Source organism: Dipteris shenzhenensis, chromosome 1, assembly GCF_047967505.1.
Source record: "Dipteris shenzhenensis isolate YYH24624 ecotype China chromosome 1, Dip_SZ_1.0, whole genome shotgun sequence".
Taxonomy (NCBI): Eukaryota; Viridiplantae; Streptophyta; class Polypodiopsida; order Gleicheniales; family Dipteridaceae; genus Dipteris; species Dipteris shenzhenensis.
In genome coordinates this window covers 11,638,003-11,710,091 of record NC_141596.1, presented here as the reverse complement: position 1 = coordinate 11,710,091, position 72,089 = coordinate 11,638,003, and the positions used below count along the sequence as shown (strand labels likewise).

At 42.8% G+C, this 72,089-nt stretch overlaps 1 protein-coding gene and 1 pseudogene across 1 annotated transcript; one reads left to right on the top strand and one right to left on the bottom strand.

Moving 5' to 3' along the window:
- The first annotated feature begins 10,519 nt into the window (after positions 1 to 10,519).
- LOC147905376 (uncharacterized) lies at positions 10,520 to 12,581 on the top strand. Its single transcript, XM_087379239.1, has 5 exons — positions 10,520 to 10,831; positions 10,985 to 11,150; positions 11,297 to 11,535; positions 11,742 to 11,857; positions 12,056 to 12,581. Exons 1-5 carry the CDS (start codon positions 10,520 to 10,522, stop codon positions 12,579 to 12,581), a joined length of 1,359 nt encoding a protein of 452 aa, XP_087235365.1.
- An 18,675-nt stretch (positions 12,582 to 31,256) lies between these two features.
- Positions 31,257 to 60,073, bottom strand: LOC147905375 (uncharacterized; annotated as a pseudogene).
- Positions 60,074 to 72,089: the final 12,016 nt, after the last annotated feature.

The window sequence follows — 72,089 nt, the reverse complement described above, 5'->3', positions numbered from 1 at the left end:
TCTATTAGCACACTTATTAGCGTGTTTACTAGTGCGTCTGCACTATGAATCGGATGCAGATTTAGACGTGGATTTAGACACAAAATAGAGAATACAAAAAGTGAGATTTTGGGGCAGCTTGATAAATGTACATCATTGCTTTCCAAACATTGCCCATGATTACCAAAGCACGTAATTTTAACAAAAATATCAATGCTTTTTTGCAAACCCATGCCACATATACAAAAATTAAGTGAGGTGAGGAGAATGAGACAATATGTAAAATAGTTTTGCCAATATCAATGATGGGGCTACGGTTCAATCTCATCCTGAATGAGATCTACTTCAAAATACAAACCAGTTTTGAGATTTACAAATACATTCAACCCACTACTACTTGTGCTACTCATGTGCTCATCAAAATCAGCATTACTAATGGTAGGCTCGTCCTCACGGGTAATGGCCTCAATATCTGTATCTCCTATCTCATGATCATCCTCCTCTCTTGTATCAGAGTCATCACCACCTCCATGGCCATGATTATCCTCCATATGCTCCATATTAGTAAATGTACTATACATCACTTTGGAATGTGTAGGCGTAATAGGTATGACATGCCACCATCTATTATTATCCACCATTGGTTGATAGACAACCTAATTCAAACACAAATACTATCATGTTATTTTCCTTGCATCGAAGGTATCAAATATTTAAAAGTGAGCATTTTTATGTGTATACAATACCTGTTCACATTGTTGTAGTAATACTAGTGTGTTCTTCTTACTTTGCCAAAACTTTGTGGAGTCAATAGTTACAAAGCCACTTGCATGGCGTTTGATTGTTGCATTAGGGCCTCTTTCCACCATGTCCTTAAACCACTTTACATCCAAAACATACACAAAGAAGCGTCAAAAATCAAGCTTAATAAAATCTTGGATTGTGCCACAATAATCATCCATGGCTCCATTAGCTCCCTCAAATCTAGCAATGATGCCACAATCTTGTGTGTTTCTCTTATCATCAATCTGTTGTGTTCAAAAATGCTTTCCCTCACACCATATAGCATTGAACATAGTACACTACACCAAGACAAAATCAATTAAATAAGTAATCTAAAATATTGAAAGCTCATAACTTATGCATAACATTCTATATACCGACCTTACTCATGCATCCCCTAGCATACTCCCATTCTTCCATTATGATATGCATCCCCTCGTCTCTCTCTGCTCTCTCCATTTCGTCAAGTAGCCAATCCACATGAATATCCTTTGGAAGTGCTCTTAGATAATGAGGGTATGGCACACAAGATCCGTAGTGTGTATGAAAGAGGGCCCTTTCTTCTTATCTTCTTACCTTTGCATCCTCGTATCTTGTCACCCATCTTTTCATCACGTCACTATTAAGCATGCAATAGAGGTTGATATTATTAAGCAACTCCGTGTCTATTAGTTTGCTGCGTCCTTTCCCTTGAGGCACAATAGAGGTCATCCTTAAGTCTTCATCATCTCTCCATAGTCGTGGGAGAGAGCTATCCACATCAACAAGAAACTCAAAAATATACAGAAGTGATTCTTGTACCAACCAACCCTTGGCCATGCTACCTTCGAGTCTTGCATTTTGTCTCACGAAACCCTTCAAGGTCTTCATGAAGCGCTCAAGAAAGAACAACCATCGTGCATGTACAGTACCGCATATAGCAATCTCATCCACCAAATGCACTATGGAGTTGGCTTGTGAGAATAGAATGTGGAAATGTCTCTTCCACTAAACAAACCACCTCCACTGACATAACTCGAGCATTCTCAAGCATGCTGGGATCTATTTCCTTTGAGCTCACATACCTAGAAAGGAAAAAGTACACAATATTAGCAATATGAACACCTTGCATCCTATAAAGTACTTCACAAGCTCGCCCATCTTGTAAATATAATATTCACATTTTGTATCCTGTAAAGTACCTTACAAGCTCTCCCATCTTGTAAATACAATCCTTCATGTCCTTCGATGCACTGTGAGAAACGCTAGTAGGTAGTATGAACTAAACACATGAGGAATGGTTGATTAGTTGCTTCTAGTTCACTCACAAATTTGAAAGGAAAAATATATTATGCACATAGAATACTTACTTGGAGCATCTTGTTCCAATCATGAGATTTCAAGCCTTATAATTGCTCTACACCTCTTTTCTTGCTCTTTGTAAAGGACCCCTTCAAACACCTCATGCATCCGATAGCGCGCTTTACCGCCACCATCTCTAGCTTTGATAACCTTTATGGTGCACGAGGTAAAAAAATATGCCCATTTGGTCTCTCTTGTGGCCAAGATTCATGCATCCTCCCTGTGGTGAGTAGATCCTCCCTTATGCCTACGGAATCTCGTGTCCCATTCAAATGTTCCCAAATGATAGACGCCACATTCTTGAAGATATGCATGGGATCAAGCAAGTGATTGAGACCAATATGGTAAACGATAAAAGATGGAGTATCTAAACAAAAGAAAGTGTTAGTGGGCAATCTTTATTTCCAGCCAATATAGCACACAATAGTTACAAACCCTTACCGGCTCATGCCAAGTGGTGGAGGAGTCATGGAACTGTCACAAATTCTCATCCAATCTCCCATAGTGAGTGATTGTGGAGGGACTTCATTCCAAGGAGCGACATATCTAGGATGATAAGGTGGGAGAAATCGATGGTGATCTCATAGATGACCTTATTTAATGTGTTTGCTCGTGAGGCAACTAGCAAAGGACCACAAACAGGACATGCATGGTAACCAGATGTAGTGAGACCTGAACAATAGATGCAATTAAGAGTTGAAGGTGGGTTTAGGGTGCCACATCAGTTGCCTACTCATAATTAAAAGTGCAATGCTTACCTGAACACTCGCCATAGCTTGGGAAGTCATGCATCACCCACATCGAGACTGCTTTGTAGTTGAAGTCTCATAACGAGGAAGGCTTGCATCATGCACATCGATACCTCTCCAAAGTATCTCTAGCTCATCAATCAAAGGCTCCAAATAAACATCAGGATTTTTGACTTTATGTTTCCCTGGAATTAGAAGGGATAACATAACATGTCCTTTCTTAATAGCCATAGAGGGTGGAAGATTATAATTCACCAATATCACTGGCCATACACTGTAAGAGGTGCTTTGGAGACCAACTGGGTTCACAGCGTCCATACCCAATCCAAGTCTCAAGCTCCTAGGTTCTTCCTTCAAGCTTGGCCATGTGTCTTCAATATGCTTACACGCAAGAGTGTCTGCGGGAGTTCTCCACTTGCCATCGGTTGATCGATGGGAGGATCAATGCCATGACATGAGCTCTGTAATGGATTTGCACTTGAACATATGTTGGATGCAGGGGATTATGGGAAAATCTTGCAGAACCTTACAAGGCACATCCAAAGTTTTGAGATCTGCTCTATATCTTGCCTCTAAACAAGTAGCCTTATGTGGTCCACGAAACAGAATGCAATCATTGACGCATGCATGGATGTGCTTGTAATCTAATCCTCTAAGAGAGGTCACATGTTGCCTTGCCATATCTCTTGAGGTCGGTAATTTATTCTCCCTTGGAAGCATTTTACATAATAGCCTGCACGTGAAGACCATAAATGAGGAAAAGCATTCGAGTAATTGACCCACTAGCATAATTCACCATGTTTGCAAAATAGACTTTAAAGCTTACTTGAGTAATGCATTCAACCTTGCATTGCTCCATCCATAGATGGTCTGCAAGTTTAGTAACTCAAGGGAGGCATGTAGAACAGAGAATGTGCGCCCCTCAAACAGTGGAGTCGATGTTGCGGTAAAAAGATCATCCTGCTCCATGCTATCATCCCTCCCTTCAGATTGATGGACATATAAATCCTGCACCATATCATCAAACACCTCCTCCTCCACGGCCTCATGAGGTAATGGTGGAGGGCTACTATCATCATCACTCCATGCATCTATAACGGTCCCTACTGAAGATCCCACCTCATATCGCCGATGCTTCTCCTCACGATGAGTGTAGGACAACATATATAGGTGTGGCACTGCATCCTGTATCAAATTAAAACGGGATCATAACTCAAACACATAAACACCCATAAGTATCTCAATCAACCTTAACTCTTTAACACTTATCATATTTATGGTCGGATCCCATTCTCCATACTTTGAGATGTGATTGAGTGTAATTCTGGGTGCACAATACATGTTTCCTCGACATCGATCACACATACATTTGATTTTTTGCCCCAATCATATTTCGCGATGGTGGATAGGGAGGGATTCAAGGCTCACTGGAGCTACTTGTTGAAGATGAAGACAGCCTATAAATAAACAACCCAAAAAATTTGCTCTTGCATGAGTTGTAAATGTTAAAAACTTTGTGGCACGTCTAAAAGCGCGTCTATACTATGGTGCACGTCTATAGGCGCATCTAAAACGTACTGTAGATGTGTTGATAGATGCACGTTTAGATGTGCTTTTAGACGCGCATATAGATGTGTAGACTACGAGTGGATTTTCAAACCTACTTTTAGCGCGCTTGCTTTTCTTTACATACTTTTAATGTCACGCGGCTTGCTTTGCTATTCACAGACATAGCTTCGGGCATCCACACTTATCTCGAAGCACCCACACTCATCTCTAAGCTTACACAATCATCCCCAAGCACACAAGAGAAGAGGGTGAACAAGGAAGAGAAGAAATAGAAGCAGAGGGTGAACAAACAAGAGAAGCAGCTTTGAAGAAGGACAAGAAGCTTCCATACCTCTATCCAAGGTAAGTCTCTTGGTGGTTGATCTTCTTTCGAAGTTGCTCTCTTTGGATTCGTCCTTTGTCGTATGCAGGGAACAAATGTTTTTGGTACTAGTGTTGTTTTTTTGTGTCGGGTGCATGTCCTTTTCAAGTTCTAAAAAAAGTTTGTCTGTCGGAGCATGTCTATAGACACATCTGTATTTGGAAACAGATAGCCGCGCCTATAGACACACTATTAGACATGGATATAGACGCGTTTGAACAGTCTTAGATTTCTTTGTTTTCCTTCCCTTCCCCTTCTCCTTCCACTTCCAAGAAAAGGATTGCATATTGAATGATGGAAATAAGTGATTGCATGAATGAAGAAAAGTGATTCTCTCTTATCTCCTCTCTTTCCTTCTCTTTTCGTCTCTTTTCTCATCTCTTTTCTTCTCTCTTTCTCTCTCTTTCCCTCCTCTCTTTTCTCCTCTCTTTCCTTCTCTCTTTTTCTCTCTTTTTCCTTCTCTCTTTTATTCTCTCTTTCCTTCCCTTTTCGTGGTAATTTTCCTCTCTTATCTCCTCTCTTTTTCTCTCTCTTTTTCCTCTCTTTTCCTCTCCTTTTTGCTCTCTTTCTTTCTCTTTCTCTCTCTTTTATCCTCACCTTTTCTCTCTTTTCCCTTCTCTTTTCGTGGTAATTTTCCTCTCTTATATCCTTTCTTTTTCTCTCTTTTTTTCTCCTCGCTTTTTTTCTCCTCTATTTTCCTCTCTTTTCTCCTCTCTTTCCTTCTCTCTTTTTCTCTCTTTTATCCCCACTTTTTCTCTCTTTTTTTCCTCTCTTTTCCTCTCATTTCTCCTCTCTTTTATCCCCACTTTTTCTCTCTTTTTTTCTCCTCTATTTTCCTTTCTTTTCTCCTCTCTTTCCTTCTCTCTTTTTCTTTCTTTTATCCCTACTTTTTCTCTTTTTTTCTCTATTTTTTCCCTCTCTTTTTCTCTCTTTTATCCCCACTTTTTCTCTCTTTTTTCAGTTCATCAGTAATCTTCTTTTTTTCTTTTCTTCAGTTCATCATGTGGCTAGGAAGCTCTTCAGCCTCACCTGATCTTCGTGAGACCATCTTTCGAGAGTTATATAACGTTTTGGGGCACCCTCCCAGTCCTGGGGAGTTATACGGCTACATGACGGGTACTCTAAACACCCCCTAGGAGTCGGCACTATAGATTCCAAACCACCCCAACCCCACACCAGCTGATATTACCCTAGTGGAGTCGAGACAGGCTAGCCGGCTATAGAGCTGAGCCCCTTCCCCCCGTCAGGAGGCCCTTCTGCATCGCAGAGCCATCGGTGTACTCTCGTGCAGTTGAGACTCAGTTCTCTAGCTACGACTATCAGTGTAGTCCCGTGCAGTCGAGAGTCGCTTCTCCAGCTACGAGTGGCTAGTGTACTAGCTCGACACGACACGGTAGCAGGCGTAGTAGCAGGGAGAGCGGTGGGGGATGCATGGCACAGTGCACCATGGTTAACAATAAAGAAGGGACACCTCATGCTTGCCCTACTTGTGCTAAGAAGTACAAGGCCAAAAATATGGATGCGTACATGGCACCCTTGATCAAGGAGCTGCAGACCCTATGGAGGGGCGTATGTGTCTTTGATATTTCTAGAGCCCCGAGGCGAGCTACAGACATTTGCATCAGGGTTATTTTGATGTGGATCATGCATGACTATCTAGGATTTGGGGAGTGCACAGGTACGTGCTTTTACATGTCTATTGATAGCTTTATGATTCTATTGTGGTGTGATCTGTGCATGTTTAATGACCTAAGTATCCATGCATATATGTAGGACTTAAAACACAAGGGTACCATGCTTGTCCTATTTGTGGCCCTAGTTTGAATGCGCGACACTCCAAACATATGAGGAAGATGGTTTATGAAGGTCATGCTCAATATCTTTCACTTGATCATCCTTCACGTGAATGTCAACTTGATCCCCACCATCGGTCCGTAGGAAGGCAAGTGACTAGATTCGGGATTGGAGAGCTAATAGTGAGGAGCCTCCTCCTAGTATGGACCAGCTATCTATCTTTCATGAGCTTCCATATTGGGCAAGTAACAAATCAATCACCTCTTGGAACCATTCATAGTCATTGGATGATTTTTCTTGAACGGTTTATGAAAACCTTGAAGGGATTTTAAAGGCAAAGAGCTAGACCCGAAGTAAGCATGGTAGGGATGGCATGTGCAAGAGTCATTATTATACATCACAGAGTTTCTTGCATCCATGGATCCCAATATGCTACATGCTTGGAACATCAAGGACAATGACTGTGTCATTGCAGAGGTTAATCCCCAAGGTAAAGGGGTTGAAAGAGAAATGCACGAAGAGAAAAGAGAGAAATTCAATAAGTTTTATGTCCTCAATAGTCCCGAGATGCAAAGATGAGTAGAGAGATATGAAGAGGCCAAAGCAAAAAGAATAAATGAGAGGGCAAGATTTAGAGTCATGCATAGGCAAGAGCACAGGCGGAGGGTCCCATATCCACTCGACCTTGATCTTCTCCATAGACACATGTCCATTGATTGGCTGCAAAAAGCTCTTTGTAAAGGTGAACATGATGGAGAGGATGTAATCGATTGAGAGTGGGAGCTTGCAGTCGGATGTATGCCATATGTAAGTTTTTAACCTTTCTACTTAATTTGGGTATTTATGATCACAATCGCTACAAAATGCATCCTCATTGTTTTAATCATGTTCTTTTGTAGCATAAAAAGTATAGTGCATTGTGGTCATATCGACGGCATTTTCGTGTGGAACGCATTGATTCAAGGAGAGTCACATATGATTGTGGAGTCATGGCTAACTTTGTACAAAATAGCCGAGCAAGTGCTTCTGATACCAATCTTCTCTCCTTGCAGTTGATTTATTGTGGGACCATACATGACATCTATGAAGTTGATTTTAGATGATTTAGTTTTTTTATTCTTGATGTCAAATGATTTAGAACAATTTACAATGGTCCCAATGCTTTAGTCATTAGGAGAGATAGCTGTGGGTTCTTTGCCATTGACTCCACCAGACCCTAGACGGATGAAAGTGCTACCTTTATTCTCCTAGAGCATTGTGTATAGGTACACACTAATGAATTGATGAAAAGCTAATATCTTTGTTTTCAAACAAATATTGGTAGATGTTCATATATTTACATTTTTATTATTGAGCATAAATGAATATAATTACTAGCACCTATTTTGTAAATTCAATGTAGGTGGTCTTTCATCTGGATCTTTTGGATCCAAGATGGTGGGACATGGTCCAAATTGCTCCTCAAAGCAAATATATTTTTGAAGATAGGAATGTGGATACGAAGATGCCGGTACAAGATCCAAATAATGATGTTGATGGATCTAGGGTAGAGGATGAAGATGACGATATGGGCCATGAAGAAGGTGACAATAACGACATTGTAATGGAGGAAGTGGAGATCACGACTTTGCGGAAGAAGAGGGAGAACTAGAGGCCGGTGAACTAGAGGATCAAGTCTTAGGTACACATACAATAGGAGATGATGATGTAGGTGATCAATTGTATGTAAACCTTAAGATAGACATATTTGGTGCACAAGACTTGGCTCAAGATGTAAATGCTAGTGATTCATCAAGATGAAGACTTGGCTTCATCTTGGCTCAAGATGAAGCCATCAATGTAAATGCTAGTGATTCATAGTTTTGACATCAACGAGACTTCTTATGTGTAATTTGGCCCTCACATTTTTATAGTGACATTTTGTACATTAATTTGTATGTTAAGTTCACTATCAATATATGAGTGTTTTGGTCTCAATTTTGGTGTACATACTCTTATATTTTTTATCTTTCAAGACCAAACTTGTGGTCCAAAATTATTTTGGGACCCTTGGAAATGACATTCTATAAAACATCGGTATGGAAAATTGTACCCAAAAGTCGATGAAAGCATCAGTAAAAGCATCGGTGCAAGGGTTGGTAGTAGTCGGTATAGGGGTCTGAATATACCGACCCTATACCGACTACCATATCGACTGCTATTTTGATGTCTACATCGACACCCGACACTTTCTCGCCTGCCAACCTACCGATGATCTTCGTGCCCACACCTGTGAAGTGTCAAAAGACAACGTCGAAAAGAGTCCCGTGTCTTGTAGTGCTAGGCAGCTTAGAAAGGAATTTCAATTCTCCATTGGGCTAATATTCACGCCTTGGTGAAGAGGGGTGGTTTTATTGGGGGGAAATTTTAGATCAGTGTATATACTGGTTCTTTATAGACGGATCTAGGGGCTGCATAACATCAGGTCCTAGAGGAGCATATATTGATACTTGTAGATAAGACGCTTTTGCTCCACGATAATGTTCGTTAACTTGGAAAGGCATCATAGTACAATGTTGTGATATATTCCATGGGGAAGGCTTGATAACCTACAAATCTTGAATGTTCATTAGACATGAACTAAAGATAATCTACAATGGGAGAGTCTCGACATTTGTCGGTATTAGATGTAGGTGAATCTATCATAAGCTTAAGGTGCTGAATGTAAGAAGGCCAAATGCATTGATTGCAAAAGTTTTAGGAGGTGATAATTTTTCCTTTGGTCAATGTTGCGTCGAAGGGAGCTCCAAGTGAGATTATTGGTAATGTAGTCTTCATGAGGCTTTGATGATGGTTGTCAATTTCATAGCTTGCTATGTTGAGATTGTTTCAAAAATTTGCTCTAGTTTTTGGATTCCGAAGGCTAACAATACATAGAGGCCAAAGAATCTCCTCCGAGCAAGATGCACAATGAGAGTGGAGTGAAAGTAGAAGGTGATAAGGTGAGGGGTATGAAAAACCATGTAAAGGTGGGTTCAGATTGGGCAATTTGCCATGACTACAAAAGGGGTGTGGGAGTATGTAGAGCAAGGTAATTTGACACACTTCAGGTCTGATGGTCGATATATCTATCCGGCACCATGTCCCTGCCCAAGCACCCACCAAGTTAAAAATATTCGTGAGCGTGAAGCTATTAGGTATAGGAAGTGGTCGATGCAAAGTAATGAATGACCATCTCTGGCATATCTCATCTGGTCGTCTCATTTGAGTATGGCACGATGATGGCCATCCTCCCAAAGGGGGTTTGGGCTGCATCACCCCCGTTTGAACTTAGCCAAAGGCCACTTACATGTTGCCTGTCCGCCCAGCTAAAAATGCAAGGACAAGGAGCCAAAGGTCAATGAGCAACTGACGTTGCGAATTCCGGAGTGTGGACACGAAGGTGGTTGATACTCTATAACTTCACCGCGAGGCTATGTGCCCGCCAAGTGAAAGGTCGGGGAGGGGGGTTGAAAGGTTGAAAAATTATGGTTTGTGGAAGGGGAAAGGTTGCATGTTTGAGCGAACGGACGTGATGAATCATCACGTAGAACTTCTAATTAGGGCCGGCGACTGCGAGCTTCTTCTTCTTCTTCGGTGACGCTTTCCAATCAATCAACCAACCCAACTCGTCTTCCTACACAAATTTGCCTCTCAACATCCCATTTATCTCCCAGATTCAATCCCCTCTCGTTACGATCCATTATCAGCTCATCGCCTCATTGCAATCTGCCTTCCTTAGAATCTTGGTTGCCAATCGCAGTGCTAGCACTCTGCACCTTCCTTGAACTCAATCAGCTGCAAATTAATATGTACTCAATCCTCGTGCGCAACTGCACGTAGATATCCTCCTCGTCTCCACAGCAAAATGACCATACATTATCCTCCTCCTCCTCCTTCACGCCAAGATAAATCGGAGGGAAGCATGACCCCCAAATCCCGACTTCCAAATGAATACGTCAGAAAGAGTGACCAGCTCTTGGAGTACGTCGCTTTTCTGGAGACCACGATGGAGGATATGAAATTGGAATCTCAGGCGGAGAAGGAGCGTTACGAAAAAGAAAAGGCGGATAGCAGAAATCAGATCCAGATAGCGGCAGAAAGACTGAACGAAGCTAAGAGGCAGATCCGAACGCATCTCGCTGGTCGGACCGAAGCGGAGAAATCTGCTGAGCATTGCAGGGGACAGCTTCGAGAGACTCAGAGGCTGCTCGAAGAAGAACGAAATCGAGGAAAGGTATCAACGATTCATTTTATCTTCCAACCGGCCGCCAGCGTCTGTGGAGGCACAAATTAATCTCCGCCTGTTTTTTGGCTTTAGGATTTTCCGTTTATATTCCATGCAGCAGCAATCTTCTTAAATATCTTCTCTCATGATGGATTTCTGTAGGAGTTGGAGACAAGGATAACGGATCTCGAAGAAGAGATGCAAAGAAAGGATGTGTTAATCAATCAACGGAGGAAAAGGGATCGCCGAGCAAGAAAAATTCTCCAAAGTCAGAATGAACGCCTCAAGAAAAATGCAACGCTTGAATGGATGCTTGGAAGTTTATCAGGTAAGCTGTTATGCTTTGACCGAAATAATTAATCCCTGGTCGCCGACATCTCAGGACACCTCTGGTTATGGAACGTCTCAGAATCACAATTCGGAATGAACTGACTGGCGACGATTCGTTGCTTTCTATGTACGACAAACTTTTAGACGCGTACCTTCAGGTCGAACTGGCTGATGGAAAGACGGGTGCTTTGTTGAAGACGGTTCGAAAACTGCAACGAGAGCTTGAACACGAAAATCTGGCCCTTAGTCATGGCGGCAGCTCAACAATAAGATTGGAATCCCAGTACATTGAAGATGAGATTAGGCGTCTACTACATCTGTCTGATACGCCTGCACGAGAAGAAGCGGAATCCGACGAACTTGACGAAGATCCTCCGGCGACGGTATATATGTTTCCAGTCATCCGTGAACTTTATAAGCGATATGGTGTGCCATGTACTCGTGCCATTTTTCCTCTCATTGCGTTTCTCTCATATCCCTACCTCATGTTCACAGCCTTTTGATATTGCGGAGTTCACTTGCACAAATTGCTAGAAGACGTTCCTTCCTGGCTTCCTTAACATTCCAATTTCTCGCTTTGAGTCAACAGTCTGAGCTCTTTACCGCTCGGTCTAGCTGGGAGGACGAATATCTGGCCGCTGAGATCACAGCCCGGGATAAAAGAATTGAAAGGAGTGATCGCAGTGGAGACCGAAGTCCCCGGAAGTAAGTCCTCTTTCTAGCGCTGCTTCCGGTAGGCAAGTTGTCGACGTTCCTGAAATGGAGTCCATGAATGTTACGGTATAAATCCGTGCACGTTATAAGTATAGCCGCGACTTAGACCATGGGATACATCGTGGAGTTGTATCCCATGAAGTTTTGGACTTAGATTGATGATGAACTTGAAAGTTCTTGATGATGCAGGTCAAGCGATTCTAAACTTTCCGAGAGTTCGACCTCACAATTATATAGTAATGTTTTGTTAAGCCCGCTGGAACGCATCGGGACTCAGGCCGTAGGAAAAGCCGAAATCATCAAACCTAATAAGAAGCTCTCGAATGTTGGCGTGAAAGAAGACTGCCCAAGCTATCATACATCCGGCGACATTGCTACTCGGGAATCGTTTAGTGGGAGCAAAGGATTATCTGGTGTAAATATTGATACAGTCGAAGATAGGTGGGCTAGTTTCAAAGTGCTGAACAGGCGACAGGCTAAGAGGCAAGAGATTATGAAGTGCCAGAGCGAGATCACGAAGATGCTAACCCGTTTGAAGAGCAATATGGGATATCTTGTCGATCTAGAAGGGAGAAGCAGACTGAATGAACAAAACGACGAGCGATTGAGTAGCAGCACAGGGCAAGATGATCAAAGCAGCAAGTGTACAACCGACAAAACCAAATTCTCCTGGAGACGAAGGCCATCCGAGGGAACTAGGCCATGGCAATACTAGATTCACGGAGGCGGATAAATTCTGATGCTTGAAGTTTGTCCATCATATGATGAGGTGCTTTTCTAGCTCGGTGATGCATAATAACAGGGAGGAGAGGCAAGCAAGAGATCGATCGTCTCCCAGTTTGCAGTCTTTTTCTGTCTTGATCGAAGGATGACGGATCTAGTTGCAGCGACGATCATCATCAGCCTCATCAGCAACGATGATCATCAACGAATACGATCGTCTCCCAGTGGATCTTGATCGAAGGATGACAGATTTAGTTGCCGCGACGATGATCATCATCAGCCTCATCAACAACGATGATCATCAACGAAAACGATCGTCTCCCAGTTTGCAGTTTTTCCTGTATGACAGACCTGGTTGCAACAACGATGATCATCCTTAATTTGGCTCTTGGGCAGCTTGTGAACCATCATTTTGCAGGTGAATTTGAGCATCGAATTCTGTAAGGAAAGTATGGTGGAGAATGGTTGTGGAAATCTACCATTAAGACTGGCTTTTGAATCATCTGAGATCAGGGCATTGAAAACCAAGGTTGAATGAATATGAAAATAGAAGGCTGTAAATTTCTATTTTCCCTCAAAAGCTGCAAAATTTCAATAAAAACCTTCAGAGTTTTCAACTTAGCATCTAGTGAGAATAAGGTTTTCTGGGAATGCTCTAGATCATCATTTACTCCATTTGTTAGACTGCAATCTACCAAGCTAATGTATGGTACAAAACTAGTATCATGCAAGGCGTGGTTCAAACTACTAGGTGGCATTGAGCTAGTGCAAGGTACTTCATGTCTGTTTGAATTAGTACTTGAGACCCGTTTGAATTAGTCGTTCACACTCATGCAATTGTAAAATTCTCCGATAGAACAAGACCTTTTTAATGTTCTCAAAATAAAAAAATAGCAATTGTATTTAGTATCATCTATATCGAGGTTAACACTTCTGTAACTGCAAAATTAGGTGATTTTGTTTCCACAACAAAAAATGATGTTGTGTTTATGTATCGTCTATATTAAGGTGCACATTTATGTATCATTCAATGACCCCGAGTTCGCTTGAAGTTTGTTGTATTCTTTGTTTCCCACGGTTTTATGAATTGAACAAGTAAAATTATGGAAATGAGACATGAGAATGGGTGCATTAGGACCCGTTCCTCCCTGCAAATCTCAGGGATGGTGTTTTACCACCACAAGACAAAGCACCTACAGACGCGCACATAGATGCATTTCCATAACTTAAAAAAATCATTACAGTGCGTCTATTTGCACGTCTATTGGCGCGTCTACAGACCCGCATCTAAAGGTACGCCTATATAACAGACAGACATGCTTATAGATGCGCAAATAGATGCTCTACTAGAATAGAGAGATGCGTATATAGGCGCGTTTATAGACGCATCTATAAATGCACAAATAGATGCCCTCTTGAACAGAGAGATGTATACATAGACGCATTTATAGACGCTTTGATAAACGCTCTATAGAATTTTTTTTGTTAATAAAAGCAGAATTTTGTGTGCTTGAACAGAATGCTGTGTATGTTGTGTATGCTATGTAGTTACAAGAATCCCATTTCCACATTGTGCAATTCAATTCTTACAGCCAATTGCATTTTAATTAGCACTCTTGCAAGCACGTCTATAGCCGACGATTACAATTCCGAATAAAACATTACAACTCCAAAACGTTTAGTTCACAAGGCATTAATTGATAGAACGTTGCACAAGAAAATTGAAAGCCAAAAAAATGAAAAGAGTGTATATTAATTCATAGCTCAAAAAGTGCTTCTATGTACATATAGGACGAAGCCAACCCATGTCATGTGGCTTCAAGTACAAAAAATAAGAGGAGTGTATATACAAGAGAGGCACGAAGCCAAACCAGTGGCTTTAAGTACAAAAAAGAGTAGCTAGCACTACTTCTACGACTAATCTAAGTTCTCCACATCCTCGCTCCCTTCTTCGCCCCCTTCTGCGCCTCCTTGCTCATCTTCTTCTGTAGGGCCCTGTAAGCGAGGGACAACATGTATCAATGTAAGAAAAATCAAATCTTTACTTACAATATTGACATTATTTAATTACTTTCAAATACTTGGGGGGGCGCTCCAGTAGCCCAGATATATTGCTCCTCAGTAATCAACTCGTCATCATAGAAGTGCCTCCATGTATCTCCTCTACGATGGTGGCAGTGATAGGCTGTCTTGACAGGAGTAGGCTACCTGCCCACGATATCAAGCTGCAAGATGACACAATTTGTGGAGGGGTTAGTACAAAGAAACAACCTCCTAATAAACTACATAAACAATATAATTTGAGATCGATACTTACAAATTGGGCCTCCCATGATTCAACACCCCCTTCTCCAAAATGCACGCTTCCATATTGCTCCATTTGGATCCTTCGTGCCTCCATGTGCTGCAGACTGGGGTCCACCTTCAATGCCTTCATTGCTTTCTTTCGCTTACGCTTGTGAGCGGTGTGGGGCGGGCCCCTTGGTGGTTGACCTCCCTCGAGCCTGGCAATCTCCGCTAGTGCCTGCCTCTTAAGCGAAGATCTTTTATTACTATGTATCATAACAATCTTTGACTTGGCCCATTTATCTGTGAACTAAACATTGGGGGGATTGGGATACCTAGAGTGAACAGCAGCAAGGGTCTCATCAGCCAATCTTTTTGGATGGTCTTTGTAGTGAATAAACAATCTCTGTAGTTGTTAGCAATTACAGAGTGCATGAAAGCCATGATGTGCTTCCCCCGTGCATCCATCAAGATGCCTCCTGTCTGAGTGATGTCATAGTAGATCGTACCGTCACCCTCTGGCACGTATGCATCATCTGAATCATCCACATCCCCACCACTACCCCTCCCAAAGCACTGTGCCATGTATCCCCCGCCGCTCTCCCTACTACTACGCCTGCTACCATGTCGTGTCGAGCTAGTACGCTGGCCACTCATAGCTGGAGAAGTGACTTTCGATTGCAGGGGACTATGCTGACCACTCATAGCTAAAGAACCAAGTCTCGACTGCATGGGAGTATGCCGATGGCTCTGCGATACAGAAGGGCCTCCTGACGGCATGGGGAAAGGGGCTCGGCTCTGTAGCTGACTAGGCTATCTTGACTCCACTGAGGTAATCTTAGCTGGTGTGGGGTTGGGGTGGTTTAGAATTTTTAGTACCGACTCCTAGGGGTGTTTAGAGTACCCGTCATGTAGCCGTATAACTCCCCAGGAGGGTGCCCTTAAAGGTTATATAACTCCCGAAAGATGGTCTCCCCGAAGATCAGGTGAGGCTGAAGAGCTTCCTGGCCACATGATGAACTGAAGAAAAGAAAAAAAGAAGAAAAAAGAGAGAAAAAGAGAGAAGGAAAGATAGGAGAAAAGAGAGGAAAATAGAGGAAAAGAGAGGGGAAAAAAAGAGAGAAAGAGAGGAAAAGAGGAGAAAAAGAGAGAAAAAGTGGGGATAAAAGAGAGGAGAAAGGAGAGGAAAAGAGAGGAGAAAAAGAGAGAAAAAGTGGGGGTAAAAGAGAGAAAAAGAGAGATGGAAAGAGAGTAGAAAAGAGAGGAAAATAGAGGAAAAGAAAGGAGAAAAAAAGAGAGAAAAAGAGAGGAGATAAGAGAGGAAAATTACCAGGAAAAGAGAAGGAAAGAGAGGATAAAAGAGAGAAGGAAAAAGAGAGAAAAGGTGAGGATAAAAGAGAGAAAAAGAGAGAAGGAAAGAGAGGAGAAAGTGGAGGAAAAGTGAGGAAAAAAAGAGAGAAAAAGTGGGGATAAAAGAGAGAAAAAGAGAGAAGAAAAGAGAGGAAAAAGAGAGGAGAAAAGAAGAGAAAAAGAGAGGAGATAAGAGAGGAAAATTACCACGAAAAGAGAAGGAAAGAGAGGATAAAAGAGAGAAGGAAAAAGAGAGAGAAGGTGAGGATAAAAGAGAGAAAAAGAGAGAAGGAAAGAGAGGAGAAAGGAGAGGAAAAGAGAGGAGAAAAAGAAAGAAAAAGAGAGGAGATAAGAGAGGAAAATTACCACGAAAAGAGAAGGAAAGAGAGAATAAAAGCGAGAAGGAAAAAGAGAGAAAAAGAGAGAAGGAAAGAGAGGAGAAAAGAGAGGAGGGAAAGAGAGAAAAAGAGAGAAGGAAAGAGATGAGAAAAGAGATGAAAAGAGAAGGAAAGAGAGGAGATAAGAGAGACGAAAAGAGAAGGAAAGAGAGGATAAAAGAGAGAAGGAAAAAGAGAGGAAAATAGAGAGTGCAATCCCTTTCTTCAATCATGCTTTCCCTTTCCATCATTCATGCAATCCCTTGCTTTTCATCCTTTTCCTTTTCATCATTCATGCAATACCTTTCTTCATTCATGCAATCACTTATTTCCATCATTCAATATGCAATCCTTTTCTTGGAAGTGGAAGGGGAAGGGGAAGGGAAGGAAAACAAAAAACATCTAAGACTATCAAAGTGCGTCTATATCTACGTCTAATAGCGCGTCTATAGACACTGCTGTCTGTTTCCAAAGACAGACGCGTCTATAGACGCGCTATTAGACGTGCTCCTACAAACTCACTTTTTTAAGAACTTGAAAAGGACATGCGTCCGACATAAAAAAACAACACTAGTACCAAAAACATTTGTTTCCTACATACGATAAAGGACAAATCCAAAGAGAGCAACTTCCAAAGAAGATCAACCGTCAAGAGACTTACCTTGGATAGAGGTATGGAAGCTTCTTGTCCTTCTTCAAAGTTGCTGAACTCTTTCTTCTCTTCCTTGTTCACACTCTTCTCTTGTGTGCTTGGGAATGATTTTGTAAGTGTAGAGATGAGTGTGGGTGCTTGGAGAAAGTGTGGATGGCCGGAGTTATGTCTGTCAATAGCAAAGCAAGCCGCGCGACATTAAAAGTATGTGAAGAAAAGCAAGCGCGCTAAAAGTAGGTTCGAAAATCAGCTCGTAGTCTACGTGTCTAAAAGCGCATCTATATGCGTGCCTAAAAGCCCATCTAAAAGGGCATCTAAATGCGCGTTTAAATATGCGCTATCATCACATCTATAGTACGTCTTAGACACGCCTGTAGATGCACACCACAATACAGATGTGCTTTTAGATGTGCCACAGAGTTTTTAACATTTACAACTCATGCAAGAGCAAATTTTTTGGGTTGCTTATTTATGGGATGTCTTCATCTTCAACAAGTAGCTCCAGTGAGAATGAATCCCTCCGTATCGGAGCAAAAAATCAAATGTATGTGTGATTGATGTCGAGGAAACATGTATCGTGCATGCAGAATTACACTCAATCACATCTCAAAGTATGGAGAATGGGATGTGACCGTAAATATGGTAAGTGTTGAAGAGTTAAGGTTGATTGAGATACTTATGGGTGTTCATGTGTTTGAGTTATGATCCCGTTTTAATTTGATACATGATGCAGAGCCACACCCGCATATGTTACCCTATGCTCGTCGTGAGGAGGCGAAGCGTCGGCGATATGAGGTGGGTTCTTCAGGAGGGACCGTTACTGATGCATGGAGTGATGGTGATAGTAGCCCTCCGCCATTACCTCATGAGGCCGTGGAATAGGAGGTGTTTGATGATATAGTGCGGGATTTATATGTCCATCAATCCGAAGGGAGGGATGATAGCATGGAGTAGGATGATATCTTTTTACCACAGCATTGACTCCATTGTTTGAGGGGTGCACATTCTTTGTTCTACATGCCTCCCTTGAGTTACTAAACTTGCAGACCATCTATGGATGGAGCAATGCAAGTTTGAATGCATTACTCAAGTGAATTACTAAACTTGCAGACCATCTATGGATGGAGCAATGCAAGTTTGAATGCATTACTCAAGTAAGCTTTAAAGTCTATTTTGCAAACATGGTGAATTATGCTAGTGGGTCAATTACTCGAATGCTTTTCCTCATTTATGGTCTTCACATGCAGGCTATTGTGTAAAATGCTTCCAAGGGAGAATAAATTACCGACCTCAAGAGATATGGCAAGGCAACATGTGACCTCTCTTGGAGGATTAGATTACAAGCGCATCCATGCATGTGTCAACGATTGCGTTCTGTTTCGTGGACCACATAAGGATGCAAGAGAGTGTCCTACTTGTGGAGAGGCAAGATATAGAGTAGATCTCAAAACTTTGGATGTGCCTCATAAGGTTCTGCGACATTTTCCCATAATCCCTCGCATCCAACATATGCTCAAGTGCAAATCCATTGCAGAGCTCATGTCATGGCATTCCTCCCATCGATCAACCAATGGCAAGTGGAGAACTCCCATAGACACTCTTGCATGGAAGCATATTGAAGACACATGGCTAAGCTTCAAGGAAGAACCTAGGAGCTTGAGACTTGGATTGAGTATGGACGGTGTGAACCCATTTGGTCTCAAAAGCACCTCTTACAGTGTATGGCCAGTGATATTGGTGAATTATAATCTTCTACCCTCTATGGCTATTAAGAAAGGACATGTTATGTTATCCCTTCTAATTCCAGGGAAACATAAAGTCAAAAATCATCATGTTGATTTGGAGCCTTTGATTGACGAGCTAGAGATACTTTGGAGAGGTATCAAGGTGCATGATGTGAGCAGGCCTCCCTCGTCACGAGACTTCAACTGCAAAGTAGTCTTGATGTGGATGATGCATGACTTCCTAGGCTATGGCGAGTGTTCAGGTAAGCATTTCACTTTTAATTAGGAGTAGGCAATCGATGTGGCACCCTAAACCCACCTTCAACTCTTAATTCCATCTATTGTTCACGTCTCACTACATCGGGTTACCATGCATGTCCTGTTTGTGGTCCTTTGCTAGTTACCTCATGGGCAAACACATTGAATAAGGTCATCTATGAGAATCACCATCGATTTCTCCCACGTGATCATCCTAGATATGTTGCTCCTTGGAATGAAGTCCCCCCACAATCAGTCACTCTGGGAGATTGGATGAGAATTTGGTACGGTTCCACGATGACTCCACCACTTGGCATGAGCTGGTAAGGGTTTGTATCTATTGTGTGCTATATTGGCTGAAAATAAAGGAGAAATAAAGATTGCTCGCTAACACCAGCTTTTGTATAGATACTCCATCTTTTATCGTTTACCATATTGCTCCCACCTCAAGATCAATCACTTGCTTGATCCCATGCATATCTTTAAGAATGTGGCATCTACCATTTGGGAACATTTGAACGGGATACGAGATTTCGCAAGCATAAGGGAGAATCTACACACCACAGGGAGGATGCGTGAAGCTTGGCCACAAGAGAGACCAAATGGGTGCGTTTTTTTACCTCACGCACCATGGACGTTATCAAAGCTAGAGATGGTGGCGGTGAAGCATGCTATCAGTACCATTCGTACTCCCACTAGATGCATGAGGAGGGGGCCTTCACAAAGAGCAAGAAAAGAGGTGTAGAGCAATTATATGGCTTGAAATCTCATGATTGGCACAAGATGCTCCAAGTAAGTATTTTATGTGCATAATATATTTTTCCTTCCAAATTTGTGAGTGAATTAGAAGCAACTAATCAACCATTCCTCGTGTGTTCAGTTCATACTACCTAGTTGCATTTCTTGCAGTGCATCAAAGGACATGAAGGATTGTATTTACAAGATGGGCGAGCTTGTGAGGTACTTTACAGGATACAAAATGTGAATATTGTATTTACAAGATGGGCGAGCTTATGAGGTACTTTACAGGATGCAAGGTGTTCATATTGCTAATATTGTGCACTTTTTCCTTTCTAGGTATGTGAGCTCAAAGGAAATAGATCCCACCACGCTTGAGAATGCTCGAGTGATGTCAGTGGAGGTGGTTTGTTTAGTGGAAGAGACATTTCCACTTTCTATTCTCACAAGCCAAGTACATCTCATAGTGCATTTGGTGGATGAGATTGCTATATGCGGTATTGTACATGCACGATGGTTGTTCTTCCTCGAGCACTTCATGAAGACCTTGAAGGGTTTTGTGAGACAAAATGCAAGACTCGAATGTAGCATGGCTGAGGGTTGGTTGGCACAAGAATCACTTGTATATATTTTTGAGTTTCTTGTTGATGTGGATAGCTCTCTCCCACGACTATGGAGGGATGATGAAGACCTAAGGATGACCTCTATTGTGTCTCAAGGGAAAGGATGCACCAAAGTAATAGACATGGAGTTGCTTATTAATATCAACCTCTATTGCATGCTTAATAGTGATGTGATGAAAAGATGGGTGACAAGATACGAGGATGCAAAGGCAAAAAGACAAGAAGAAAGGGCCCTCTTTCGTACACACCATGGATCTCGTGTGCCATACCCTCAGTATCTAAGAGCACTTCCAAAGGATATTCATGTGGATTGGCTACTTAAAGAAATGGAGAGAGCAGAGAGAGACGAGGGGATGCATATCACAATGGAAGAATGGGAGTATGCTAGGGGATGCATGAGCAAGGTCGGTATATAGAATGTTATGCATAAGTTAGGAGCTTTCAATAATTTAGATTGCTTATTTAATTGATTTTGTCTTGGTGTAGTGTACTATGTTCAATGCTATATGGTCTGAGGGCAAGAATTTTTGAACACAACGGATTGATGATAAGATAAACACACAAGATTGCGGCGTCATTGCTAGCTTTGAGGGAGCTAATGGAGTCATGGATGATTTTTGTTGCATAATCCAAGATATTATTAAGCTTGATTTTTGACACTTCTTTGTGTATGTTTTGGATGTAAAGTGGTCTAAGGATGTGGTGGAAAGAGGCCCTAATGCAACAATCAAACGCCATGCAAGTGGCTTTGTAACTATTGACTCCACAAAGTTTTGGCAAAGTAAGAAGGACACACTAGTACTATTGCAACAATGTGAACAGGTATTGTACACACATACAAAAATACTCACTTTTAAATATTTGATACCTTCGATGCAAGGAAAATAACATGATCGTATTTGTGTTTGAATTAGGTTGTCTATCAACCGATGGTGGATAATAATAGATGGTGGCATGTCATACCTATTACGCCACATTCCAAAGTGATGTATAGTACATTTACTAATATGGAGCATATGGAGGATGATCATGGCCATGGAGGTGATGATGATCGTGATATGAGAGAGGAGGATGATCATGAGATAGGAGATATAGATATTGAGGCCATTACCCGTGAGGACGAGCCTACCATTGGTGATGCTGATTTCGATGAGCACATGAGTAGCACAAGTAGTAGTGGGTTGAATATATTTGTAGATCTCAACACTGGTTTGGATTTTGAAGTAGATAGTTTGGCAAGGGTTGATCTCATTGATGATGAGATTGAATTGTAGCCCATCATTGATATTGGCAAAACTATTTTACATATTGTCTCATTCTCCTCACCTCACTTAATTATTGTATATGTGCATGGGTTTGCAAAAAAGCATTGATATTTTTGTTAAAATTACGTGCTTTGGTAATCATGGGCAATGTTTGGAAAGCATTGATGTACATTTATCAGGCTGCCCCAAAATCTCACTTTCTGTATTCTCTGTTTTGCATCTAAATCCGCATCTAATTAATAGTGCAGATGTGCTAATAAACGTGCTAATAGATGTGCTATTACACATAGTATTAGATGCAATAATAGATGCACTAATAGATGCGCTATTAGACGCACTATTAGAAGCGGCCGTAATTTCTCTATCCGAATAGTGCCTATAGATGCGCCTGCTATTTTGCGCATCTATGAAGTGCGTCTATAGTTGCTTTGTGTTGTTGTGTACTATTGATTTTGTGTGTGTGTCTTTTGTGCATTGAATACATGAGTAAGGATATACTCATAAGAGCTTATAATTTATCATTGCTATACAGTCTATATAGTGTTGTCATCATCCTTCAATCTTGCATCCAACTTGGTTATCTTCTTTGTTGATGGCAAATGTTCACTCGCATTGAGAACATGCATAAACAAAAAAGAACCATCAATAGAGAAATTTAATTGATTTAGAAGATATACTTTTTTGGTTTGCAAGTAATATAGATATAAATATATAAATATAAATAAAGTCAATATAGCCACACAGTGTGTGGTTGGAGAGGTGGCACGCTTCCTCTCCAAGAGCTACAAAAACGAGGAACATGCCCTTTCCTCGTAGTTTATAATCAGTGTAATGGTCTGTTGTTGGTCCATCGGTTTTGGTCCATTGGTTTTGAAGAATGTGAGAGCTAATAAAGGAAGATTGTACCTTCTCGAAGGTTTGTCAACTGGCAAAAGTGCGGGACGAAATGTTGTGAGACATGGCCAATAATCTCCAATTAGGTCTTGTAATGTGTGAGACAATCAAGCAGTGCAAATATATCTATAATCTGAGAGAGCAAAGACGGAGGATTAAATCATCCGAATGCAGGCTATTAATGAGAAAACATCACAATCACAATATCCTGTTTAGTCCGCCAAGCTGCCCATTTCTTTTCATAGACTTGAATAAAGATCCTTGGCTTTTTCTAATGCTTACGCCTTTCATGTGGCTGTGAATCTTCAATTAGAGACATACAAGCACGATTAAAATCAATACCATCCTTGTTGGAAATAATGGTAACAATATTGCCATATTTTTCGTCTTTGATATTATGTTAACACTCAGCAACAAGTTGAGATTGTACAATAGGGGCTCCAGTAGTAGGAAGTTAATTCACGATGTCTTTAAATGACTCAATATGAGTAGTCAATGATGTAGGAAGCTTGGAATGCAGATTATCCAACATAGAACGAAGATGAAGCACTTCGATAATGGATTTCTTTTCAAAAGTGGACACAAGGTATGCCCAGGTTGCATGCGACATCGTAAGTAAGGAAAACATCCATCATTAGTGAATCATTAAGTGCAAAAATAATATACTGGCCCCAGGGGGATCACTAAGAAATATGTAAGATAGCACATGCGATCAATGAAAGGGGTTTTATATTTTTATGGAGTTACAGAAAATATACATACATAAGGGGTTTTTTAATCCAAAAAGTGAAATCCTCTTAAATAAGAGATTCTTTAATCATCTCAAAACATATAGAAGGGGTGTATATAGGTTTTAAAAAATACCCCTTGATGCATGTGTTATATGGGGTTTTTACATAGTGGGCCCCACGGGATATCGGCAGGTAGCTTGTCCTCCTTAATTATTCAATATGAAATGTTTGCCAAGTCTAAAGTACTAGGCCTTCCATGATATATTCCCCTGTGTCAGATGTGGGCTATGCACTACAAGTCTACATACCATCAACAATATCATAGAGATCATCATCTTCAAGAATCAACATGACTTTTGCCTTCCATACCATCGCCTTGAAAAATTGGAATAGACTATTGGCCGGAAGGATAGCCATTAGTGTTGCAATTCCGGCCATATCTGAAGAAAGGGTAAGTAACCTTACCGAGAGTGATAATAAATTGACCTTATAATATGGAACCTTCCACTGATAGACAAGGGAAAATCAAGAAGTAAACAACTTGTGACCAATAAAAGATAGTGCAATTGTGTAGGGGGCAATTCCATTAGGACAATTATTTCAGATGCACACTGGAACAAAGTTGCATGGATATTTATTAATGGTTGCAATACCATCTAGAATGGAAAAGAAAAACCATATGTAGACTTATTATTAAAATAATAGTGAAAAATGACAAATTATGGCAAAATAAAGCATTTGAAAGAACAAGCAACAAACTTACCAAACATTAAAAGAACTGAATTGAAGGGAAAAATATTGAGAAAAGGTGAGCAAGGGATCAAACTTGCTTAATCATGCAAATGTAATAACTATTAAAAGAGAGAGATTGATGGAAAAATGACTTATAAATCTAAAGAGTTGTCCTCAAGACAAGCATATTATCTTGTCAAGTAGGCATGGTATGTGAGTTGTGGTCAAAGTTTACTGGCGAGGAGGATTAGTTACAAAGAAAAGGGGTAGACAAAATACCAGGCTATAGTAGAGGACCGAGGTCAAAGGAGATGATGGAACAAGGTGGATGACCGAAAGATTAGTGATAGAGGCAAGCTAGCCATAGAAATAGATGAGCAATGCAATAGGTTGCTCCAAAAGATGTTGCCTGCACCAAATACCATAGATTGAGGTTGCTACTCGTAGACATGGTGCAATAAATGTACTCTCAGTGTCGTGAAAATCATTGTTTGAATCAAGTGCAAAACACTTATTGTAGCAAGTGAAATCTGCACTGTCGGTGAAGGTAGAATTGTAATATATATAATCCGATCTGAATTACAAGGTTTGTGGCAAATGATGTCGGGAATGGACAAGAGGCTTTACAAGGTTGAAATAAAGTGCACAATGCCATGAAATAGCCGAATAGGCTTTACAATGATGGCATGTGTGTGTAAAATCAAATCATGTGCTATCTACCCATTGATCAATCGGCAATGCCTCTCAACCCTCTGAAGTCTGCTCACTGAACTGATGAGTGCCAGGTTTCAGGTAATGTGATGATGTGAAACCATATGTGAGCATAGGGACTAACTCCGAGTAGGTACTAGTTGGGAGTTTTGGGCATGGCTTAGATTGGCAACTTGGGGAAATTCAAAGTGTCCCCCCTATGGCGATCTGGTCTACTCTGATCTAGATCTATACCAATTATCGATTAATGAAAGAATAGCAATTAATTTATTTTCTTTGGTTCTTTTTATGTGCTGGGTCAGATGCGTCGATGTAGAGGCTGATGTGCATGTAGGAAGTGGATTTGTCGGTGAGGCTCAAAAGTGAGTGATACTTGTGCCTAAATGTGCACGTGATGTGATGAGTGCATAGAGCACAAAAAATCGATCATTTTTCCTTTCTGGAGCACCCTCAAATTCTTCCTGGATCAAGAGATACGACTTGATCTAGGTGGAGGGGCAAAAGGAGTGCAAATGTGCTCAATGATGATGTGGTAGTTAGGGGGTCACATGCAGTAACTGTGCCTAGCAGAGAGATAACTGTGCCTGCAAAGGGTCAAAGTGCCACATGGCATTGATGAGGTGGCAAAAGATTGGATTTGGTAAGGTGGCAAGTTGGTGATGTGTCACTGATAACGTGGCATGTGAGTTGGATCTGTTGATGTGGCAAGATAAGTGATGATGTGGCAGATGGGGGTTGACACGTGTTGACCAACCCTGGAGGATAACAGTTGGATGAAGTTCTTGCCATGTATGGATCTCTGAACGACATAATCTACAAGATTCTGATGAAATCCTCACAGATTCCAATTTCCAGATGCAGATTCTGATGAAGATGCAGGAGCCGCAGTGCAGACTTTGCTATGGGAGCCTTTCCTTCATGGCTAATCGCGATGAGAGTAGTAGGTCGTCGTAGGTGAAGGCACTGGAGGAGTGTAGAGCATGTTGTAGCATGGGCGGTTCGTCTTCCTGGTTTGCCGATTGTGATGAGAGTAGTAGGTCATCATAGGTGAAGGCACTGGAGGAGTGTAGAGCATATTATAACATGGGCGGTTCGTCTTCCTAGTTTGCCTTTGCTTGTGGACACTGTAGCATTCGTTGATGGACAGCTTGGTTACCTGTGATGCAAATAAGCGTTGATGGTGGATGGAGATTTGAGCTCGTTGTGAGTCACTTGAATCAGTGTTCACTTCTGCTTTAGAGCATGCTGAAGGTCGTGCTAGCAGATGGCATCACCGTGCAGGTAGGCTGGGCTATCGTTGTAGGAAGGCTAGCGTCGCGTCAATGGCCCGGCGGTTGGAGGAGTTTAGATACTGGCTTGACGGAGAGGCTTGGCAAGGCGCTGTTGACGGTGTGCTTGGCAAGGTGCTATGATGGCGTGTTTGGAGGACTTGGCTTTGTTGGAGTGCCTATCGTTGGAAACGTTTGTAGATCCTTCGTTGCAGAGCGATGGGTAGGTTGCGGTAGTTGGCTGCTAGGTGAGCAGTGTATATGGGAGCTTAGGTGCAGTGATGCTTAATGTAGGATCCATCTAGTAGGAGCGTGATGCTCATAGAAGGTCAATGATAGCCTAATTGAAGATCCATCGATAGGAGGCAACGTGATGGTCATTGAGAGAAGTGATGGTTGTTGAAGGAGGCGACTCAGAGGGGGAGCCGCAAATACTATGAGGAGGCCATGTGGGAAGTGTTGCTGGTGTGACGCTTTGGAGCTATGCCGCCTTGCTGTTGTAGTCACTATTAGGAGTCTTCTGGGAGGAGCTGAAGCTTTGGAGCGTAGCTATGAGGTAGCTATAGAGGCGGTTGCCCATGAGTTGCTCATGCATAGCATAGATGGAGGCGGCTGTGGACTACGTAGGAAGTCTGTTGCGAGCTTGGATCTTTGGGCTTAGAGCCTTAGAGTTGCTGAAGTCGAAGGAACCTCTTGCACTTGGAGAGGTGACGGTGCTGTGAGCAGCTTCAGATAGTTATAGAATCCTAGGTTATCGAATAGAATAGGCTAATGCTTTGTGAACTCCTTCCAGATAACTCCCTCTGCCTTTGTTGTCAATGAGCTCTAACTAGTAGACAATGTATAAGAGTACCTTAGTCACACATAGATATGAAAGAACATCTATATCTTTCTTTCTCTGAGAGAGAGGAAATCTCTCCAAAAGAACTCTCTCTCACACAAAAAGAATAGTGGATGGAAACTTTCTCTCTCAATCAAATGGACAGAAATCTCTTTCATCAACGGAATGAAAGGATGGAAACACTCAATCTCTCAATCACTCAATCTCTCTCAAGAATCGCAATGCCTCAGCGGAAGGCAAGGGAGCTCTGATACCACGACAAAATATGAAGAGGGGAGAGGAGAAGAGTGGATATGAGGAGAGAGGGCACAGTTAGAGAGCACACCACAAATGACTAACTCTACACTAGATTTAGTTGAAAATGTAGAATATATACAAACCTGTTTAGGGTTAGGGCATCTAACTGTTTCCTTTATAGCACTCTATTGGGTTAGTGCTATGCCATATGATCACATGATGGTGCTATGCACATATGATCACATGATGTTGATCATGATCTCTCAACATATAGTTGCTTTGTCTTGTTGTGTATACATCACTTTGGAACATGGTGTAATAGGTATGATGTGCCACCACCTATTATTATCCACCATTGGTTGATAGAAAACCTTATTCAAACACAAAAACAAACATGTTATTTTCCTTGCATCGAAGGTATCAAATATTAAAAAGTGAGTATTTTTATATATGTGTATAGTACCTGTTCACATTGTTGCGGCAGTACTAGTGTGTCGTTCTTGCTTTGCCAAAACTTTGTAGAGTCAATAGTTACAAAGCCACTTGCATGGCATTTGATTGTTGCATTAGAGCCTTTTTCCACCACATCCTTAAACCACTTGACATCCAAAACATACACAAAGAAGCACCAAAAGTCAAGCTTAATAATATCTTGAATTATGCCACAATAATCATCCATGGCTCCATTGGCTCCCTCACAGCTAGCAATGACACCACAATCTTGTGTGTTTCTCTTATCATCAATCCATTGTGTCCAAAAATGCTTGCCCTCACACCATATAGCATTGAACATAGTACACTATACCAAGACAAAATCAATTGAATAAATAATATAAATTGTTGAAAGCTCCTAACTTATGCATAACATTCTATATACCAACCTTTTGCATGCACCCTCTAGCATACTTCCATTCTTCCATTGTGATATGCATCCCCTCGTCTCTCTCTACTCTCTCCATTTTGTTAAGTAGCCAATCCACATGAATATCCTTTGGAAGTGATCTTAGATGCTCAAGGTATGGCACACAAGATCCGTGGTGTGTACGAAAGAGGGCCCTTTCTCCTTATCTTCTTGCTTTTGCATCCTCGTATCTTGTCATTGATCTTTTTATCACATCACTACTATTAAGCATGCAATAGAGGTTTAGATTATTAAGCAACTCCATCTCCATTACTTTGCTCCATCCTTTCCCTTGAGGCACAATATAGTCATTCTTAGGTCTTCATCATCTCTCCATAGTCGTGGGAGAGAGCTATCCACATCAACAAGAAACTCATAAATATATACAAGTGACTCTTGTACTAACCAGCCCTCGGCCATGCTACCTTCGGGCCTTGCATTTTGCCTCACAAAACCCTTAAAGGTCTTCATGAAGTGCTCGAGGAAGAACAACCATCGTGCATGTACAGTGTTGCATATAGCGATCTCATCCACCAAATGCACTATGAGATGTAGTTGGCTTGTGAGAATAGAATGTGGAAATGTCTCCTCCAATAAACAAGCCACCTCTACTAACATAACTTGAGCATCCTCAAGCATGGTGGGATCCATTTCCTTTGAGCTCACATACCTAGAAATAAAAAAGTGCACCATATTAGCAATATGAAAACCTTGCATCACGTATTGATATGCTTCACATTTTGTATAGTGTGAAGTACCTCACAAGCTTGCCCATCTTGTAAATACAATCCTTCACGTCCTTTGATGCACTATGAGAAATAAGAGAAATGCTAGTAGGTAGTATGAACTGAACACATGAGCGATGGTTAATTAATTGCTTCTACACTCACAAATTTGGAAGGAAAAAGAGATTATGCGAAGTCACACTTAGAGCATATTGTGCCAATCATGAGATTTCAAGCCGTATAATTGCTCTACACCTATTTTCTTGCTCTTTGTGAAGGCCCCCTTCAAACACCTCATGCATCCACTGGGAGTATGAATTATCATGATAGCCCGCTTCACTGCCACCACCATCTCTAGCTTTGATAACTTCCATGGTGCACGGGGTAAAAAGACACGCCCATTTGGCCTCTCTTGTGGCCAAGCTTCATGCATCGTCCCTGTGGTGTGTAGATCCTGTCTTATGCCTACAGGATCTTTTGTCCCATTCAAATGTTCCCAAATGGTAGATGCTACATTCTTGAAGATATGTATGGGATTAAGCAAGTGATTGATCTTGAGGTGGGACCAATGTGGTAGCCAATTAAAGATGGAGTATCTAAACAAAAGATGGTGTTAGCGTTTCCATTCACACAATACTTAGAAACCCTTATCAGCTCATGCCACATGGAAGAGGAGTCATGGAAAGGTCCCAAATTCTCATCCAATCTCCTACAGTGAGTGACTCTAGGGGGACTTCATTCCAAGGGGCAACATATCTAGGATGATCAGGGGGGAGAAATTGATGGTGATTCTCATAGATGACCTTATTCAATGCATTTGCTCGTGAAGCAACTAGCGAAGGACCACAAACAGGACATGCATGGTAACTTGATGTAGTGAGACCTAAACAATAGACACAAATGCATAAGCAAGGTGGCATTAGGAAAGAAGGGAACTCATTTTGGGGCCCTCTAAGAAATTCACTATTTACCTATTTTTGTTGCACTCAAAATATGGGAAATTCCATCAAATACAAATACTTATTGCAAAAATGTCAGTCTAGTACTCATGCTTCACATTAAATGCATATATAAGGTCCTTGATTTTGTATGCAAAAGTAAATGATTCTGACGTCACCAGTGCATTCGGAGTGGGCCCAAACCCCCTAATTGACCCTGGAGACACCGAAAACTAATGCTCAGGGGCTCAAAAAAGGGCAAAAATGCCCGAAGTGGGGGATTTGCATTAAAACGTGATTTGGCCAGCTGGCCCGCACTGGCGATGTTAGAATCATCAAATTCTACATAGAAAATCATCTTTTGAAGATCACAAATGTCAGACATAATTTAAAAAATAGATCTTGAATATGACTTATTTTATCTTTTTACATGGTTTTTGGTATTTTTCCAACATTATGTTGGCCCCCTTTTGATTGGTTGAGAGCCTAATTTTCTAAACCCTAAAAGGCCCCAAAATGAGCTCCCTTTTTTCCTAATGGTTTATGGTGCCACATCGATTGCCTACTCATAATTAAAAGTTCAATGCATACCTGAACACTCGCCATAGCCTGGAAAGTCATGCATCGTCCACATCAAAACTGCCTTGCAATTGAAGTCTCGTGTGATGAGGGAGACCTGCTCATGTCATGCACCTTGATACCTCTCCAAAGTATCTCTAGCTCATCAATCAAAGGCTCGAGATAAACATCTGTGTTTTTGACTTTATGTTTCCTTGGAATTAGAAGGGTTAACATAACATGTCCTTTCTTAATCACCATAGAGGGTAGAAGATTATAATTCACCAATATCACTGGCCATACACTGTAAGAGGTTCTTTTGAGACCAAATGGGTTCACACCATCCATACCCAATCCAAGTCTCAAGTTCCTAGGTTCTTCCTTGAAGCTTGGCCATGTGTCTTTAATATGCTTCCGCAAGAGTGTCTATGGGAGATCTCCACTTGCCATCGGTTGATCGATGGGAGGAATGCCATGACATGAGCTCTACAATGGATTTGCACTTGAACAGATGTTGGATGCAAGAGATTATGGGAAAATGTCGCAGAACCTTACGAGGCACATCCAAAGTTTTGAGATCTGTTCTATATCTTGCCTCGCCACAAGTAGGACACTCTCTTGCCCCCTTATGTGGTCCACGAAAAAGAACACAATCATCGACTCATGCATGGATGTGCTTGTGATCAAACCCTCCAAGAGAGGTCACATGTTGCCTTGCCATATCTCTGAAGGTTGGTAATTTATTCTCCCTTGGAAGCATTTTAGACAATAGCCTGCACGTGAAGACCATAAATGAGAAAAAGTATTCTAGTAATTGACCCACTAGCATCACCATGTTTGCAAAATAGACTTTAAAGCTTACTTGAGTAATGCATTCAAACTTGCATTGCTCCATCCATAGATGGTCTACAAGTTTAGTAACTCAAGGGAGGCACGTAGAATAGAGAATGTGCACCCCTCAAACACTGGTGTTGATGCTGCTGTAAAAAGATCGTTCTGCTCCATGCTATCATGCCTACTTGAGGATTGATACGCAAATAAATCTCGCACTATATCATCGAACACCTCCTCCTCCACGGCCTCATGAGGTAATGGTGGAGGGCTACTATCACCATCACTCCATGCATCCATAATGGTCCCTCCTGAAGATCCCACCTCATATCACTGATGCTTCGCGTCCTCACGACGAGCATAGGGCAACATATGCACGTGTGGCACTTCATCTTGTATCAAATTAGAAAAGGATCATATATCAAACACTTGAACACCCATAGGTATCTCAATCAACCTCAATGCTTTAACACTTACCATGGATACGGTTCCATCCCATTCTCCATACTTTGAGATGTGATTGAGTGTAATTCTACATGAATGATACATGTTTCCTTGACGTTGATCACACATACATTTGATTTTTTTCTCCAACCACATTTTTCAATGGTGGATACGGATGGTGGATACGGAGGGATTCTTCCTCACTAGACATGTCACTTTTTGTTAAAATTCAAGAAACATGTCTATACGTGAGTCTATGGATGCATTGTGTTGTTGTGGATGAAGCTTCAATAAGCTCTATGTATCACTAGAACTATCATAAAAGATGATCTATTTGATTGTCAAATAGATGAAGCTATTAATAAAGAATTAATAGAGTGATTGTATGGATAAATATCGTAAGATCAAGTTGATATTTATTTCCATGGGTGTAGGCAAGGATTTGCAGTCACGCAAGTGAATCTAGTCCTTCAAGGGACACTATGGCACATAAAGTGACTAACATTGTACACAAATGAGAAATAAGTGGAGTATTCTTTTTTAAAATAAAAAATTTGAGCATTCTTTAATATCATAATAAAAACATATCTCGCAAGGTATCTTTATGTACAAAAAAACAGCATGCAAAAAAGAGGCCTAAATTTAAGAAACTTCCATAGGTACCTCTTGTCTCTCATCTTGAAGAGATATGTGTTGTAAATGGAAAATATCTACATGCCCATGGGGGGATACATAATGATCAACACCTTAGTGAATAACTATGTTGTGCGAGCACGCCTTTATGTTTTACCTAGGCTTGATCGAGGAGCATGTGATACTAGGAAGAGGATGGTGTTGGCAAACATATTTCTAGATCGACAGGCATCGATGCATGGTCATACTCATCTATGGAGGTTGCACCTCAATACTCCTTCTACATGAGGAAGCCAAGAAGAAGATAACAAAATCAGTGGAAAATCTGCCCCCCAAAGTGTTGGCCCCTGTGGCCCTAAGGATGCCTAAGGTTCTGGCCACTCAGCTACCCAAAACCATACAGAAACTAGGACCATCAAGACAGAGAAACCAACAAAAGAAAGGGCCAAGTACGGTCGCCCACCTCATAAAGAAAGATTTCATGTGGGTTCCAACATGAAGATGGTTTTTATTTCCCCAGAATGATACCATAAACATTAGGTGGGTTCAAGTCAAGCTCCAAATTCCTAGCGACTAGGTGCATCGGGGATACATAGGCTAACTATGCATCTAGTATTCAAATAAAACCCATAAATTATGTCTTACATAGTTACAGACATGGAGAGTCACCACCTGTAAGGTGTGCCTCCTAGCTTTCATATGCGTTTTGGATGGTATCTCGAATTGGGGATCTCATGATTGGATTTTTTTGTGAGAGAGTTATCTTCATAATACTAAGCAATGATTGCAGAATTCATATCTTTCCAACAGTTGTAATTTGAATACATAGTTTTGTTGATGAGGCTTTCTTGTTATTGTTATTTATCTTGTAACTTGAAGATGATGTATTTCATAACTTATTAGATGCAATTCTTATAAGTTCTTATGAATTTCTTGAAAGTTGTTTTGTTCAGCAATGCAAGAATGTACCATGTGTGTGGTCAACTTTGTCTCTGATTTGTGTGTTTTGTATTCTCTTTGATATCTATTTTCTCTATTCATAATCTTGAAGTAATTATACTCCATAAATAGTGTGTGGCAAGATTTGGTCATGTGTGACCGAGATTTAATAAGTTTTAGCATTAGCCACTAGTAGAATGCAAATATTATTGGAACAAATCTAATATTGAGAACTCGCATAAAGCAACAAATTTTCTTAACATTTGGCTCAGATGTTGGGTCTTGTCTAGGAAATTACAGCAATTCATATTTACAAAAAGCAAAAAGGGTAGCAAATTCTATTAATAAAGTATTTGGTAGAGTGATTGTATGGATAATTATTGTAAGATCAAGTTGATATTTGTTTCCATGGGTGTTGGCAAGGATTTGCAGTCATGCAAGTGAATCTAGTGCTTCAAGGAATACTATTGCACATAAAGTGACTAACATTGTACACAAATGAGAACTAAGTGGAGTATTCTTTTTTAAAATAAAAAATCATATGAATTTAGCTCCATGAGCTCCAAATTTCTTGGCAACTAGTGCAAACCAAGTTGCACTAGAGCCCATTGTTGTAGCCCAAATATTGGTGCAAATCTAGCAAAGAAACAACAAGAACTAGCAGTTAAACAATTGGATTTAAAGGCTGAGTGCATGGGAACAAAATCTTGGTGTGGAAAAGATTGCCAATACTATCTTAAAAATGGCCATAAGGATGGGTCGAATTGCGCTCTGTGGTGCAAACTTCCAAGTGAGGAACATCATTTTAGCAAAGTGGTCATCATCAGCAAAGTCAGCATCAACATCTCAACAGCATTAGCATCAACAACCAAGAGGAAATCATTCCAATTGAGGAAGATTCCAAGGATGAAGGAATGCATCCATGTTAAACATTCAATGCAATTATTGCTATAAGTTTGGACACTATGAAAGAGATTGCCGCAAGAACTAGTATGACTAAAGGGTCCATCCAGCAGTAATCAAGGCAATTTTTGAGAAATAGGAAATCATCGCGGTGGACATTCAAGTCACAATCATTATGCCAATGAACCTAAGAATATGTTTCTTGCAAGTGAGGATATGTAGAAGATTGAAATAGTATATCTTGACATATACTGCAATTCAAGAGGGGAATGCAGTTATCAAGTCGATCAACCAGATCAAGATCCTTGGTACATTGACATCGATGCATCATCTCATATGACAAAGTATCAGGAATGGTTCATAGAGATGAAACCATTAGAAGGATAGAAGAATATCATCTACACGGCAAATAATACACTGAGTTCAATTCAAGAGAATGGCATTGTCCCTATGAACAATTTCAATGGTATGAAAGGATTGGTGAAAGATGTACTCTATGTTCCAAAGCTCAGCAAGAACCTCTTATTAGTTGGGAAAATGACGGAACACAACTACCGAGGAATATTCAATGGAGATGAATGCACTATCAGAGATAAATCTAGAGAATATCAGCTAGTAGGAAAACCAGTCAATGAAGGACTCTTGTTCATAATGCTAACTTCAGTACTACCAAATTTGCATGCCATGTCATCTCAACCGCAATAGAAGCCACTTTTTGTAGTATGGCACAAGAGATATGGACATGTCAGTTTCAAAAGCTTGATAGAAATCAAAAATCAAAATATGGCAATTGGGATTCCAAAACTTTAGTTTCTTGGAAAAGTTTGCGAAGCATGTTGCTTCGATAAACAAAAGCTAGATTTCAAGGATTCAAAGCGATGGTTGAGAACCAAACAGGCAAAAAGATCAAAGTCATGAGATCAGAAAGAGGAGGTGAATACACATCTTTAGCATTCATGAACTTCAGCAGAAGTAATGGCATTCAAAGACGATTCACTTGTGCAGATACTCCTCAGCAAAATGCAAGAGCTGAAAGGAAGAACGGTGCTTTAGTAGACAATGCTAGAGTAATGCTCATTGAGAAGTATCTTCCAAACCAGTATTGGGTAGAAGAAATTGCCACAGTAAACTACTTGCTTAATCCACTTCCAATCAAACCAATTCAGGGTATGACACCTTATGAAGCATTCACTAGACACAAGCCATGTTAAATTACATGGTGCAGTGGAACAGAAACTGAATAAAGAATAGAGAGTACATAGCAAATTGGAGAGGAACAAACTTTTCCTTCAATACTGATGTAGTATAGATGATGGCTCCGTCCACCCGTCCACTCCCATAGTGGAGCTTAGATGGCGATCTAGATAGATACTAGGTGAAGAGCTACTAGTTGGAAGATCTTATCTGATCTGAACTAATCTAATACAATGGACTGGGGAGGTCGCCTCTTTATAGCTATGAGGGTGGTAGTCGGATCAATGTAGTCGATGGAGTTGACTAGTCGACCTAGTCGGTGGAGCCGACCAGTCAACCTAGTTAGTGGAATCGACTAGTTGTCCATGGAATATTCAAGGAATATTCCCTATACCGTCGCCTCGGGGGCTCCCGCCCTCGAAACCCCACCAAGGGGGACCACCAACTCCCTTGGGACCCCCCAGCTAGGGGCCAACTAGCCCCAAACCCCAACAAGAATAAGGGGCTCCCACACAATCACCTTTCTACCATCAACACTCTCATTGATAGACCTCATCTGACATGCAAGTCAGGATCCATCCAGTGTCCCAGGCTCACACATGGCTTCTCCTCATATGGGGGCCTTACAACTTGAGCACCTTGGACCACTGGTGGTTACCAGGAGGGTGGGGCATTGAGCATATCTAACAAGCCACGCATTGGGCATCTTCACATATTTGGTTGCATAGCATATGCCCACATACACTATGATCATCGGCAAAAAATTGGATGCACAATCACATAAATGCATTATGGTTGGCTACAGTGAAGAAAACAAAGCATACAAGTTGTATGATCCCATCAATTAGAATGTCATTATCTCTAGAGATGTAATCTTTGATGACGAATCAAAATGGAAAACCTCAAATACATAGGAGATAGACACACAGATTACTCAATCACCTACAGAAGCAACAGCAACTCAGATGGTCTACTAGGGAAAGCATACCACTAGCCATATTGACATATGCTCAGAAAGACAAAACAATTTAGGTTGAAACCACCAATTAGGCTCTTATGACTACCATCATGACCATAGAAGAGCTAGTGTACTTCAAAGATGCAGTTAACAAGCCAGAATGGCAAACTGCTATGAATGAAGAAATGGAAGCTTTGTACAAGAATAATACTTGGGAATTATGCAACCTTCCATTAGGAAAGAAGGCCATAGCAAACAAATGGGTTTACAAAGTGAAGTACAATCTAGATGGAAGCATTAAAAGATACAAATCTAGACTAGTTGCAAAAGGATTTGCACAATAATACATGCAACAACCAATAGGTTATGTTGAACCAAGAAAAGAGAATCAGGTTGCCATCTCAAGAAAAGTCTCTATGGCTTAAAGCAAGCACAAAAAATTTTGTATAGCAATTTGACAAGCATTTTGGTAATCTAGGATACATGAAATCCAATACAGATCATACTCTCTACTACAAAGTTCAAGGGAAAGACATCACTATTGCACTTTTGTATGTAGATGATCTGATTGTGACCGAAAACAATGATAGCTTCATCAAAAAGTTGAAACAAGAATTATCTACTGCAGAGTTTGACATGAAAGATCTTGGACTTATGCACTATTGTATTGGTATTGAGTTCTAGAGAGACTCAGATAGCACCTTCACGAGTTAGCTAACATATGTTGACAGTCTCTTAAAGAAGTTTTATATGGTAGATTGCAAAGATTGTAGCCACTACCATGGAATAGATTTTGAAACTTACAAAAGGTTCAGAAAAACCTACTATCAATGATAGGTATTACCAATAGCTCATAGGATCTCTTATATATCTGACTATCACACGACCATATATTTATTATGCAATAAGTTGACTTGCATAGTTTATGGCAAATCTAGTCTCACTAGAATGCAACCAAAAGAGTCTTGATATACATAAGAGTTACAAGACAGTTTGGAATAGAATACAGAGGAAGTCATCCAAGGTTGCATGGATACTATGATAGTGACTATGCCGGAGATCATTATGGCAAATCCAATCTCACTAAAATGCAACCAAAAGAGTCTTGATATACATAAGAGTTAAAGACAGTTTGGAATAGAATACAGAGGAAGTCATCCAAGGTTGCATGGATACTATGATAGAGTGACTATGCCGGAGATCATGAGACAAGGTTGCATTTTTTCTTGGTCAAGGTGCTAGATTATGGTTGTCAAAAACAAACAACCAACTGTATCTTTGTCTACAACTGAAGCAAAATATAGAGCACTCAGTACAGGTGCATGTGAGGCTATAAGGCTTAGAAGACTATTGTCAGAAATAGATGACTTTGATGAATCAAAGACAACAACAATATACTATTTTTATCAATAGACACAATCATTGGCCAAGAATCTAGTGTTGGAGTTGCAAGAAGGATTGAGCAAGTGAAGCAAAAAGAGAGAGTTTATTCAAGAGAGACAGGCCCAATATATAGGCTCCAGTTACATCCAACAGTGACATCACATATGAGCTCACTAGAGCATCTTGATCCACAAATCTCTTGATCAGTTCCATGATTCTCTCAATCACACACCACACACCTAGATTCACTCAATCACACCTACTGACACCTATCCAGGCACACCATGTGTTCACACACTCACAACCTTAGACCTTAGGACTCTAGATCCCATTACATCAATTTGTCCTTCATTCCCCCCCACAAATTGATGACCTCAACCCTAGCAGTAGTCCAAGGGAAACTTCATGGCTTGCCCACCTCTTTGGGATGAGGATGCCCAAATGAGTCTACTACTGATGCAACTAGAGTGAGTACCAAGTTGTGGATCATGTGTGTTGCCACCTCAATCTATTCCCCAATGTGCTATATCAACAATACATGATAGGCCTCTTGATAGGCCTCTTCTATAGAGAGTGCCCTTTGAATAGTCAACACAAGTGGGATCCTCTGATCCACATCTCTCCTTGTGGATATCCTTCATCCACATCTCCACATCCTGTAGTGCACATCCTAGGGTGGCTACTTTAATTCTTTCCTATACCATAACTTAGCCTCTAATTATGTGCTCATGGCACCATATCTCAACAAGGACTCCTACATACTACAAATCAAGCATGTCCACACATCGATGAATTCCATTTTTTAAAATTTTGTTGCATTGTTTAAGCACCTCTAGATGATATGCTCCCTCGAGTCCATTGGTTGACATAATTTTTTATGAATTGACTTCCACATAAGTAATGAAATTGCCCTCATGGATAAGTTGTGTACTGATATACATTTCTAGAATACTTGTTGCGCATAGCATTCTATCCACAAATTGATAGTTGGTAAAATGATGTTACTTTAAGATCTAATACAATTTGATGAAACAATTTTAGTGCATTATCTAACAAAAAGACTTATGGTGGGTCTTAGTGGTGACTCACGTGTCATGGGGATGTTGAAGATATGCCGATGGAGCCTTCACTCCGAGATACTTCTTGTGAGAGCGATGCAAGGCACTAGTCATCTGCAAGTGTCACTTAAGCGGCCTCTAGATTGTTGCAATGTGGTTCCACACAAGAAAGAGGGAAGGGAAAGAGGGGAGAAGGGAGGGAGAAGGAGAAGGGAAGAGGAGAGTGAAGGGGGATGGAGTGGCAACCACAAGGGCACTACAATGGAAACAAGAGAACACCCAAAACACTCTCTTGGAAGAGAAGAGGGAGATTGTATTCAAACTTGTGCAAACAACAATGAATACCAAAGTCAACACTTTGGCCTTTTATACAAGTCACCTTTTAAAGGGAGGGCCAACCATTTTCCGTTTTAGCACTCTCCTTCTCTTTATAACCAAAGGATCTTGGGCCCATAGGGTTCCAAGGCATATTACTATTCTTTCCATCTCTCCCCTACTAGCTGAAATAGCACTTGTGTTAACCATATTAAAGCACTTGGGACAATCCTGGAATTAGGAGGTGGTCCTAAGTTTCCAAATAGCACTTGTGTTAGCCTCGATTTGGGGCTCAAACTCCCTAAGCGCCCTCACACCTTAAGCCATTTAGGGCTTGAACCTCGTGAATGCGGCTCAAAACCTAGAGTGGCGAGGCTTAACTCCCGCGAGACACTTAACAAGAAGCTTGCAGCTGGGACGTATAACCTCTGCACGTTGCCTGGACACTTTTGCCTCAGGATATTTGGGGATCAAACTGCCTAGTTTGAGATGTACTCCTTTCATGGCTATTTTCATGGATGTAGACCTGAAATGTGCACGCTGCTTGTACTCTTTGGTCTTGGGGTGTTAACTGGAACATACAACATGTGCTTGGAATCCATGGAATTCGGGTATTTGGGGATCAAACTCCCTGAGTTTGAGATGTACTCCTTCCATGTGCACATTGCTTACAATCACTGGCCTTGGGGTATTTGGAGGGTATTTGGGGGTCAAACTCCCTGAGCTTATCCGCCGATGAAGTAGATCATGTGGCTTGATCACCTCTAATCACCAATTACCTTGTGTTTGACGACTGTACTTTGTCAATGTTAACATGCCCCCTTTCCTGTTGTTGTTGATCTGTCCTCGGGTCGGGTCAGTCTTGCTGGAGGAGGTTGGTGGTGAGGACTATCTCTAGGATTGCGTAGTGGTCCAGTTATCATGGAGTGAGGCGAGCGATACTTCCAAAAATGGGTGGCGTTCATATCCTCGTATGTGCAGATGTGATGTCCATGGAGATTGTGGACATGGAGGTAGAGGCAGAGGTCTTGGAATTGCATATGACCGATGTCGGGATTGAAGACAATCTGGTTGTCCAGATTATGGAGACGATGGGGTGACTCTGCACAGGGAGATCACGGAGGAGTAAGAGGAGGAGGCAGTTGAAATGTACCGCTGCTACGATGATAGGATCTGGAACTGAGCCGTATGTGCCATTGAATTACTAGAGGCAGAAGCAAAATCCCTCTTAAGTCATCTCTTTGGGGAAGTTGTACTTTGGAAAGTTGTACAACACATTTGGATCCTTCTACTGGAGTTCTATGAATTTAGCCCAAGTCCATCGTCGTTCCATTAGCATATACAGTGGGTGAACTCAACGATCAATGTGTGCATTGTGGTAGTAGCACCAAAATTTCTCCAACTTCAAGAAGGGGAGTCGCCATTGTGGCTGTAGACCGCCGGCATCTACATCGGTTGTTGGGACTGGAGCGTCAGGGGCAAGGCTGTATCCTCCTCTTGTGCACTTTGGATGCATGTGTCACTAGTCGTCGAAGGATTGCATGATGAATTGTGTGAGGGGGCACACCTCTAGAATTTCATAGAGATGGAGGTGGGAGCCCTCGAGCTGGCACTTCCAATGATGCATTAGCACACTGTTTGGCAACTCCTGAAAGGACTGCAAGTCTGGGTGCCATTGGACATCTTCAGGGGGGGAAGCAGGTGGGGATGGTGGAGCATTTGCAATGGGCATGGGCTCCGGCTCTGTTGTGCCTTTTGGCATTGTTGCATCGGCTTCCTATACAAAATTGGCTACCTTGAGCAGCATGGTGAAGGCTGTGTCAGGAAGGTCGACTAGAGTGGCAGAGGAGATGGATGGGGAGGTCCCGTGCTATGCGGTGATGGTGTTAGAGGCATTGGAGGAATACTCGGGCAATGTTGTCCGAGGGAGGGGGGTTAGGTGGCTTGTTGGGTGGGTTGGGCGGGATCCAGAGGAGGTGGTGGCGGAATTTTGATAGGGAGGGTAGCATTAAAGAGGGTGATGGCTTCTTGGAATTCTTCCTTGGTGACTTCCTTAGGGTATGCTACATGAATTGTTTCAAAATTACTCCACCAAGGACTCAAGCGAGTCTTGAGAGCTTGTAGCACCCTATTGAAGAGGATTATTATGCCTAGGGGGTTATAGATGGTGGACTCGAATGCTGCAAGGTGCCCTTGAGATTGGAGGCTCAGCCATAGGTCTTTATCCAATTGATGTTTGCTTGCAAACTTTTGGGTGTGCAAACCCACGGCATGAGTTCCTCAGGCTTTGCGACTTGCATCACTTCATCGCCTGTTTGATAATTAAGGGACTCAGTGATGATGTGGCACCAGGCTTGAAAATTGAGGAATTGTCAACATAAATCACTATTATCACCACTCCATCTTTCATGTGTGGCACATAAAGGGAGTAATCAGCATTTGATAGATTGAACCCAACATCCTAAAGAAATCTCGTGATTTTCTTACACCAAGCTCTAGGTGCCTACTTCAATCCATAGAGTGCTTTCTTGAACTTGCAAACATAGTCCGGGTACTTTGGATGCATGTATCCCTAGGACTTTCTCTTTTAGTGTTCCATTAAAAAAGGCATCCTTCACATCCACCATAATTTCCAGCCATAAATGGATGCTAATACAATCATAGTATGCTCAATACCCATATTTGCCATAGGACTAAATGTTTCTTTGTAGTCAAAACCTTATGCCTATGCATAACCTTTCTATGCCACAATCCACTTTTCATTTCACATTGTACACCCACTTGCAAACTACAGTTTTCTTTTCCTATGCCAGCTTGAAAAAATCCCATATCTTATTGTTAATGAGGGAAGCCATCTCCTCATCCATAACATGTTCCCAACCCTTGTTTCCAATTGCTTCTTTGAGTCTCAACATGTACTCTAGAAACCATGTAACAAAAATACATCCGAATGAAACCTTTGTAAGTCAATATATCAACTAGATGTGTGATACTCTTTGATCTCCACACTTGTGGTTTTGTCTCATTTTGTGCCATTTTTCATGCATGTGGTGGTGGTAAATACTTCCCTACACTCTTGTCAGCACTTGGACTAGTAACCAATGGTAATTCAGCTTCCTCCCCCACAACTTTTGATATATTGTCATGTAAGTTGTGACTGTGATAGACATCCTTTTCATAATATGGATTGTTGTATATATTACCTCAGCCCAATAATACAATGGCATATGTTTCTTATTCATCATATCTCTTGCTATCTCAAAACTTACCCTATCTTTTCTCTTTATAATCTTGTATATATGCATCAAACTCAATTCAGAGGTGCTCTCCCCTCCATATGTTCTGAGGCATTTTATGTAACATCCTAGTTGTTTCTCAGACATAGCCTTAATGTTTGAAATGCATCTTTAATTCAAGAAATACACCCAAGTGCATGACACTAGAGCAAAAATAGTATTTAATGCTCGATCGACCATGGAAAGGATATCTGATGGGCACAACACTTTTCCTACACCTCAAGCTAGGTGGTATTGAAATGTTCTCAAAGAGGCACACCCATCCGATAAGTACTTGGTCAGATAACACACCTAAGGGCGAGTTTTTTTGCAGATGTGCATATCACTAGGGGAAAAACGATGTATAATGCGTGATCGGCCATGCAAATCATATCCAATGGTGACAATACTTTGCATGCACCTCAAACTAGTTGAAAGATACTTGTGTGCAAAGTGGATCCCCCAGTTGATAAGTACTTGTTTGAATAACACACCTAGGACCGTGTTTTTTTATGGTTGTGCATTACACTAAGGCAAAAACGGTGTTTTATGCTTGATCCACAATGCAAAGCATATCCGATGGGAACAATACTTTGCACACACCTTAAACTAGGTGGAATTGAATTACATGCAAAGTGGCATTCCCATCACATAAGTACTTAATCGGATAACACACCTAGCAGTGTGTTTTTTTACGGATGTGCATGACACTAAGGCAAAAATGGTATTTAATGCTCGATCGACCATGCAAAGCATATCCGATGGGCACAATACTTTTCCTACACCTTAACCTAGGTGGTATTGAAATGTTCTCAAAGAGGCACACCCATCTGATAAGTACTTGGTCAGATAACATACCTAAGGGCGTGTTTTTTTGCGGATGTGCATATCACTACGGGAAAAACGTTGTATAATGCGTGATCGACCATGCAAAGGATATCCGATGGTGACAATACTTTGCACGCATCTCAACCTAGTGGAAACAGACTTGTGTGCAAAGTGGAGCCCCCATCCGATAAGTACTTGTTTGAATATCACACCTAGGGCCGTGTTTTTATATGGTTGTGCATGACACTAAGGCAAAAACGGTGTTTTATGCTTGATCGACAATGCAAAGCATATCCGATGGGCACAATACTTTGCACACACCTTCAAGTATGTGGAATTGACTTACATGCAAAGTGGCATTCCCATCACATAAGTACTTGATCGGATAACGCACCTAGCAGCGTGTTTTTTTACGGATGTGCATGACACTAAGGTAAAAATGGTATTTAATGCTCGATCGACCATGCAAAGGATATCCGATGGGCACAAAACTTTTCCTATGCCTCAACCTAGGTGGTATTGAAATGTTATCAAAGAGGCGCACCCATCCGATAAGTACTTGGTCAGATAACACCTCTAAGGGCATGTTTTTCTACGGATGTGCATATCACTAGGGGAAAAATGGTGTATAATGCGTGATCGGCCATGCAAAGCATATCCGATGGTGACAATACTTTGCATGCACCTCAACCTAGTTGAAACAGACTTGCATGCAAAATGGGTACAGTATCAATGCTTTGTGGGACCAAGTCATGGATTGGGTCATGAGCTTGTTTCTCAGCCTCAAATTCGACCATCAAAGTCTGGGTTTGGCAAGTGTAAAGTCACATCCTATCAATGTAATTACACGCCAACAAAAAGAGGCCACGAAGGACCCTATCATTCCAATCCAACCAAAGCGACTTCTGAAAAAGAAAGCACAAGTGCCTCCATATCCGCCAAGCAATGAGCAGCCGAGCTCATCCACATCAACTCCCGAGCCTCAAATCAAAGAAGCTCCATACCCGCATGCAGAGGTGGAGAAGGCTCGTTTTCAGGTACTTCAGCAATGGGTCCAAAATGAACAAAGATTCACTCAAATTATAGCTTCTATTATGCTATATTTCATAAGGCTTTCTTTTTTCATTCATGATTGATTGCACCATCAAGTCTTCCCTGTGCCTACTCCCTTCCCTATACTTCTACTTTCAAGTGCAAATCAATTGCGCACAACCCTTGCCCTTTCGACGGGACACTTCCTATGAGGCACAACCTTTCACAAGATACATTTCTATTGTAATGTACCCTCTCATCAAGGGTCACACCCTTCATAAGGGTACACACCTCTTCATGCACATACCCTTTGGAGTACACACCTTTTCAGGTGGTGGTGGAGGGGGAGGGGGAAGGGGGAGGGGGAGATGGAGGGGGGAGGGGGAGGGGGAGGTGGAGATGACTCTAGCGCCTCCTACACAATGACTTGCAAACAAAAAGCCAGCCTCGCCTTCTCCAACAGCGCTCCGCGAGCAAGGCAGGCTTGTAGGCCGTTTGGAGGCATTTATGGTGGTCGCAAGCATATGCTAGTCTCGAGAGGCCATTGCATGGTGCTTCGGAGCTTAGGCTGGCAGAGCGGAGCCGTTGTTTGGCCTTTGTGAGCCGTTGGGACGATGGAGAGGCTTATGGAGCCTTGGAGATGTTCATGAGGTGCTGCTATAATGTTCCATTGCCGGTTGTAGATGCAAGTACAAGGCAGCCTTGGAGAGCCACTGTAGACTAGTGGAGGTCGTGACCATTGTGCTATAGGACTTCATAGTTGTCAGTGAAGAGAGCTGTAGCATAGACTTTGGAGGTGCCTTTTTGTGAGCTAGGGAGCTCTATTGCAAGAAATCAGTAGTGCAGGGGTGCAAGAGAAGTACAATAGCGGTGCACAGATGCATCATTGGGCTGATAGCTTGAGAGATTTACATAGAAGTAGAGACTATTGATGGAGTGCCACCTCAACCAAGAATCTTAGTAAGGAGCTCTACGTGAGCACTTACTAAAGGATGCAGATGGAGGTGTTTACCTCAAAATTCTCTGCAACAAAGAGAGCTCTCTCTCGGTCTCAAAATGTAGTATCTCGCTCTTTGAATGGTTTTCTCTCAAGCACAATACTCTCTCAACAGAGTCTAGGCTCTCAATAGTCTCTCTCACAAGGAGATCTCTCACATTGCGCATAGCATTCTATCCACAAATTGATAGTTGGTAAAATGATGTTACTTTAAGATCTAATACAATTTGATGAAACAATTTTAGTGCATTATCTAACAAAAAGACTTATGGTGGGTCTCAGCGGTGACTCACGTGTCATGGGGATGTTGAAGATATGCCGATGGAGCCTCCACTCCGAGATACTTCTTGTGAGAGTGATGCAAGGTACTAGTCATCTGCAAGTGTCACTTAAGCGGCCTCCAGATTCTTGCAATGTGATTCCACACAAGAAAGAGGGAAGGGAAAGAGGGGAGAAGGGAGGGAGAAGGAGAAGGGAAGAGGAGAGTTAAGGGGGATGGAGTGGCAACCACAAGGACACTACAATGGAAACAAGAGAACACCCAAAACACTCTCTTGTAAGAGAAGAGGGAGCTTGTATTCAAAATTGTGCAAACAACAATGAAGACCAAAGTCAACACTTTGGCCTTTTATACAAGTCACCTTTTGAAGGGAGGGCCAACCATTTTCCTTTTTAGCACTCTCCTTCTCTTTGCAACCAAAGGATCTTGGGCCCATAGGGTTCTAAGGCATATTACTATTCTTTCCATCTCTCCCCTACTAGCTGAAATAGCACTTGTGTTAACCATATTAAAGGACTTGGGACAATCCTGGAATTAGGAGGTGGTCAGTTTCCAAATAGCACTTGTGTTAGCCTCGATTTGGGGTTCAAACTCCCTGAGCGCCCTCACACCTTAAGCCATTTAGGGCTCGAACCTCGTGAACGCGGCTCAAAACCTAGAGTGGCAAGGCTTAACTCCCGTGAGACACTTAACAGGCACTTGCAGCTGGGACGTATAACCTCTGCACGTTGCCTGGACACTTTTGCCTCGGGATATTTGGGGATCAAACTCCCCGAGTTTGAGATGTACTTCTTTCATGGCTATTTTCATGGATGTAGGCCTGAAATGTGCACGCTGCTTGTACTCTTTGGTCTTGGGGTGTTAGCTGGAACATACAACCTGTGCTTGGAATCCATGGAATTTGGGTATTTGGGGATCAAACTCCTTGAGTTTGAGATGTAATCCTTCCATGTGCACATTGCTTGCAATCACTGGCCTTGGGGTATTTGGGGGACAAACTCCCCAAGCTTATCCGATGAAGTAGATCATGTGGCTTGATCACCTCTAATCACCGATTACCCTATGTTCGACGGCTATACTTTATCGATGTTAACATGCCCCCTTTTTGTTGTTGCTGATCTGTCCTTGGGTCGGGTCAGTTACGCTGGAGGAGGTTGGTGGGGAGGACTGTCTATAGGATTGTGTAGTGGTCCAATTATCGTGGAGTGAGGCGAGCGATACTTCCAAAAATGGGTGGCGTGCATATCCTCGTACGTGCAGATGTGATGTCCATGGCGATTGTGTACATGGAGGTAGAGGCAGAGGCCTTAGAATTGCATATGACCGATGTCGGGATTGAAGACAATCTGGTTGTCCAAATTGTGGAGGCGGTCGTCGATGGGGTGACTGTGGGTGGGGAGATCACGGAGGAGTAAGAGGAGGAGGCGGTTGAAATGTACCGTTGCTACGATGATAGAATCTGGAACTGAGCCGTATGTGTCATTGAATGACTGGAGGCAGAAGAAAAATCCCTCGAGTCATCTCTTTGGGGAAGTTGTACCTTGGAAAGTTGTACAACACATTTGGGTCCTTCTACTGGAGTTCTATGAATTTGGCCCAAGTCCATCGTTGTTCTATTAGCATATACAGTGGGTGAACTCAACAATCGATGTGTGCATTGTGGTAGTAGCACCAAAATTTCTCCAGCTTCAAGAAGGGTTGTCGCCATGGTGGCTGTAGACCGCCAGCATTTGCATCGGTTGTTGGGACTGGAGTGTCAGGGGCAAGGCTGTGTATCCTCCTCTTGTGCACTTTGGATGCATATGTCACTAATCGTCGAAGGATTTCATGATGAATTGTGTGAGGGGGCACACCTCTAGAATTTCATAGAGATGGAGGTGGGAGCCCTCAAGCTGGCACTTCCAATGATGCATTAGCACACTATTTGGCAGCTCCCGAAAGGACTGTAAGTATGGGCACCATTGGACATCTTCAGGGGGGGTATAAATTCTCTGCCACCTACATTTACAGATATATGTTGCACATGCTCAGAGTCTCCATCCCCCTTGCTCTCTCTCTCATTTCTGTTCTCTCTCTCCCTTTGGTGGCCACAGTCGCCAAGAGCCCCTCGTCTCTCTCTTAATTTCTCTCTTTCCCTCTCTCCTCTCTCCTCTCTCTTTCTCTCCCTCCCTATTCTCTCATTTCTCAAATTTACAAACTCAAATATAAATAAAAAACTAATTAAAATAGAACTCAAAAACTCAAATAAGAAACTAATTTAAAAAGAATTGTAATGCCTTCTAAAAGACCCCCCTCCTCAAAAACTTTAACAATAAACTAATTGAAAAAGAATTGTAAGTAAAGAAAAAGAATTACAAGACGAATTTTAAGAAATAGAACTCAAAAACTTTAACAAGAAACTAATTGAAAAAGAATTGTAAGTAAAGAAAAAGAATTACAAGACGAATGAAAAAGAATGCAAGTACCTGGAAAAAGTGAAAAAAGTAAGGCTCCGCTTATCCTTTCTCTTCAGCTCTTGGTTGCTTCAATGAAATGAGGAGAGAGTGAGAATGAATGAATGGAAAGAAGAGTATATATAAGAAAAACTAGCCCACTCCTCCTACGCATAAATTTGAATTTCCAAAAAAGAGAGCGAAATTTGAATTCAAATTTGTGTTCAACATTCTTCTCATACTTTCTTCTCGTACGTTCCTTTTGAATTCAAATTTGTGTTCAACATTCTTCTTGATACTTTCTTCAACATTCTTCTTGATACTTTCTTCTCGTAAGTCCCTTTCATTCTTCTCGTAAGTCAAATCTTATTTGTCGCTCTTGCTCGTGATAGTAAGTCAAATTTTATTTGTCGCTCTTGCTTGTGATAGTAATCTTATTTGAGCAAGAATCTTATTTGTCGCTCTTGCTCGTGATAGTAAGTCGAATCTTATTTGAGCAAGAATCTTATTTGTCGCTCTTGCTCGTGATAGTTCTACTCTTAGTTGTAAGAATTCAAATTTGTGTTCAACATTCTTCTTGATACTTTCTTCTAGTAAGTCCCTTTCATTCTTTTCCTAAGTCAAATCTTATTTGTCGCTCTTGTAAGAATTCAACCTCTCTCCCTCTACTCCCTTGTTTCTCTCTCCCTCACTCCCTCTCTCTTTCCCATACCTTCTCCCCTCACTCTCTCTCTCTCTCTTTCTCTCTCCCTCCCCTCACTCTCTCTCTCACTCCCCTCCCTCCTCTCCCCTCTCTCTCCTTCAGCTCCCTCCTCTCCTCTCCCTCTGTCTCTCCTCTCTCTCCTTCCGCTCCCCTCCCTCCCTCCCTCCCTCGACCCCCTGCCCTCCCCTCCTCCCCTCCCCTCCCCTCCCCTCCCTCCGCTGCCAGAACCCCTCCCCCCCTCTACCCCCCCCTCTCCCCCCCTCGACCCCTCCCCTCCCGTCCCGATCCCCCCTCCCCTTCCCCCCCTTCCCCCCTTCCCCCCGTCAGGGGGTCTGGCGATCGCGGCCGCCAGCCCTCCCTCCCACCCCCTCCCCCCTTCCCCCCTTCCCCCCCCCTCCTCCCTTCCCCCCCTCCCGCCAACCCCGTGCCCCCCTCCCACCCCCTCCCCCTCCCCCCCCCTCCCCCCCCCTCCCCTCCCCGCTAGCCCCCTGCCCCCCTCCCACCCCTTCCCCTCTCCACAGGGCTGGCGGCCGCGGCTGCCAGCCCCCCCTTCCCCCCCGCTGCCCCCTTTCCACCCCCTTCCCCCTCCACCCCCCTCCCCCCCTTCCCCCCCCTCCACAGGGCTGGCGGCCGCAGCTGCCAGCCCCCCCTCCTCCCTTCCCCCCCGCCAACCCCCTCCATCCCCCCTTCCCCCCTTCCCTAGGGCTAGCGGCCGTAGCCGCTAGCCCCCCCTCCCCCTTCCCCCTCCACCCCACCCTCCCCCCCCTCCTTTCCCCCTCTGCCCCTTGCCCCACCTTCCCCCCTCCACGGGGCTAGCGGCCGCGGCCGCCAGCCCCCTTCCCCCCTTCCCCCCCTCCTGCCAGCCCCCCGCCCCCATCCCACCCCCTTCCCTCTCTCCACAGGGCTGGCGACCGCGGCCCTGTGTTCAACATTCTTCTTGATACTTTCTTCAACATTCTTCTTGATACTTTCTTCTCGTAAGTCCCTTTCATTCTTCTCGTAGGTCAAATCTTATTTGTCGCTCTTGCTCGTGATAGTAAGTCAAATCTTATTTGTCGCTCTTGCTTGTGATAGTAATCTTATTTGAGCAAGAATCTTATTTGTCGCTCTTGCTCGTGATAGTAAGTCGAATCTTATTTGAGCAAGAATCTTATTTGTCGCTCTTGCTCGTGATAGTTCTACTCTTAGTTGTAAGAATTCAAATTTGTGTTCAACATTCTTCTTGATACTTTCTTCTAGTAAGTCCCTTTCATTCTTTTCCTAAGTCAAATCTTATTTGTCGCTCTTGTAAGAATTCGACCTCTCTCCCTCTACTCCCTTGTTTCTCTCTCCCTCACTCCCTCTCTCTTTCCCATACCTTCTCCCCTCACTCTCTCTCTCTCTTTCTCTCTCCCTCCCCTCACTCTCTCTCTCACTCCCTCCCTCCTCTCCCTCTCTCTCCTTCAGCTCCCTCCTCTCCTCTCCCTCTCTCTCTCTCTCTCTCCTTCCGCTCCCCTCCCTCCCTCCCTCCCCTCGACCCCCTGCCCTCCCCTCCTCCCTCCCCTCCCCTCCCCTCCCTCCGCTGCCAGAACCCTCCCCCCCTCTACCCCCCCTCTCCCCCCCTCGACCCCTCCCCTCCCGTCCCGATCCCCCCCTCCCCTTCCCCCCCTTCCCCCCTTCCCCCCGTCAGGGGGTTCTGGCGATCGCGGCTGCCAGCCCTCCCTCCCACCCCCTCCCCCTTCCCCCCTTCCCCCCCCTCCTCCCTTCCCCCCTCCCGCCAACCCCGTGCCCCCCTCCCACCCCCTTCCTCCCCCTCCCCCCCCTCCCCCCCCCTCCCTCCCCGCTAGCCCCCTGCCCCCCTCCCACCCCCTTCCCCCTCTCCACAGGGCTGGCGGCCACGGCCGCCAGCCCCCCCCTTCCCCCCCGCCACCCCCTTCCCACCCCCTTCCCCCTCCACCCCCCCACCCCCCTTCTCCCCCTCCACAGGGCTGGCGGCCGCAGCCGCCAGCCCCCCCTCCTCCCTTCCCCCCCCGCCAACCCCCTCCATCCCCCCTTCCCCCTTCCCTAGGGCTGGCAGCCGCAGCCGCCAGCCCCCCCTCCCCCTTCCCCCCTCCACCCCACCTCCCCCCTCCTTTCCCCCCTCTGCCCCTTGCCCCCCCTTCCCCCCCTCCATGGGGCTAGCGGCCGCGGCCGCCAGCCCTCTTCCCCCCTTCCCCCCCTCCTGCCAGCCCCCCGCCCCCATCCCACCCCCTTCCCTCTCTCCACAGGGCTGGCGACCGCGGCTGCCAGCCCCCCTCCCCCCTCCCCCCCCCCCCTTCCCACCCCCTTCCCCCACCACCCCCCCTTCCCCCCCTCCACAGGGCTGGCGACCGCGGTCGCCAGCCCCCCCTCCCCCCTCCCCCCCCCCCCCCCGCTAGCCCCTTCCACCCCCCTTCCCTAGGGCTGGCAACCGCGGCCGCCAGCCCCCCCTCCCCCTCCCCCCTTCCCCCCCCCCCGTGCCCCCCTCCCACCCCCTTCCCCTCCACCCCCCCTTCCCCCCCTCCACAAGGCTGGCGGCTGCGGCTGCCAGCCCCCCTCCCCCCCCCTGCCCCCTTCCCACCCCCTTCCCCCTCCACCCACCCTTCCCCCCTTCCCCCCCTCCACAGGGCTGGCAGTGGCGGCACTAGCCCCCCCCTCCCCCTTCCCCCCCCCGCCAGCCCCCTCCACGCCCCCTTCCCCAGGGCTGGCGGCCGCGGCCGCCAGCCCCCCTCCCTCTCCCCCCTTCCCCCCGTGCCCCCCTCCCACCCCCTTCCCAATCCACGCCCCCTTCCCCCTCCACAGGGCTGGCGGCCGCGGTCGCCACCCCATCGCCCCTTCCCCCTCCATCCCCCCCGCCCCCTCCCCCCTTCCCCCCCCGCTAGCCCCCCCTCTTCCCGCCCCGCCCTCCTTCCCCCCCGCCCCCCTTCCCCCCCTCCAGGGGGCGCCAACCCCCCCTCCCCCCTTCCCGCCCCGCCCCCCTTCCCCCTCTTTCCCCACCCCGCCTCCCTTCCCCTCCTCTAGGGGGGGTGCCGACCACGCCCCCCCCTTCCCCTTCCCCCCCTCCATGGAGGTTGCCCCAGCCCCCCCCCTTCCCCCCCTTCCCCCCCTGCCCCCCTTCCCCCTCCTTTCCCTCCTCCCCCCCTCGACCCCGCCCTGCCTCTCCCTCCCCTCCTCCTCCCTTCCCTCCTGCCCCTCCATCCTCTCCTTCTCCTCCCTCCTGACAGGAACCCTTCTCTCTCTTGCTCTTTCTTGCTTTCTTGCTCTTCCTTCCTTGCTTTCTTGATCGTCCTTGCTTTCTTGCTTCAATGAATGAAATGAGGGGAGAATGAATGAAGAAGGAAGACTATATATAAGAAAAATTAGGTTTTCCTCCTCCTCTCCTATTGGCTTTCCATTCCTCCCCTCTCTCCTATTGGCTTTTCATTTATCCCCCTCTCCCATTGGCTCCCATTACTCCCCCTCTCCCATTGGACCCCCATCCCTCATCCCAATCTTCCATTAGCCCTCCCCCCATCCATTTCTTCTTCCTCCCCCATTGCCACCACTCCCATCCACATTTCCACCACGTCCCATACTCCTCCCATTTCCCAAAATCCCATATTTCCCCATCTCACCCTCCTCTTTTTCATCCCCTATTAACTCCCCTCACTCATTTCATCCCCTTATTATCCTACTCCCCTATTACCTTCCCCTCTCCCATTCCATTCTTCCCTCCCCACTGTCACTTCCACTTCCCATTACTCACTTGCCATTTGAAAACTATTAATATATTATTATACTATTATTGATACTTATTATCATACACCCTATTACTTCCCTCTCCCATTCCACTCCTCCCTCCTCACTCCCACTTCCACTTCCCATTACTCACTTGCTATACACATTTGCAAACTATTAATATATTATTATATGATTTTTTATACTATCTGCAAACTTACATGTGGGCAAAATCACAGGTGTCAAAGCGATCCTATTGTGGTCATACAACAACTGTGCTTTTATTCAAGGGTGTATTTATCCTCATCAACAAGATTATTTACTCAAGGTATGAAGTGCATAATTTGTGCACTAGGTGTTTACTTTGTTGTATCAAAATTGTTTACCACACACACACACATATACACATACCGAGAATTTTCTAATATTATCACATCTACATTTCTCCGATGGGCACAAAACTTTGTACATGCCTCAACCTAGGTCGTATCCATCCCATAAGTACTTGTTCGGATAACACACCTCCAAACGTATTTTTATGACGATTGTGCATAACACTAGGAACAAAATGGTGTATAATGTGAGATCGACTATGCAAAGCATATCCAATGGACACAAGACTTTGCACGTTCCTCAACCTAGGCAGTATTGACTTGTGTGCAAAGTGGCATCCCCATCTGATAAGTACTTGTTTGAAAAATACACCTACGATCGTGTTTTTTGACAGTTGTACATGACACCAAGGCCAAAAACGGTATTTAATACTCAATCTACCATGTAAAGCATATCCGATGGGCACAATACTTTGCACGTGCCTCAAAAGCGGTGGTATGGTATTCCATGCAAAGTGGAACGCCCATTCAATAAGTACTCTTTAGAATATCACACCTAGGACCATGTTTTTTATTGGTTGTTGTCCATGACACTAAGGCAAAAATGCTGCTTTATGCTTAATCGACAATGCAATGCATATGCGATCATCAAAATACTTTGCACACATCTCAACCTAGGTATTATTGACTTACATGCAAAGTGGCGTGCCCATCCCATAAGTACTTAGTCGAATAACACATCTAGGACCGCGTTTTTTGATGGTTGTGCATGACACTAAGGCCAAAATAGTGTTTTATGCTTGTTCGACAATGCAAAGCATATCCGCAGGGAGCAATACTTTGCACACACCTTCAACTAGGTGGAATTGACTTACATGCAAAGTGGCACGCCCATCCTATAAGTGCTTGATCGGATAACATACCTAGCAGCGTGTTTTTTTACGGATGTGCATGACACTAGAGCAAAAATAGTATTTAATGCTCGATCCACCATGGGCAGAAGGATATAATGGGCACAAAACTTTTCGTACACCTCAACCTAGGTGGTATTGAAATGTTCTCAAAGAGGCACACCCATCCAATAAGTACTTGGTCAGATAACATACCTAAGGGCGTGTTTTTTTGCGAATGTCCATATCACTGGGGAAAAATGGTGTATAATGTGTGATCGACCATGCAAGCATATCCGATGGTGAAAATACTTTGCACACACCTTAACGTAGTTGAAATAGACTTGCGTGCAAAGTGGAGCCCCCATCAAATAAGTACTTATTTGAATAACACGCCTACAGTCATGTTTTTATATGGTTGTGCATAACACAAAGGCAAAAACGGTGTTTTATGCTTGATCGACAATGCAAAGCATATCCGATGGGCACAATAATTTGCACACATCTTCAAATAGGTGGAATTGACTTACATGCAAAGTGGCATTCCCATCGCATAAGTACTTTTCGGATAACACCACCTAGCAGCATGTTTTTTGACACTAAGGCAAAAATGGTATTTAATGCTCGATTGACCATGCAAAGCATATCCGATGGGCACAATACTTTCCTATACCTTAACAGATGGTATTGAAATGCTTCTCAAAGAGGCACACCCATCCGATAAGTACTTGGTCAGATAACATACCTAAGGGCATGATTTTTTGCGGATGTGCATATCACTACGGGGAAAAACATTGTATAATGCGTAATCGACCATGCAGAGCATATCCGATCCGTGACAATACTGTGCACGCATCTCAACCTAGTTGAAATGGACTTGCGTGCAAACTGGAGCCCCCATCTGATAAGTACTTGTTTGATTAACACACTTAGGACCGTGTTTTTTCATGGTTGTGCATGACACTAAGGCAAAAACGGTGTTTTATGCTTGATCGACAATGCAGAGCATATCCGATGGGCACAATACTTTGCACACACCTTCAACTAGGTGGAATTCACTACATGCAAGTGGCACACCCATCCCATAAGTGCTTGATCGGATAACATAACTAGTAGTGTGTTTTTTTTATGGATGTGCATGACACTAGAGCAAAAATAGTATTTATTGCTCGATCGACCATGCAAAGGATATCCGATGGGCACAACACTTTTCCTACACCACAAGCTACGTGGTATTGAAATTTTCTCAAAGAGGCACACCCATCCGATAAGTACTTGGTCAGAATAACACACCTAAGGGCGTGTTGTTTTGCAGATGTGCATATCACTAGGGAAAAAACGGTGTATAATGCGTGATAGACCATGCAAATCATATCCGATGGTGAAAATACTTTGCGCGCACCTCAACATAGTTGACACGGACTTGCGTGCAAAGTGGAAGCCCCCATCCGATAAGTACTTGTTTAACTAACACACTTAGGACCGTGTTTTTTCATGGTTGTGCATGACACTAAGGCAAAAATGGTGTTTTATGCTTGATCGACAATGCAAAGCATATCCGATGGGCACAATACTTTGCAAAAACCTTCAAACGGTGAAATTGACTTACATGCAAAGTGGCACTCCCATCCCATAAGTGCTTGATCGGATACATACCTAGCAGCGTGTTTTTTTACAGATGTGCATGACACTAGAGCAAAAATAGTATTTATTGCTCGATCGATCATGCAAAGGATATTCGATGGGCAACAACACTTTTCGTACGCCTCAATCTAGGTGGTATTGTAATGTTATCAAAGAGGCACACCCATCCGATAAGTACTTGGTCCGATAACACACCTAAGGGCGTGTTTTTTTGCGAATGTGCATATCACTCGGGAAAAAATTGTGTATAATGCGTGATCGACCATGCAAAGCATATCCCGATGGTGACAATACTTTGCACCCACCTCAACTTAGTTCAAAAGGACTTGCATGCAAGTGGAACCCCCATCCTATAAGTACTTGTTTGAATAACACACCTAGGACCGTGTTTTTCATGGTTGTGCATGACACTAAGGCAAAAACGGTGTTTTATGCTTGATCGACAATGCAAAGCATATCCGATGGCCACAATACTTTGCACACACCTTCAACTAGGTGAATTGACTTACATAAAAAGTGGCATGCCCATCCCATAAGTGTTTGATCAGATAGTTTGATCAGATAACATACCTAGCAGCGTGTTTTTTTACAGATGATGCATGACACGAGCAAAAATAGTATTTAATTACCTCGATCGACCATGCTAATGATATTCGATGGGCACAACACTTTTCGTATGCCTCAACCTAGGTGGTATTGAATGTTCTCAAGAGGCACACCCATCCGATAAGTACTTGGTCAGATAACCACACCTAATGGCGTGTTTTTTTGCGGATGTCCATATCACTAGGAAAAAATGGTGTATAATGCGTGATCAACCATGCAAAGCATATTCGATGGTGACAATACTTTGCACGCACCTCATCGTAGTTGAAATGGACTTGCGTGCAAAGTGGAGTCCCCATCCGCCGATAAGTACATTATTTGAATAACACACCTACGGCCGTGTTTTTATATGGTTGTGCATGACACAAAGGCAAAACGGTGTTTTATTGCTTGATCGACAATGCAAAGCATATCCTATGGGCACAATACTTTGCACACACCTTCAACTAGATGGAATTGAATTACATGAAAAGTGGCATTCCCATCGCATAAGTACTTGATCGGATAACACACCTAGCAGCATGCTTTTTTACGGATGTGCATGACACTAAGGCAAAAATGGTATTTAATGCTCGATCGACCATGCAAAGCATATGCGATGGGCACATATACTTTTCCTACACCTTAACCTAGGTGGTATTGAAATGTTATCAAAGAGGCACACCCATCCGATAAGTACTAGGTTAGATACATACCTAAGGGCATGTTTTTTTGCGGATGTGCATATCACTACGGGAAAAACGTTGTATAATGCGTAATCGACCATGCAGAGCATATCCGATGGTGACAATACTTTGCACGCATCTCAACCTAGTTGAAATGGACTTGCGTGCAAACTAGAGCCCCCATCCAATAAGTACTTGTTTGAATAACACACTTAGGACCGTGTTTTTTCATGGTTGTGCATGACACGAAGGCAAAAATGGTGTTTTATGCTTGATCGACAAGGCAAAGCATATCCGATGGGCACAATACTTTGCACACACCTTCAACTAGGTGGAATTGACTTACATGCAAAGTGGCACGCCCATCCCATAAGTGCTTGATCGGATAACATACCTAGCAGCGTGTTTTTTACGGATGTGCAGGGCACTAGAGCAAAAATAGTATTTAATGGTCGATCGACCATGCAAAGGATATCCGATGGGCACAACACTTTTCGTACGCATCAACCTAGGTGGTATTGAAATGTTCTCAATGAGGCACACCCATCCGATAAGTACTTGGTCAGATAACACACCTAATGGCGTGTTTTTTTATGGATGTCCATATCACTAGGGAAAAAATGGTGTATAATGTGTGATCGACCATGCAAAGCATATTCGATGGTGACAATACTTTGCACGCACCTAAACGTAGTTGAAACGGACTTGCGTGCAAAGTGAAGCCCCCATCGATAACACCTTACGGCCGTGTTTTTATATGGTTTAGGGTTTAGGGTTTATGGTTTAGGGTTTAGGATTAGGGTTAAGGGTTTAGGATTTAGGGTTTAGGGTTTAGGGTTTAGGGTTTAGGGCCGTGTTTTTATATGGTTGTGCATGACACAAAGGCAAAAAAGATGTTTTATGCTTGATCGACAATGCAAAGCATATCAGATGGGCACAATACTTTTCGCACATTATCAACTAGGTGGAATTGACTTACATGCAAAGTGGCATTCCCATCGCATAAGTACTTGATCGGATAACACACCTAGCAGCGTGTTTTGTTACGGATGTGCATGGCACTAAGGCAAAAATGGTATTTAATGCTCGATCGACCATGTAAAGCATATCCGATGGGCACAATACTTTTCCTACACCTTAACCTAGGTGGTATTGAAATGTTCTCAAAGAGGCACACCCATCCGATAAGTACTTGGTCAGAGAACATACCTAAGGGCATGTTTTTTTGCGGATGTGCATATCACTACGGGAAAAAGTTTTGTATAATGCGTAATCGACCATGCAGAGCACATCCGATGGTGACAATACTTTGCACGCATCTCAACCTAGTTGAAATGGACTTGCGTGCAAACTGGAGCCCCCATCCGATAAGTACTTGTTTGATTAACATACTTAGGACTGTGTTTTTTCATGGTTGTGCATGACACTAAGGCAAAAACGGTGTTTTATGCTTGATCGACAAGGCAAAGCATATCCGATGGGCACAATACTTTGCACAAACCTTCAACTAGGTGGAATTGACTTACATGCAAATTGGCACGCCCATCCCATAAGTGCTTGATCGGATAACATACCTAGCAGTGTGTTTTTTTACGGATTTTGATTTGGGAAGGATATTTTCACAAAGTAAAGTTTTCATTTGGGAAGGATTTTTGGGCTTCATCCAAAAACAACACAAAAAGTCCAAAATTAATGAAATAGGTGTTCCTTTGGATTTTCGTCAAAGTTTTCTGTCCGTCAAGTTTTTTCTTTTTCTCCCCCCCCCCTCCCTCCATTCTTCTTTCCCTCCCATCTCCACCCCCTTCCCCCCCCCTCCTCCATCTCCATCTCCACCTCCCCCCCCCTCCATCTCCACCACCCCCCTCCTCCATCTCCCCCTCCACCACCACGCCCTTCCCCCTCCCTCCTCCATCTCCACCTCCCCCCCCTCCATCTCCACCACCCCCCTCCTCCATCTCCCCCTCCACCACCACCCCCTCCCTCCCCCCTCCTCCGTCTCCACCTCCCGCCCTCCATCTCCACCACCCCCCTCCTCCATCTCCCCCTCTACCACCACCCCCTCCTCCCCCCTTCTCCATCTCCACCTCCCCCCCCCCCATCTCAACCCCCCCCACCCCCCCTCCTCCATCTCCACCTCCCCCCCTCCATCTCCACCACCCCTCCAACACCCCCCCTCCCATCTCCATCTCCACCCCCCCTCTCTCTCTTCTCTTTCCTTCCCCCCCCTTTCTCTCTCTCTCTCTCTTTCTCTCTCTCTCTCTCTTTCCCCCCTCTTTCTCTCTCTTTTCTTCTCTCTACTAATCCCCCCTCTCTCTCTCTCTCTCTCTCTCTCTCTCTACCCCCTTCCTCTCTCTCTCTCTCTCCCTCTCTCTCTCTCTACCCCCCCCTCTCTCTCTCTCTCTCTCTCTCTTTATCTCTCTACCCCCCCTCCCCCCCCCTCTCTCTCTCTCTTGCTCTCTCTCTCTCTCTCTCTCTCTCTTCCCCCCCTCGCTGACCACTCCACCCTACCTACTCCTAAATGAGGGCTTTAGCCCTTATATTAAGCAAGGGCTAAGAAGCGCTTGTAAAGCTGCAGTGTCGAGGCGGGCGTCGAGGCGGGCGGCACATCTGTAGCGCCCGCCCCGCTAGGGCCATCAGCCCCACCTTTCTCCAAAACCTCCTCTGCCCACGCCCGCCTCCTACCCTCTGCTCCCACCTCTTGCAACCCCCTCTCCACCCTCCCTACTCCTCCATCTACGGTCCCCTCCACACCTCGCTCCCCAATCCCCTCCCTCCCCCCCCACCAAAATTTTTTAAAAAAAAAGAAAAACTAATTTTAATCAATTATTATAAAAAAAACCCTAACCTAACCATCCAACTAGCTATAGTTAGGTTAGTATTAACCTAGGTTAGTTTAACTTAGGTTAGATTAGATTTTATCTAGGTTAGTTAGGTTAACTCTAGGTTAGTTACTAACAACTAGGTTAGCTTAACTAACCTTCAATTATAGTAGACTAACTCTAGTTAGTGAAAGTAGTTAGGTTAGTTAAAGTAACTATCGAGTTATAGTAACTAAGTAGTTAGGGTTATAGGCTAGTTAGACTAACTAGAATTAACTTGGTTTAAACCCCTCAATTTGACTTAAAGTCCATTCACACCAACCTTAAGACCAAGGCCCCCCCCCCAAGAGGCCGATTTTTCCCCTACTTCAACACTTTGTATCGACCCAAACTGGACCTTGTTCGAACCAAAATTTCACACGAAAGAACCACATTACGGGAAATTTTTCCAGCCCATTGCGTACCATTTCAGCATCCCTAGCACTCACTCATTCGTGCCCCCGTGTGGGCCTCGTTTCGCACTAATTCACTCGTATCTTTATGCCATGACCTCCAATTGACAATCCGTCTGCATCAGCACATTTCCCCACACAGATGGGACAATCTTAGGCACATTATTAACATGACGGTCCCTACAAAACTAACACCACTCTAACCCTCCAAACAAAACTACATCAACACCCACACTTGTAGCAGAGGCACCCTTTGTAACTCTCACCCAATCTGCATGCAGCTACGCTCCGGGCCAACGCTCCGAGTCCAACGCTCACCATATCCGCATACAACTCCACTGCAACCATCGCCTCTGACAATCCTCTACCCCAAATCCCCCCCTAAAATTCAAGAAATCCCTTTAACTCCTCCACGCCACAACATGGCTAGACGCCGTCGTGCTGACGATGATGGGGATATTGACCTTGAAGCAGAGGCTGAAAATTTCTTTAATCACAAAAATAATAACAATCAAGGCAGGCGCCCCTTGGGAAAACTGGAAGGGGAGATCCAACCCGATTCCTCCAACATTTTGATGCTGCATGCTGAGCAGGTGGAGATCAATCCCATGAAACCAAGGTGGCTTGGATTCCCATGGCCTTAACTGATGAAGCGTCTGAATGGTACCTAGACCTTCTAGTGGAAGAGTGAGCCACATGGGACCTACTTCAAACAAAATTTAAAAGACGCTTTCAAACAAAGAGGCTACAAGATGATCCCTCTCTCCAACTAAGCAAGATCGAACAAGGCCATCGAGAAGATGTATGCACGTACTTGAGCAAGATGAAAAGATTAATTGCCAAATGTGACCCACGCCCCAATGCAAAGTACCTCACGGCCTAGTTCGTTGCAGGACTAAGAAAGAAAATATGAAAGGATATGAAAAAGATTAGCACAGCTATGAAACATTCAATGCTGCTCATGTGGCAGCCATTGACATCGAAATTTCAGCACTATCTACTACTAGCAAATGATTTTGTCTTCTACACTAACCATCAAGCATTGCTTTATCTTGTGAACCGTCCATGTACAACAGGAACAATAACTAGATGGCTCCTCTTGCTTCAAGAATCACTACTACACACGGATCCTATTGCGATGTTTACGTACCGACGTTTAGTGTGCATGGGGCGCTAGTCGTCGGTATGAAAAGCACATCTCGTAAAGCATCACTATATAGCGATGATTATAAAGGTCGCTATATAATGATTTTTAAGTGTTGCTATATAGTGACACTGAGATACTATTTTATAGCGACGTTTTCCAGAGATGTTTTTTACTCATATAGGCCTTAAAAGTTAGTTTTTTCCAATGACAAATTTTTTTAAATTTTCATACATGTTTGATCTCATAGAGAATAAAAATACGGCATGTACATGTTTGATCCTTTGAAAGAATAAAAGTATAAGAGCATGTACATCAAGTTCGAAGCTCATATACTCATGTCTACGTTTGAGACTTGGCTTCATCCTGAGCCAAGTCTAATGTGCCAAACAAGTCTATCTCCAACTCTATACTGAGTTGATCTCCTATATCATCATCATACGTTCACCATAGACTTGATTATCTTCTTCAATAAAGTCGGGTGATTCTTGATGATCGTCACCTTCTTCCTCAATATCGTGATCTCCATCTTCCTCCCATATGATGTCATTATGCACATCTTCCTCTTGGCTCATATTGTGATCTTCATCTTCTTCTCTAAATCCATCTGGATCAATTGGATCCGGCATTGGTACTGGCATCTCCATATCCACACGATCTCTATCTTCATATCCACATTGGTAGTGTGAAGGTATACGCACACCACCCTCCTCATCCTGTCTCAAGATTTTGTGTCGTGTACACATGCAATATTAATCACGAATTCAAGTGTCCATTCAAGAGGAAATCGATTCGCTTAGAGAAGGCCCCCATGGGACAGAACATACATCCTCAAGTGGCGCCTGACAATACAGTGTTGATGTCATACTTCTCGCTTGCAATGAGTGCAATGACAATACAACCTCTCCGTAAGCCACTCTGCACTCCCGAGCATTGGTGCATCATCTGATAAGCTTTCACTCGTCCCTTCCATCTGCACACCTCTAAAGTCACAACACAAAATGCAAGGAAATCCATTAAGATCCAAAAAATAGCCACCCATGAGCTCCTTCCCTCTCTTCTTAGATCAAGTGCCTTGAATTGACACTTTTAAGGTATAAGTGTCGCTATATAGCGACACTTAGGGTTAAAGGTCGCTATATAGCAACTTTTAGGGTTAAGTGTCGCTACATAGCAACTTTTAGGATTAAAGGTCGCTATATAGCGACTTTTAGGGTTTAGGGTTTAGTGTTAAAGGTCGCTATATAGCGACTCTTTAGTGTCACTATATAGCGACACTGTGGGTTAAAACCGAAACCCATCGCGACGCGTGGCGCTTTCTTTAGCACTCTCTAATCTCTATTGTAAGCAAAGCAATCTCTCCTCCCACCTATTTCCGACGACCTCCCACTCTATTCTCCACTCCTCACCACTACTCACCCGTCTCCTAGCTCTTGTGCTCCCCTTCTACCCTTCTCCCTCTTTGGTTCCTTGAAAGGAAGTTTTTGAAGATGTGAGTCTCTTTGAACAATGTAGGTAGGTTTTTTGTGAGATTTCATTTTGTGAGTGCTTCTCCTTGTATTGCTAAAGCTGCTTACTAGTTTTCATGCTTGATTACTAGTTTTCATGCTTGATTTCAAAGGATTGAAACAAAAAATGAGATTTAAAGAAAGAAATAAGACTCCTCTCTTTTGTAGGGCCATCCACAAAACACCGAGCAGGATGTACTATTCCAGGTAAGTGCTTCCTCTTTTTTCCATTTGTTATTTTTTTATTTGCATTGGCCTGTAGCTAGCGCCTTAAGTGCTACTTGCAGTGATGGGTGTAGGAACCCTCTCTTCCCCTCTCTTCCCTCTTCTTTCCCTCTTCTCTCCTCTTCTTTCCCTCCTCTCCTTCTCCTTCTCCTTCAATCTTTCAATCTCTTTTCCCCTCTTTTTTCCTCTTTCGTTTCCCTCTTCTTCTCCTCTTTCCCCCCCTCTTTTCCCTCTTTCATGCTCATGCTCTTATGCTCATGCATAAGCATAAGCATGACCATAAAAGAAGGAGACATATGCTCATGCATAAGCATGAGCATATGTCTCTTTTTCCCTCTTTCCTTTTCCTCTTCTTCTCTCTTTCTTTCCCTCTTTCCCCTTTTCCAATCTCTCTTTCCTTTCCCTCTTCTTCTCTCTTCTCCTCTTTAACTTCCTCTTTTCCCTCTTTCATGCTCATGCTCTTATGCTCATGCATAAGCATGAGCATATGCTTATGCTTATGCATAAGACTCCTCTTATGCATAAGCATAAGCATAAGCATAAGCATAAGAGAAGGAGACATATGCTCATGCTTATGCTTATGCATGAGCATAAGAGAAGGAGACATATGCTCATGCATAAGCATGAGCATATGTCTCTTTTTCCCTCTTTCCTTTCCCTCTTCTTCTCTCTTTCTTTCCCTTTTTCCCCTTTTCCACTCTCTTTCCTTTCCCTCTTCTTCTCTCTTCTCCTCTTTCCCCCCCTCTTTTCCCTCTTTCATGCTCATGCTCTTATCCTCATGCATAAGCATAAGCATGAGCATATGTCTCCTTCTCTTATGCTTATACTTATGCATAAGAGGAGTCTTATGCATAAGCATAAGCATATGCTCATGCTTATGCTTATGCATGAGCATAAGAGAAGGAGACATATGTCTCTTTTTCCCTCTTTACTTTCCCTCTTCTTCTTTCTCCCTCTCTTTTTCCCCCTCTTTTCCCTCTTTCATGCTCATTCTCTTATGCTCATGCATACGCATAAGCATGAGCATAATGCTTATGCTTATGCATAAGCATAAGAGAAGGAGACATATGCTCATGCTTATGCTTATACATGAGCATAAGAGAAGGAGACATATGCTCATGCATGAGCATATGTCTCTTTTTCCCTCTTTACTTTCCCTCTTCTTCTCTCTTTCTTTCCCTCTTTCCCCCTTTCCAATCTCTCTTTCCATTCCCTCTTCTTCTCTCTTCTCCTCTTTTCCACCCTCTTTTCCCTCTTTCATGCTCATGTTCTTATGCTCATGCATAAGCATAATCATAAGCATGAGCATAAGCATGAGCATATGTCTCATTCTCTTATGCTTATGCTTATGCTTATGCATAAGACTTCTTTTATGCATTTGCATAAGCATAAGCATAAGAGAAGGAGACATATGCTCATGCTTATGCTTATGCATGAGCATAAGAGAAGTAGACATATGCTCATGCATAAGCATGAGCATATGTCTCTTTTTCCCTCTTTACTTTCCCTCTTCTTCTCTCTTTCTTTCCCTCTTCTTCTCTCTTTCTTTCCCTCTTTCCCCCTTTCCAATCTCTCTTTCCGTTCCCTCTTCTTCTCTTCTCTTATGCATAAGCATAAGAGAAGGAGACATATGCTCATGCTTATGCTTATGCATGAGCATAAGAGAAGGAGACATATGCTCATGCATAAGCATGAGCATATGTCTCTTTTTCCCTCTTTAGTTTTCCTCTTCTTCTCTCTTCCTCTCTTTGTCCCCCTCTTTTCCCTCTTTCATGCTCATTCTCTTATGCTCATGCATATGCATAAGCACGAGCATATGTCTCCTTCTCTTATGCTTATGCTTATGCTTATGCATAAGCATAAGCATAAGCATAAGAGAAGGAGACATATGCTTACATGCAACAACCAGTAGGTTATGTTGAGCCAGGAAAGGAGAATAAGGTCTGCCATCTCAAGAAAAGTCTCTACGGCTTAAAGCAAGCACCCAAAAGTTGGTATAGCAGAATCGATAAGTAATTTGTTAATCTGAGATGCATGAAGTCCAATGCAGATCATACTCTCTACTACAAAGTTCAATGGGAAGACATTATTATTGCACTTTTGTATGTAGATGATATGAATGTGACCGGAAGCAAGGATAGCTTCATCTCAGAAAGATAAAATAAGACTTATCTGTAGAGTTTGACATGAAAGATTCTTGAACTTATTAACTATTGTCTTGCTATTGAGTTCTGACTTAGCACATTCATGACTCAGCTCAAGTATGTTGACAACCTCCTGAAGAAGTTTCATATGGTAGATTGCAAGATTGCAGCCACTCCCATGGAACAGAGTTTGAAACTTACTAAAGATTCAAAAAATCCTAAAGTTAATGACAGGTACTATAGGAAGCTCATCGAATCTCTTATATAACTATCACATGGCCAGATATTTGTTATGCAGTAAGTTCACTAGCATAGTTTATGGCAAATCCAAAACAGTCTCACTGGAATGCAGCCAAAAGAGTCTTGTGATACATCATAGGTACAAGAAAATTTGGGATAGAATACGTAGGAAGTCATCCACGGCTGCATGGATACTGTGATTGTGACTATGACGTAGATCATGAGACTAGGAGATCCACATAGGAATATGCATTTTTCCTTGGTCAAGGTGCTATATCATGGTTGTCAAACAAACAATAAACTGTTTCTTTGTCTCTGACTAAAGAAGAATATAGGGCACTCACTACAGGTGCATGTGAAGCTATATGGCTCAGAAGACTATTATTAGAAAAAGATTACTTTGATGAGTCAAATCCAACAACAATATACTATGATAATCAATCGGCTCAAGCATTTGCCAAGAATCTAGTATATCACTCCAGGACAAAGCACATTGATGTCACAGAGCACTTCATCAAAGAAAGAGTGTTACTTGGTGACATCACACTATAGCATTGTGATAGCAAAGAGAATGTTGCAGACATCTTTACCAAACCACTCGGTAAAGAGTTTTTCAAGAAACACTGACTAGCTCTTGGTTTGACACAGAGGAAGGACATTCCCATTAAAGGAGTGTGATGGAATGTAATGCTTAGTCCTTCTTCAATTCTCCATAATCTTAATCTTCAGGGAAGGCCTACTTGATGATGTTGATCTTGAGGGAAGGTGTTGAGAGATCATGCTCAACATCATGTGATCATATGTGCATAGCACTAACCCAATAGAGTGCTACAAAGGAAAGGGTTAGATGCCCAACCCTAACCCTAAATGGGTTTGTATATATTCTACATTTTCAACTAAATCTAGTGTACAATTAGTCATTTGTGGTGTGCTCTCTAGCTGTGCCCGCACAAAATAGTGGGCGCATCTATAGGTGCATTTATAATTAGTGAAAATATGAGCGCAACTATTAGCGCATCTAATAGTGCGGTTATTAGCACGTCTACACTATCTTTTAGATGCATATTTAGACGCATTTATAAACACGTAGCAAAGAATACAGAGAGTAAAATTTTGTTGCAGGCTAATAAATGTGCATCACTGCTTTCCAAACATTGCCCATGATTACCAAAGCACATAATTTTAATAAAAATATCAATGCTTTTTGGCAAACCCACATATACAAAAATTAAGTGAGGTGAGGAGAATGAGGCAATATATAAAATAGTTTTGCCAATATCAATGATGGGCTACGATTCGATCTCATCATCAATGAGATCAACCCTTGCCAAACTATCTACTTCAATATCCAAACAAATGTTGATATCTACAAATACATTCAGCCCACTACTACTTGTGCTACTGTGCTCATCGAAATTAGCATCACCAATGGTAGGCTCATCCTCTTAGGTAATGGCCTGAATATCTGTATCTCCTCTCTCATGATATCCTCCTCTCTCGTATCATGATCATCATCACCTCCATGGCCATGATCATCATCCCACTAGCATAATTCACCACGTTTGCAATATAGACTTTAAAGCTTACTTGAGTAATGCATTCAAACTTGCATTGCTCCTGGTCTGCAAGTTTAGTAACTCAAGCGAGGCATGTAGAACAAAGAATGTGCACCCCTCAAACACTGGTGTCGATGCTACAATAAAAAGATTGTCTTGCTCCATGCTATCATCCATACCTGAGGACTGATGGGCAAATAAATCTCACACCATATCATCAAATAGCTCCTCCATGGCCTCATGAGGTAATGGTGGAGGGCTACTATCACCATCACTCCATGCATCCATAACGGTCCCTCCTGAAGATCCCACCTCATATCGTCGACGCTTTGCCTCCTCATGATGAGCATAGGGCAACATATGTGGGTGTGGCACTGCATCCTATATCAAATTAAAAAAGGATCGTATATAAAACACATGAACACCCATAGGTATCTCAATCAACCTCAATGCTTTAACACTTACCATGGATATGGTCGCATCCCATTCTTCGTACTTTGAGATGTGATTAACTGTAATTTACGATACATGTTTCCTCGACATAGATCACACATACATTTGATTTTTTGCTCCAATCAAATTCCTTGATGGTGGATACAGAGGGATTCATCCTCACTGGAGGTACTTGTTGAAGATGAAGACATCCTACAGATAAGCAACCCAATAAATGTGTTCTTGCTTGAGTATTTAAAGAGAAAACTCTATAGCATGTCTAAAAGTCCGTCTATAGGTGCGTCTGTACTATGGAACCCGTCTATAGGCACATCTAAAACACAGTGTAGATGTGTTGTTAGATGCACTTTTAGATGGGCGGATTGGTTTTTAAACCTACATTTTGCTCATTTCCTCACTTCGCCGTGCTTGCTTTCCTTTCAATACATAGGTCTCCAAGCATATACACACAGCTCCAGGCACCCAAACTCACAAGGAAGCCACAAGAGAAGAAGGAGAGGAAGCTTTGAAGAAAGACAAAAAGCTTCCATACCTCTTTCCAAGGTAAGTCTCTTGTCAGTTGGTCTTCCCTGGAAGTTGTTCTCTTTAGATTCGTCCTTTGTCATATGCAGGGAAAGGATGTTTTTGGTACTTTTGTTCTTTTTGGGGTCGGGCACATGTTTTTAACTTTTTGTCGAAAAGTGTTTGTCGGAGTGCATCTAACAGTGTGTCTAATAGCATGTCAACCATTATAGAAAACAGTGTAGCCATGCCTATAGACACACTATTTGCCGCATCTATAGATGCGCTCTGACATACATTTTTCCCCTTCCCCTTCCCTTTCCCTTTCCCCTTCCCCTTCCCCTTCCCTTTCCCTTTCCCCTTCCCATCTCCCTTCTCCTTAATCCATTCCCCCTTCTCTGTCTATTCTCCCTCCTCCTTCCATTCTCCCATCCTCCCTTCTCTTTCCTTTCTCCTTTCCCTTGCATGCATGTTTAAGTCAAATTTTCAATGCCATAAGCATTCGTAAGGAAATAAGGGATTGCATGAATGATGGAAATAAGTGATTCCATGAGGGAAATTGGACTGTAGCATGAGGGTGGGATAAAGAAAGAGGGCATGCATGATGGAAATGCCCTTCCCCTTCCCATCTCCCTTCTCCTTAATCCATTCCCCCTTCTCCTTCCGTTCTCTCTCCTCCTTCCATTCTCCCATCCTCCCTTCTCTTTTCTTTCTCCTTTCCCTTGTATGCATGTTTAAGTCAAATTTTCAATGACTTAAGCATTCGTGAGGAAATAAGGGATTGCATGAATGATGTAAATAAGTGATTGCATGAGAAAAATTGGACTGCAGCATGAGGGCAAGATAAAGAAAGAGGGTGTACATGATGGGAATCATGGGATTGCATGCATAATGGAAAGAGGACATGCATGATGGAAATCATGGCATGATGGAAAGAGGGCATGCATGATGGAAATCAGGGATTGCATGCATGATGGAAAGAGGGCATGCATGATGGAAATCTTCCTCTCTTCTTTTTTGCAGTTCATCATGTGGCTAGGAAGCTCTTCAAGGCCTCGCCTGTCTTCGGGATGCCGTATTACAGCAATTATATAACATTTGGGGACACCATCCCACCCCTCAAGAGTTATACACATACATCAAGAGTACTCAAAACACCCCCCAGGAGTCGGCAGTACAAACTCCAAACCACCCCATACCCACACCAACTAAGATTACTCCTGTGGAGTTGAGACGGCCCAACAGGCCACAGAGCCACCAGCCTTCTCCCCAATCATCAGGAGGCTCTTCTCCCTAATCATCGGGAGTCCCTTCTCCCCAATCATCAGCACTCCCTTCTCTCCTATAGCAGTCTAGATTCCCTTGGAATGAGTAACTGTAAGAATCATGACCTTTTATGGCTCATCTAACCTTTTCTCAATTTGTATACATGTCAAATAGTCACATTGCATATGCGCATCAATTAAATTGATTGTAGTTTCTTATGAGATATGTTTAACATTTCTTCAATGATCACATCACTCACTTATGAAGCCTGTTGCATTGTATTTTGCTGCCATTCTCTTTAAGAATTATTCGAAATTGAACAATTGAAATACCCCACTCTTGCCTATGTTTGCTCCAAAGAGTGCAATCCCCTAGCCATCCTAATGGCCATTTTCAAGGTAGTATTTGAAATCTTTATTAACACCAGAACTTTGTCCCCATGCATTCGGTATTCAAGTCTAATTGTTTCTGTGCTGGTTTTGTTGCTCTTCTAGATTTGCCAAATTCTTTCGGACTTCTAGCACCATGTGTAGTAGTTGGTCTATCTACTATATTTTGAGCTTGTTCCTGATACAAATCTATGAATAGGTTCTTTTTTTCCAAAGTTCATGCCGTTGCCTTGCACCCCCAAGATTTCGTGGAATTGATTTCCTAGCACCAACTAATATTCCTTAGTGGATTGTATCTTGTGTTGTTATATTACTATTACTGTTCACCACAATTCTTTGGTTGTATCCACCTTTTGTAATATCCTACAAGACTTTGTTCTCACTTCTTCTTCTTCCTTCCAACTGATGTGTTTACCTTTGATTTTGTCATCTTTGGAATTGAAACTATTCTTTTGGAACAAGTATCTACAAGAATCCAGACCTTTTTTGGTGCATCAGGCATTTTCTCAATCTATACATGTGTTGAACAATCACATTGCACATGCACATCAAATAAATTGAGACAAATACATTTGAAATTTCTTCAATGATAATAGGTTTCACTTGTGGAAGCTATTGCACTAAATCAGGTTCCATTCTTTTTTAGCAAATTATTCCCAAACCTAACAATTGTAATACCCCACTCTTGCCTATGTTTGCACCACAGATCATAATTCAAGCCAATTTAATGGTCATTTTAAAGATAGTATTGGCAATATTTCTCGACACCAAGATTTTGTTCCCATACATTCAGCCTTTAAATCCAATTTTTTCTCTACTACTTCTTGTTGTTTCTTTACTGGATTTGCACCACTTGTTGGGATACAACAATGGGCTCTAGTGCAACTTGGTTTGCACTAGTTGCCAAGGGATGTGGAGCTTCTGGAGCTAGATTCATATGGTCATTTGGATTATACCAATAAAGTTTCAATGGGTGATTTTTTTAACACACTATAGTGTAAAATAACTTGGCTTAGTTAAGAACTCAGGGGGTTCACTATGTATAAGCCCTAGATATAACATGCATTCAAGGCCTATTTGTAAAACCCCTTATCTTATAAATTTTTCATCAATAAAATGGATCCTTTTCGATTCAATCTATGTTCATACACACGTTATATGATGCCCTTATGTATGTGAAAAATGTGTACAATTGGTATTTCAAAAACTCGTTTTGTTGAACCCACGAGCTACAATTACATATTTCTAAGTGAACCCCTTGAGGTTAAGGATAGCCAATAGTAGCCTTATCATCCACATTAAAAAAATACAAGGGGTCGACATAGGAACATATTTTGTTTTCAATAGATTAGTGTGTGGCAACTAATTCGGGAACATATTTTCCCTTTCAATGGATTAGCATGTGTATTCCTAAACCATTGCATGAAAAAGGAGCTAAGTTGTACTAACTTGAACAAATCAGTGCAACTTAGTTCCATTTTTGTGCAACAGTTTGAGACTACACAAGCTAATACATTGAATTTAGGGAAATATGTTCTTGAATCCGTTGCATGTATAAAAAGAATAAGGGAAAGAACGGGCACCCAAAACTATCCATGATTAGGTGTTCTTGATCTCAAAGATGTCAACATACTTATTTATGGTTTTAACTTACAAATGATGGATGCTTCAGGAAGAAGATAATAGACATTTGATTTGAGAAGATTCCATCCTATGCCACATATCTTGCTAATTGATTCTCCTCTAGACTCACACAATCACAAATGGAAGGTGCATGTTAGGTCTTCACAAAGAGAAAGAGAGTGTTCTTGCTAATGGTGCCAAGGCCGATGGATTATCTAGTTTTGAATCATCATCAAGTCAAGACAATGACCTTGATTATGATGAAACTATAGGCATTGACACAGAAGTGATTCACTTGCACTTCTTTGAAATACCATTGTACACACTTTTCAATTTCCTTGAAAATGTTAGCAAACCATAAGGACTACATGTCTTTTTTAAATGTCTTTTGTAGTCTTAAATTTAGGCCTCTGAACTATCCCATTGTCAAAAACTTCAACTAGCTGAAAGGGTCCATTCCCAACCCAACTTGAAATTTATTTTGATAGGCCCCAACTTAGCATTGTAGAGTAACACGAGCATGCCCTTATTGAAATGCTTAGGCACAATGTGCTAATCATACCAGGCCTTTCTCCTATGCTATATCACCAGCTATGACCAGGCTACTCGGAGGCGTAACTCATCCAAGTGGCTTATTTGATGCAATCTCACCTTGATTGCTTCTGGCTCATCTAAGTGATGCTCAGTAGCAATCCAAAGACTTGGAACAATAAATTCTAAGGAAACAAGTGCTTCCAGCCAAAGGCCCATGAAAAGGGTGTAAGATTTGTACTCACCTTGTAAGTGGTTCGATAGGCCCACAAAGGAGAATGTAGTTTTGTATCCCATTCACCCTTAGCTAATTGTACTCTTTTAGTGAGTATCAACTTAAATGTCTTGTTGGTTGACTCAGCTTCACCATTACCATGAGGACATCATTAAGAAAATGTGTACCTTGGTCAGTGACAGTTGCAAAGGGCATCCATATTTGCAAATGATATTCTCAAAAGTGAACTTATAGTCCTCTGAGCTGAGTTGTCTCGGAGTGCCTTAGATTCTGCCCACTTAGTAGCATAGTCAATGCCTACAATGATGTATCTATTCTAAGTGAACTTGGCTGGCTTGAGAGGACCAACAAAGTCCAAACCCCATCTCTGAAAAGCTTCCCATGGATGAGTGGGTTGCAAGGGCATAGACTGATTGGCGTATCCGTGCATGTGGCATGTCTTTTAATGCTATAATCTTGTATATATGCATCAACTCTCACCTGAGAGATGATGTCCTCCTCCATATGTCCTTAGGCATTTTATGTAACATCCTAATTGTTTCTTAGACA

Bases quoted from the DNA above. Each gene is read 5' to 3' on its own strand.
- LOC147905376 (XM_087379239.1), top strand. From the start codon at position 10,520: ATGACCCCCAAATCCCGACTTCCAAATGAATACGTCAGAAAGAGTGAC. The intron at 11,151-11,296 runs GTAAGCTGTTAT...ACAAACTTTTAG, and splicing joins GATGCTTGGAAGTTTATCAG to ACGCGTACCTTCAGGTCGAA. The intron at 11,858-12,055 runs GTAAGTCCTCTT...TTGATGATGCAG, and splicing joins GGAGACCGAAGTCCCCGGAA to GTCAAGCGATTCTAAACTTT.